The sequence below is a fragment of the Vipera berus genome (genome assembly GCF_964194415.1).
Source record: "Vipera berus genome assembly, chromosome: 3".
NCBI lineage: Eukaryota > Metazoa > Chordata > Lepidosauria > Squamata > Viperidae > Vipera > Vipera berus.
This window is the reverse complement of record NC_138204.1, coordinates 211,131,972-211,194,898: the sequence shown is the minus strand read 5'-3', so window position 1 is coordinate 211,194,898 and position 62,927 is coordinate 211,131,972. Positions and strand designations below refer to the sequence as shown.

Sequence of the window (62,927 nt, the reverse complement as noted above, 5' to 3'; positions counted from 1 at the left end):
TCAACCTGGATCTCAAATTCCTGGAAACTAGCCACTTAAATGAAAAACATCTTTTGGCAGCCATAGTTAATTGTGACAACAATTTCCTTTTATTATATATTATTTATTTTATTATTTATTATTTATTTATTCATATCTTAAAGAAGAGTCAACCAAAAGGTATATAAACTTGACCTCAGATTCCTGAAAACCAGCCACTTAAAGGATGAAGATCTTAGGGTCACAATTGTTAACTGTGACAGCAATTTCCTTTTATTCTTTATTAAAGTTGTATGCTGCCTATATCACCATTAAGGTGACTCTGGTGGCTTGTTAAGCTAATGCTCCACGAAACAATGAAGGCTTCCCCCATTTTGATCATTTAGTCCTGTGTGCAAATGTTGGTGAGGATTTAGATTTAACCATGTGTAGTCTTTCTTAAGTTGGTTTAACCAAACAGGCAAAACCTTGAAGGACTTTTTTCTTTGCGACTGGAAGGAGATGATTCCTGAAAGAGCAGTAATCTGATTTAAGAGAGAGTACTGACCGGTCCAGTTTTTGTGTTGGAAACAACTATCTCATGTCCTTCCCTGATGTGTTGCTCTAGGGTTTTAGAATTGCAGTTGTAAAGGTAAAGGTAAATGTTCCCGGACACATGCGTGCTAGTCATTTCCAACTCTAGGGGCTGATGTTCATCTCCATTTCAAAGCCGAAGAGCCAGCACTTGTCTGGGGACGTCTCCATGGTCATGTGGCCAGCATGACTAGATGCCAAAGGCACACGGAACGCTGTGACCTTCCCACCGTAGTGGTCCCTATTTTTCTACTTGCATTTTTACGTGCTTTCAAACTGCTAGGTTGGCAGAAGCTGGGACGAGTAACAGGCGCTCACTCTGCTACGTGGCACTCGGGATTCGACCCGCCAAACTGCCGACCATCTGATCGACAAGCTCAGCGTCCTAGCCCACTGAGCCACCATGTCCCTTTTTCAGTTGTAAGTCATAGTTATAATTAAATGAGGCACCACGTGACTCCTTGTTCAACAACAAGAATTCCAGCACTTTGAATTCTAATTGTTAAATGATCGCTCAAGTCATTAAATGGGGGGAGTCCCAGGTAAGAATCATTCTCCCCACCCAGCTCACTTCCATCTGTGTTCTTTTGGACACATTGCACAATGACAGTGCTGGGGGCAGCCCCAGGTGCGTCTACTGCACTGGTGACCTTCTCCACCAAGAGCTGTTTCCAAGATGGCAGTCTTTTCCCTCTGTATGTAGGCTTTGGAAAAGAAAATAATTCCTGATGCAGCTGCTGGGCATAACTATCAAATGGTCAAGTGCAGGAAACTAAGAAAAATGCAACAAGCTTCTAAGAGTAGATTCTTTATTGCTCTTTGCCAATAGACAGGAACTTTGCCAGAGTAAAGCACACTCAGCATATCTATCCGATAAATCATTTTGCAGATTTTAGAGAAGATCCCTTCTGATCCTCTTTCTGCATACCAATGACTCAAAGGTGATTTGCCTTTTAGCTCCTTGTGAAAGAGGCCTTCCCTCCTGCAAACATGTCTCCAATTGCATAGCACAAATCAAATGAAATATTTATTTTGGTCATAGACCAGCATAATAAGGGCAGAATGCAAACAAAATCTAAAAAAAAAAGTATAAAATGCATAAAGTGGAAAATATTTTGGGGAAAAAACTACTTCTATTTCTATTATTTCTATCATTTCTATTTCTGCCTATCCATCTATCTATCTATCTATCTATCTATCTATCTATCTATCTATCTATCATCTATCTCTATCTATATGTCATCTATCTCTATCTCATTCTCTATCTATCTATCTATCTATCTATCTATCTATCTATCTATCTATCTATCTATCTCTGTCATCTCTCTGTCATTTCTCTCTCTCTCTCTCATCTATCTCTATCTCATCTCTGTCTGTCTATTTCTATTTCTATCTATCTATCTATCTATCTATCTATCTATCTATCTATCTATCTATCTATCTCTATCTATATGTCATCTATCTATCTCATTCTATCTGTCTATCTGTCTATCTATCTATCATCTATCTATCTATCTATCTATCTATCTATCTATCTATCTATCTATCTATCTATCTATCTATCTCTGTCATCTCTCTGTCATTTCTCTCTCTCTCTCTCTCTCTCTCTCTCTCTCTCATCTCTCTCTATCTCATCTCTATCCGTCTGTCTATCTGTCTGTCAGTCTATCTGTCTATGACTGATCTAGAGAAACACACAGACACACACACACACAACCTTTATAAAAACCCTCTGTTCTTAAAGTAGCCACATTTACAGAATTACAGAATACAAACCTAGATGAGGTTTGTGAATGAGAAGGAAAGTTTACTAGGGTCCTTCTAATCTAGATCTTTGCCAGGTGAGGTTGGTGCCAGCTGGAAATAACGACTGGAAATGTCTATAAAAGATTGACAGGAAGGAAGTCTTAAAATGATAGAAGTGATGTATCTTCAGTCAAGAAAGAAAGCCACTAATGAATGATTATTAATAATGAAATCTTATTTTAAAATATAATTGAATGATATTATGTAACCGTAACCTCTATGGCAGATTTTCCCCTTTTCTTTCATCTCCATTATATGTATATAAATGGGCATGTCACAAAGAGAAATGCATAAAATAAATTACACATTAAAAAAATCATTCAATAAGATTTATTCACAACAGTAGTTATAATGAAATAAAAAGGAACTATATTGACTAAAACATTTCCTGTTAAACAAGTGTTTCAGATTGAAAAATACTGAGACAGCGATACTTCCTATTTCCATATCTTTGTTTTTAAGTCCTTTGCTTACTAAATTGTATCCATTCTGTATATTCTCAAGGAAAGCATATTTTTTGTCCCAAATAAACCTATAGCTTCAAATATTGTATATGCAATGTTTACGACCCTTCACAACTGGTCTTCCTTCATGGTTTGCTGCTCTTCCGGGCTGCCCTTCTCATCCTTGAAGACTCTTTCCAGAGCAACCTTGTATGACGCTCTGGGCTGGTTCTTTCCTCTCTTCTTCCTCCCAACGAAGAAATAAAGGAGGGGGTTGATGCTGCTGTTGAGAGAAGCACATCCTATCCCGATGGTCATGAGGAGGAGATTATAGGTATCAAAATATTCAATGACATAAAAGACATTCATTGGGAGAGAGAAAAGGAGGAAGAAAAGGAGAGCCAGCAAGATGGTGGTGAGCAACTTCCTTTGATTGTGTTGTGATTTAGATCTCATGTGAACCCAGAGGGTCACAGTAGAAACAATCATGAGAGGTGTACAAAGTAAACCATTCACAATCAGCTGATAAAGGAAAGGTGAACTTCCAGATCTTCTGGTCTGGTGGAGAAGGAAGTGCACTGCAGAGAGCAGGAAGGAGAGGATCCAGATGAGGCCAACAACCAGGGTGGACAAATATGGAGGACGATGGCAGCGATGCCAGAGTGGGAAGAGGACAGCCACACACCTGTCCAGGCTGATGGCCGTCAGCAGAAACTGGCTAGCAGAATAGGTGAAGAAAAAAAACTCAAAAAGTAAGAAGAAAATGGTATCAACCATGTATGTTCTTTGATTCAGAGTTAACACTGTCACAAATGTAGCTGCCACAATGAGGGATGTGAGGACCCCAAAATCAGCAATGGAGAGATTCAGGATGTAGGTGGTGAAAGAATTCCTCTTAATGGAAAAGGCCAGGAGATAAATGGTCCTTCCATTTCCTACCAGGCCTAAAATGCAAATAAGGGCAATGAACCCATTGATAAGATTTCGTGTTAAATTATCAAACAGTTGAGCATAAGGTGAATAAAAAAAATCTGGTATTTCAGAAATATTTGGAGCAATTTTTGTAGTATTGACAGGAAAGTTGACCATTTCAGACCCATTCTCAGAGATTTCAACAATATTACTGATTATCCTAATAACAAAAAGAGACAAAATTAGAATCAGTCCTTTTTAGAGAAATACATACATATATACTGTACATACATACATACATACATACACACAAATGCACATACACACACACATACACAAACATTCACACACACACAAACACACAGGCCGACACACAAACACACGCACAGACACTATAACGTCATTTGGACAGTCATCGACCTGTTCTGCAAGCAGGCGCATTTTGTGCCGTGCAAAGGATTGCTGTCAGTCTGGCGGCTGACATGGATGTTTATCACCCACATCTACCACCTGCATGGAGTGCCTCATCGAATCATCTCGGACCAAGGGGTGCAGTTTACGGCCCAGTTCTGGAGGGAGTTTGTCTGCTTCATAGGATCCTCCCAGGGTCTTAGTTCAGCATCCCATCCTAGTACCAACGGGGCAGCAGAGCGTGCAAACGCTGTGGTGGAGCGATATTTACGGTGTTACGTGTGATATCAGCAATCGGATTGGGTGGACCTGTTGGTATTTGCTGAAGTGGCACATAACAACGCAGTCCATAGTAGTACGGGATTCTCCCCTTTCAGGGTGGTATCTGGTCATGACTTCGTCCCCATCCCTGAGTATGACCAGGGGAAGCCCCTCCCATGTTAGCCCAAGGAATGGATGGAACAAATGGGGGAGGTGTGGGGAATGGTGACGAAGGCATTAGAGAAAGCTGCAGAGATGAGCAAAGAACAGGCAGATAGGAAAAGAAGGCCCTTTGAACCCTTCAGGGTGGGGGACCTAGTTTACCTGTCCACCAAATATCTACGGCTCCAAGTACCAAGTAGAAAACATGGTCCCAGGTTCCTAGGGCCTTTCCGGGTAACACAGGTAATCAACCCTGTGACGATGTGGCTCCAGTTGCCAAGGTTTTTGGATAAGATTCATCCAGTTTTTCACAGTAGCCTGCTGAAGCCTGCCAGGGTAACACCCTGTGGATTAGGGAAGGGGGCCCCTGTACCTGTACCTGTACCAATTTGAAGTACAGGAAATCCTCGGCGCTAGGGTGAGGAGAGGGAGAGAACAATCCCTGATATTGTGGAAAGTTTACCCTATGATGAAAGCCTCATGAGTAACTGAGGTGGACGTTCATGCACCCTGCCTGGTCTGGGCATTCCATCGCAAGCACCCGGAGAAGCAAGGTGGGAGATGGGTGGAGTCCTCCAGTCGGGTGGGCGGTCACTCAGATGCAACCTCTTGTCTTCCAGGTGGAGCCTTGGTAGGGGGAGCTGCCTGTTGAGCCCCGTGGGCCCGACACTTCATGGGGGAGACAACTACGTGTATTGGCCATGCGTCTGCCACCCAACTGGCCTTGGGTGGCCTGGGCCCTGCCTCCGAGCTGTCGCATCACCGGCCTGAGCTTCTTGCTGCTGCAGGCCTTTCCGGACACCTCCGTATGCCGGTCGGCCTCCAATTGCCTCTGGTGGCCATGCCTGCACAGACGGGCCTTCTGGCTGGGCCTGCCTACTCCCAGCTGGTCTCGCCATCCTCTGCCGCTTGCCAGCTGGTCGCCATACCTGCACAGACAGGTTCTCCAGCCGGACCTGCCCATTCCCAGCTGGTCCCGTCGCCCTTGGCCGCTCGCCAGCTGGTTCCAGGTGTGCTGGCAGCTGCGGACACACAAGTGGACCCTCCAGCTGCGCTTATCGGTTGCCAGACGGCATCTGGGCCCTCGGTCACCAGCTGGTGGCTTTCCAGGATCCAGGTAGACACGGCTAAATACCTGGGCCCTCCTGGCCAGTCTACAGTTGGACAACTATTTAGCGGTGAGGCTCAGGATGTTTTAGGGTTTGTGGAGGCCAATTCAGGGTGTGGAACACCTGGTGTGGCCAGAGGTGGTGGGGTTGGATGTCTGGGGTTCAGGGTGGGGGTTACCTGGGGTACTTACATTGTTGAGAGCAGCATGCCGGAGAGGGGGAAGGCGGACTAACGCACACACGTGGAGACGCAAAAAGGAACTGAAGGGGAGGGGGAAAGTATATATGGCTGCATGGGCGGATGTTGGTTTGTGATGTGGGGGAAGAGCTTGTGTGTCTGCTGGCTATTTATATGCATTGGGAGTGATGTGCTGCCAACACTGAGTTTGTTTCCTTTGGAGCTGAATAAAGCGACCTTTGGTTTCTCACCCGTTCCGTCTGGCTGTTGTGAGTGTGCTTCTACCTGCGGACGTGGTCGTGACACCTTGCTTTAACTGCCAACCTTTTGGGCACCAGGGACCAGTTACACGGAGAGAGGTTTTTCTGTGGACTGGTGGGTGGGGAGAGTGGTTTTACGTGCTGCCGGCATCTCGCAGATGGTACTTCTGTTGTTTGCACGGCCCAGTTTCTGGCAAGCTGTGGCCATGGACCAGGGGTTCAGGACCCCTGCTTTAGAGAGTAGGGGATTACAAGTGTGCAGACAGGCATACAATGTGAAATGCACTTTGAGGGGAACACACTACTACTAGCAGTTAGCTTTCAGTGTGTAACTGATTAAGATCTTGTCAATTTCACTCAGAGTTTGTTAACTCTAATAAGCATCGTTAGCATTTATTAGAGAAAAGCTGCTCAGTTCGATACTCTAAAAGGTCCAGAGAATTTGAAACTACATTTATCAGATGGAGGAAATGAGAGCAATAAGTAGCACATGTCCTCCTTTTAATAGATGTGTGGTTACTCTCGGTTAGGGAAAGTTATAATCCAAGTTTCTGGAGATCTGTGGTTGCTGAACTTTTTCCCAAGAAAAGGAAAAAGGTGGTGGGTGTATAGGTGGAGACTATATGTGACCCTTGTCATATAAGCAAGGAAGTCCCATGGATTTCAACAAAGACCAAGAAAGCTGAAGTGTCCTCCTGATTATGGGGAGAGATTATATGGAGACTTGAGCAACCTCCACCATGGACTATTCCCTTCAAAGAAAGGCATCCTGTTCCACCAGTCACAAATGGGCTGAGCAACATAGCAATTCTCCTTTTGGAATATTATGAAACTACTGGACGGCGAACTGCATTCCTGCAAGGAAAATGTTTTGTATCCTAATATACTTACAAGTGGTATGTCTCCCAAACAGCAGGAAAGTCATGTTCTATTTTGGGGAATGATGCGTCACCTACGAAAGCGATAATAGTAAACCATTATTTTGATTTATAACAGCAGACAGCATAAATGCTAATGTGCTTTATAAACTTCATCCACACTGATTCGTTTCTTTCTGAATGGGAGTCTGTGAATGTATCAATAAAATAATCCCCAATAGGTTTTTTCCCATAGATAGTTATTAGACAGTAATCAGTCTTTGTGATCCTCTAATTATTTAACCTGATAATTAATTCAAAATAATTTTAAAAGTGCTCATTTTAAAAAGGAAAGTATTTTCTCCACTCTTTTTATTCTTTCATTTTTAGAAATGCTTCTATGCGTCTAATCTTTTTTTTCCTAATTAAAGAAGAACCAAGAGGCTGATTTCATCCCTTGTGTCCTTCCAAAGGAAAATTCCAGGTTGATGTCGCCTGTCGGACGTGACAGGTATCAGTTTGTTGATATTCTTACATTCTCCGTAAGGCTTACTATATGAGTAATTCCATCAGAAGTGTGAATGCGCTCACTGAATGTTTTCAAAATGCCAATGCAATCCCCAACTCATGATTTGCTCTAGAGTCTCAATTCTTGAATAAACTCAAAATGAACCCTTGAGGTTTTCGTTATCATTAGTTATCAGTTATCACAAAGGAAAGGAAATTATATCTATGCTGGTCATACCTCCTGAGTAATTAAACTGCTGCTCCATTCTGCAAAAAGTGTTTGCTTGCTTAGAAAAGTTCAAATCCGTGGATAAGGTGGACAACCTGAGGCAGTGTAATTGAAGGGGAAATACAATTATTAAAAGAAAACAAACTTCTGACTGTAGTGGGGTGCCCCAGGGCTCTGTTCTGGGCCCAGTGCTCTTCAACATCTTCATTAACGATTTGGATGAGGGGATAGATGGGGAACTCATCAAATCTGTAGACGACACCAAGCTGGCAGGAATAGCCAATACTCCAGAAGATAGGCTTAAGATACAGGAGGATCTGGACAGACTTGAACACTGGGCACTATCTAACAAGATGAAATTCAGTTGTGAAAAAAGTAAGGTTCTACATTTAATAATAATAATAATAATAATAATAATAATAATAATAATAATAATAATAATAATAATAATAATAATAATAATAATAATAATAATAATAATAATAATAATAATAATGGACCTTGGAGGTCATTTAGTCCAACCCCCTGCTCAGGCAGGAAACCCTATACCATTTCAGACAAATGGCTGGCCAGTCTCTTCATAAAAACCTCCTCCAGTGTTGGAGCATTCACCACTTCTGGAGGCAGGTTGTTCCACTGGTTAGTTGTTCTAACTGTCAGGAAGTTTCTCCTTAGTTCTAGGTTGCTTGACTAGTTTCCATCTGTTGATTCTTGTCCTGCTTTCAGGTGCTTTGGAGAATAATTTGACTCCCTCTTCTTTGTGGCAGCCCCTGTGATATTGGAACACGGCTATCATGTCACCCCTCACCCTTCTCTTCATTAAACTACACATACCCAATTCCAGCAACCGTTCCTTATATGTTTTAGCCTCCAGCCCCCTAATCATCTTTGTTGCTCTTCTCTGTACTCTTTCTAGAGTCTCGACATCTTTTTTACATCGTGGTGACCAAATCTGGATGCAGTATTCCAGGTGTGGCCTTACCAAAGCATTGTAAAGTGGTATTAGTACTTCACACGATCTTGATTCTATCCCTCTGTTAATGCAGCCTAGCACTGTGTTGGCTTTTTTGGCAGCTGCAGCACACAGCTGGTTCATATTTAAGTGATTATCCACTAGGACTCCAAGATCTCTCTCACAGTTACTACTATTGAGCAAGGTACCACCTATACTATACCTGTGCATTTGATTTTTCCTGCCTAAATGTAGAACCTTACTTTTTTCACAATTGAATTTCATTTTGTTAGATAGTGCCCAGTGTTCGAGTGGTGCTCCAGTTGTTTTGGGATTGCACCCAAGTCGCCTATTACTATTGGTACTACCCTTGCTTGTCTTTGCCACAGTCTTTCTATTTCTATTTGCAAGTCTTTGTGTTATTGTTATTGTTATTGTTATTGTTATTGTTATTGTTATTGTTATTGTTATTGTTATTGTTATTGTTATTATCATTGTTGTTGTTGTTGTTATTGTTATTGTTGTTCTTCTTGTTGTTCTTCTTGTTGTTCCACTTATTAATTGTTCTAAGTATCAGGAAGTTTCTCCTTAGTTCTAGGTTGCTTCTCTCTTTAATTAGTTTCCATCCATTGCTTCTTGCTCTGCCTTCAGGCGCTTGAATAGCCTGACTCCCTCTTCTTTGGGGCAGCCCCTGAGATATTGGAAGGCTGCTATCATGTCCCCCCTCATCTTTCTCTTCATTAAACTAGACCTACCAAATTCCAGCAACCCTTCCTTATATGTTTTGGCTCCCAGCCCCCTAATCCTCTTTGTTGCTCTTCTCTGCACTCTTTCTATGTCTTTTTTACATCGTAGTCACCAAAACTGGATGCAGGATTCCAAGTGTGGCCTTACCAAGGCATTCTAAGATAGTATTATCACTTCATGTGATCTTGATTCTATACCTATTAAGATTGACTGAAGTGAGACCTGAGAGGTCTGTTATCATACCGTACTGGGGAAAAAAATTGCTGCTAAATTGAAATTTGTTACGGGGCAGAAGACTCTGCTGGATTAGCTGATCCCATACTAAAGGGCTCCTGGTCCTACCTTGGTCTCAAAAAGGAACGTTTTGCAGATAATAAATGACCCCAACACAAACTCCGCCTTTCCTGCAAACATACCTGGTGACAGCCAGTGACAGCCAGTCTGGCAAGCAACGCGAAGAGCGGCAGGGCTTTATTTTTGCACCGTGGAGCTCCCCCTCCCCCTCCTCCCAAACTCCCCCTCTCTCCCCCCCACTTCCCAGAGCTGAATACAGGGTATTAAACGGCGGCGGAGGCTTGCAGAACGGCGGATCGAGCCTCTGTCGCCGGCGGCTGGATCCACGCTCCGCAAGCCTCTGCCGCCGGCTGGATCCACGCTCCGCAAGCCTCTGCCACCAGCGGAGGCTGGAACCGCGCTCCGCAAGCCTCTGCCGCCGGCGGAGGCTGGATCCGCGCTCCACAAGCCTCTGCCGCCGGCTGGATCCGCGCCCTGCAAGCCTCTGCCACCGGCGGAGGCTGGATCCGCGCTCCGCAAGCCTCTGCCGCCGGCGGAGGCTGGATCCGTGCTCCACAAGCCTCTGCCGCCGGCTGGATCCGCGCCCTGCCGCCGGCAGAGGCTTGCGGAGCGCGGATCCAGTGGGGGGGAAATGCCCTTTAGCAGGATTTGCCTGCATGTCTCAAGTGCTACCTAATGTGCTTTCAGCCTCAGTCGGCCACTCCACATTGTAATCACGAAGGTAGCTCTCTAACGGAAAGGGAAGGGAAGGGAAGGGAAGGGAAGGGAAGGGAAGGGAAGGAAAGGAAAGGAAAGGAAAGGAAAGGGAAGGGAAGGGAAGGGAAGGGAAGGAAAGGAAAGGAAAGGAAAGGAAAGGAAAGGAAAGGAAAGGAAAGGAAAGGAAAGGAAAGGAAAGGAAAGGAAAGGAAAGGAAAGGAAAGCCCACCATCTCTCCTCTGCCGCTCGCTCTCGCCGCTCCAGCCCTGGCGAGCCAAAGAGACGAAAGGCCCCGAGCGATAGGAAGGGGATCTCTGCCCTAGAGCGGGAGGGGAGAGGGAAAGGGGGGGAGGAAAGGCCCGATCGCTTTGTGTTGAGCTGGTTCAGCTCAGCCGGACTAGGCGGGGCTGCGGCTCCCAGCTGATGCCGCCGCCGCCATCCAAGTCCGGCCGGCAAGAACTTTTTTTCTCCCCACCCCGCAGTGACGAGTAAAGCGTGACTTACTTCCTCCTCCATGCCCACGTCGCCTTCTCGCCCAACAATCCCAAGTAAGGGGCGGCCTCAGAAAGGGGCTCTAACTTTCCCCTACCGCTCGAACTTATCTTGGAGAGGAAGGCAAAATCGGGAGAGGGAAGAAGAGCGAGGACTGGAGCAGCGCTTGCCCGGCTTCTCTCCCCTGCAGGGAGCGGCGGGGTCGGTTCCGCCTCCACCATGTTCTCTCTCGAGAGCCTTGTCCCACCCGCAAAACGCCAGCGCCGCCGCCGCCGCCCCCTTCCTAGCCAGCCCTCAGCCGCTTCACAAGCACCCGTTGCCGGCCCAGTTCTATCAGACCCGCGCGGCGCCGCACGTACTCCGTTTACACGGCCCCCGTACTTCCCCCACACGTCCCTTCTCCCGCCTCCTTCCCATAACGGCCTCTACCTACCGGACGGCGCCTCAGCTCCCCGTGTCCGCCGCCGCCGCCGCCACCCTGACCAAACCCTCTCTGCCTGCGCGCGCCCTCCCTCCCTCCCTCCCTCCTTCCTCTCTGTCTCTAGCTGGGCGAGGCTTCCAGCTGTCGCCGTGACGCTGCACGCCCAGCTTCTCTCTGATTTCCCTGGCCCAGTCCAGTGATGCTTGAGAGGAAAAAAAAAGCGAGCGGGCGGGCGAGGGGGGGAGGGAAAGGCGAGAATGAACGCTTTGTGTTACCTGCCATGAAACCAGTCCTTGCAGGCGTCGCACTCTATCATGAAGCAGGTTACATCGTAGGGCAGCCAGGCAGCGGAAAGAAGCAGGCAGGCAGGGCGCGGAGGTCCGGAGACCTGCCGACGTTTGGGGAGGTTTGGGGAGGTGCGCGCGCACCTCCCCAAACCTCCCCAAACTTCGGCAGGTCTCCGGACGGCGGCGGCTTGGGAGAGGTGCGCGCGATCCCGGAAGCACCGAAGCCTCGGCCGCGTGCAAGTCCTCGGTAAGTTCTTTCTTTTTTGTTCACTGGAGTATAAGCCGAAGTGGATTTTTTCAGCCCAAAAAGTGGGCTGGAAAATTCGGCTTATACTCAAGTATATACGGTAATTATATGGAGAGTTGAGCAACTTCCACTAAGGAAGATTCCCTTCAAAAGAAAGGCATCCTGTTCCACCAGTCACAAATGGGCTGAGCAACATAGCAGTTCTCGTTTTGGAATATTATGAAACTACTGGACGGCTAACTCCATTCCTGCAAAGAAAATGTTTTGTATCCTAATATACTTACCAATTGTACATGTGCCAAATATCAGCGAAACCATTTTCTTCAATGGGGATTAGTGCAATAACTAAGGAAGCAATAATAGTCAGTCATTATTTTGATGAATAACAGCAGGTAGCAAAAAATGCTAATGTGCTTTAGAAACTTTATCCACCTGGCGAATGGGAGTCTGTGAATGTATCAATAAAATAATCCCAAATAGGGCTTTTTCCCCCATCATTGCCCTGATGCCTATTTGCCAATAATCAGTCTTTGTGATGCTCTAATTATTTAACCTAATAATCAATTCAAAATAATTTTAAAAGTGCTCATTTTAAAAAGGAAAGTATATTCCCCCCTCTCGTTATTCTTTCATTTTTAGAAATGCTTCTGTGCGTCTAATCTTTTTTTTCCTAATTAAAGAAGATCAAAGAGGTTGATTTCATCCCTTGTGTCCTTCCAAAGAAAAATTCCAGGTTGATTTTGCCTGTCGGACGTGATAGGTATCAGTTTGTTGATATTCTTAAATTCTCCGTAAGGCTTGCTATATGAGTAATTCCATCAGAAGCCATTTTGTGAATGCACTCACTGAAGGTTTTCAAAATGCCAATGCAATTCCCAACCCCAGGAGGGAGTGGACCATAGGAACTCATGATTTGCTCCTACGTTTTCAGTTGTGGAATAAACTCACAAATCACTACGAACCCTTGAGGTCTTTGTTATCAGTTAAAACAATTGAATGCAGAATTCCAGAGAATAGCTAGAAGAGATAGGAATGCCTTCTTAAATGAACAGTGCAAAGAAATAGAAGAAAACAATAGAATAGGGAGGACCAGAGATCTTTTCAAGAAAATTGGAGAGATGAAGAAAAATGGAAAATGGGCATGATAAAGGACCAAAAGGGCAGGGACCTAACAGAGGCAGAAGAGATTAAGAAGAGATGGCAAAATTACACAGAAGAACTATACAAGAATGAGCTTAACGTCCCTAATAATCACAATGAGGTGGTCACTGACCTCGAGCCAGACATCCTAGAATGTGAAGTGAAGTTGGCCTTAGAAAAGCTGAGCAACAACAAAGCTAGTGGAGGTGACAGTATTCCAGCTGAGGTATTCAAAATCTTAAAAGACGATGCAGTAAAAGTGCTACACTCAATTTGCCAGCAAATTTGGAAAACTCAACAGTGGTCACAGGATTGGAAAAGATCAGTTTACATTCCAATTCCAAAGAAAGGCAGTGCCAAAGAATGTTCAAACTATCGCACCATTGCACTCATTTCTCATGCTAGTAAAGTTATGCTGAAAATCCTACAAGCTAGACTTCAGCAGTATGTGGATCGAGAACTACCAGAAGTACAGGCAGGATTTCAAAGAGGCAGAGGAACTAGAGGTCAAATTGCCAACATACGCTGGATCATGGAGAAAGCTAAAGAGTTCCAGAAAAACATCTACTTCTGCTTCATTGACTATGCTAAAGCCTTTGATTGTGTGGATCATAACAAACTGTGGCAAGTCCTTAAAGAGATGGGCGTACCAGACCATCTTATTTGTCTCTTGAGAAACCTATATGCGGGCCAAGAAACAACAGTGAGAACTGGACACGGAACCACTGATTGGTTCAAAATTGGGAAAGGAGTCCAGCAAGGCTGTATACTGTCGCCTTGCCTATTTAACTTATATGCAGAGCACATCATGAGAAAGGCAGGGCTAGATGAATCAAAAGTTGGAATTAAGATTGCCGGAAGAAACATCAACAACCTAAGATATGCAGATGATACCACTCTAATGGCAGAAAGTGAAGAAGAACTAAAGAGCCTCTTGTTGCGGGTGAAGAAGGAGAGTGCAAAAGTTGGGTTGAAACTTAACATTAAGAAAACCAAGATCATGGCATCCGGCCCTCTCAATTCCTGGCAAATAGATGGGGAAGAAATGGAGGTAGTGACAGATTTTATTTTCCTGGGCTCCAAGATCACTGCAGATGGGGACTGTAGCCAAAAAACGCTTGCTCCTTGGGAGGAAAGCCATGGCAAATCTAGACAGCACACTAAAAAGCAGAGACATCACCCTGTCAACAAAAGTGCGTATAGTCAAGGCTATGGTCTTCCCAGTTGCAATGTATGGCAGTGAAAGTTGGACCATAAAAAAGGCTGAGCGCCAAAGAATTGAGGCCTTTGAACTCTGGTGCTGGAGAAGACTCCTGCGAGTCCCTTGGACTGCAACGTGATCAAACTGGTCAGTCCTAGAGGAGATCAACCCTGACTGCTCTTTAGAAGGCCAGATCCTGAAGCTAAAACTCAAATACTTTGGCCACCTAATGAGAAGGAAGGACTCACTGGAGAAGAGCCTAATGCTGGGAAAGATTGAGGGCAAGAGAAGAAGGGGACGACAGAGAATGAGGTGGCTGGATGGAGTTACTGAAGCAGTAGGCGTGAGCTTAAATGGACTCCAGAAGATGGTAGAGGACAGGAAAGCCTGGAGGAACGTTGTCCATAGGGTCGCGATGGGTTGGACACGACTTTGCAACTAACAACAACAAAAACAAAGGAAATCAAATGTTATATATAATATAGTTTTCATGCTGTTCATACCATCTGAGTAATTAAATTGCTGCTCCATTCTGTAAGAAGTGTTTGCTTGCTTAGAAAAGTTCAAATTTGTGGATAAGGTGGACAACCTGGGGCACTGTAATTGAAGAGGAAATACAATTATTAAAAGAAAACAAACTTCGGACTGTCAAAATGGCTGAAAAGAATTGTGTTCTTGGGGATTCAAAGCTATTGTCGGTTTGCCATTCACACACAAAACTATTACTATTAATACTACTACTACTACTACTACAACTACTATTATTATTATTCTCATGCATTAAAAATCTTTTTTATATTAGTTTTTAGCTGGGAGCAGTTGAATGAACAGTTTTCCTTATGTTCACATTTTGCTCTTTGCTCATTTGCATACATACATCAAAATGCTCCAACACTGTTTAAAATGCTTTGATGCTCCTAGCTATTTTACAGCAATAGCACTTAGACTTGAATTCCACTTCATAGCACTTTAAAACCCTCTCTAAGCAGTTTACAGAGTCAGCCTATTGCCCCCAACAATCTAGGTCCTCATTTTACTGACCTCAGAAGGATGGAAGGCTGAGTCATTTTGAGCCGGTCAGGATCAAACTGCTGGCAGTCGGCAGAATTAACCTACACTACTGCATTCTAACCACTGCACCACCACGTCTCTTCAATACATATTAAGATTGACTGAATACATGAGAAGACTGTTGTCATACCGTACTGGAAAAAAAATTGCTGGTAAATTGAGATCTGTTACAGGGCAGAAGACCCTGCTGGATTAGCTGATCCCATACTAAACGTCTCCTAGTCCTATGCTGGTCTCCATAAGGAACGTTTTGCAGATAATAAATGACCCCAACACAAACTCTGCCTTTCTTGTAGACATACCTGGAGATGATGGGAAGAATCTCCAGATGGAATCAGCTGGTCTCTTTGGGAACCTAAGGCTGCGATCTTTTTCCAGTGAATTACGTTAGATAGCACTTGATGCAGTTACAGTCAGAAAGAGGAATTGAGCTGGACCAAGCTGCAAGCTTTCAGACAAAAATAAGAATAACTTGTCTGACGTTCTTCTCTGAATTTCGCAACTTTGCACAAAGCATGCAAAAGAAGCAGTTAACGATATAATCATATCTTAAAGAAGAATCAACCAAAATGTACCAGACTGAGATCTCAACCTGGATCTCAAATTCCTGGAAACTAGCCACTGAAATGAAAAACATCTTATGGCAGCCATAGTTAATTGTGAAAACAATTTCCTTTTATTATATATTATTTATTTTATTATTTATTATTTATTTATTCATATCTTAAAGAAGAGTCAACCAAAAGGTATCTAAACCTGACCTCAGATTCCTGGAAACCAGCCACTTAAAGGACGAAGATCTAAGGGTCACAATTGTTAACTGTGACAGCAATTTCCTTTTATTCTTTATTAAAGTTGTATGCTGCCTATATCACCATTAAGGTGACTCTGGTGGCTTGTTAAGCTAATGCTCCATGAAACAATGCAGGCTTCCCCCATTTTGATCATTTAGTCCTGTGTGCAAATCTTGGTGGTGAGGATTTATATTTAACCATATGTAGTCTTTCTTAAGTTGGTTTAACCAAACAGGCAAAACCTTGAAGGACTTTTTTTTTTGCAACTGGAAGGAGATGATTCCTGAAAGGAGCAGAAATCTGATTTAAGAGAGAGTACTGACCGGTCCAGTTTTTGTGTTGGAAACAACTATCTCATGTCCTTCCCTGATGTGTTGCTCTAGGGTTTTATAATTGCAGTTGTAAATGTAAAGGTAAAGGTAAAGGTTCCCGGACACATGCGTGCTAGTCATTTCCAACTCTAGGGGCTGATGTTCATCTCCATTTCAAAGCCAAAGAGCAAGCGCTTGTCTGAGGACGTCTCCATGGTCATGTGGCCAGCATGACTAGATGCCAAAGGTGCACGGAACGCTGTTACCTTCCCACCGTAGTGGTCCCTGTTTTTCTACTTGCATTTTTTTACATGATTTCGAACAGCAAGGTTGGCAGAAGCTGGGACGAGTAACAGGCGCTCACTCTGCTACGTGGCACTTGGGATTCGACCCGCCAAACTGCCGACCATCTGATCAACAAGCTCAGCGTCCTAACCCACTGAGCCACCGCGTCCCTTTTTCAGTTGTAAGTCATAGTTATAATTAAATGAGGCACCACGTGACTCCTTGTTCAACAACCAGAATTACAGCACTCTGAATTCTAATTGTTAAATGATCGCTCAAGTCATTAAATGGGGGGAGTCCCAGGTAAGAATCATTCTCCCCACCCAGCTCACTTCCATCTATGTTCTTTTGGACACATTGCACAATGACAGTAGAGTGGGCAGCCCCAGGAGCATCTACTGCACAGGTGACCTTCTGCACCAAGAGCTGTTTCCAAGATGGCAATCCTTTCCCTCTCTATGTAGGCTTTGGAAAAGAAAATAATTCCTGATGCAGCTGCTGGACATAACTATCAAATGGTCAAGTGCAGGAAACTAAGAAAAATGCAACAAGCTTCTAAGAATAGATTATTTATTGCTCTTTGCCAATAGACAGGAATCTTGCCAGAGTAAAGCACACTCAGCCTATCTATCGGATAAATACTTTTGCAGATTTTAGAGAAGATTCCTTCTGATCCTCTTTCTGCATACCAATCTCAAAGCTGATTTTCCTTTTAGCTCCTTGTGAAAGAGGCCTTACCTCCTGCAAACATGTCTCCAATTGCATAGCACAAATCAAATGAAATATTTATTTTGGTCATAGACCAGCATAATAAGGGCAGAATGCAAACAAAATCTCAAAAAAAGTATAAAATGCATAAATTGGAAAATATTCTGAAACAAACTACTTCTATTTCTATTTCTATCATTTCTATTATTTCTATTTCTGCCTATCTATCTATCTATCTATCTATCTATCTATCTATCTATCTATCTATCTATCTATCTATCTATCTATCTATCTATCTATCTATCTATCTATCTATCATCTATCTATCTATCTATCTATCTATCTATCTATCTATCATCTATCTATCCCTATCCATATGTCATCTATCTTTATCTCATTCTGTCTGTCTGTCTATCATCTATCTATCTATCATCTATCTATCTATCTATCTATCTATCTATCTATCTATCTATCAATCAATCTATCTATCTATCTCTGTCATCTCTCTCTCTCTCTCTCATCTATCTCTATCTCTCTGTCATCTCTATCTTTCTGTCTATCTGTCTGTCAGTCTATCTATCTATAAATCTATCATCTATCTATCTATCTATCTATCTATCTATCTATCTATCTATCTATCTATCTATCTATCTATCTATCTATCTATCTATCCCTATCTATATGTCATCTATCTTTATCTCATTCTATCTGTCTATCATCTATTTATCTATCTATCTATCAATCAATCAATCAACCTATCTATCTCTGTCATCTCTCTCTCTCATCTATCTCTCTCTCTCTGTCATTTCTCTCTGTCTGTCTATCTGTCTGTCAGTCTATCTATCATCTATCTATCTATCTATCTATCTATCTATGATTGATCTAGAGAAATGCACACAAACACACACACACAGAGACACACACACACAAACACAACCTTTATAAAAACCCTCTGTTCCAAAAGTAGCGACATTTACAGAATTACAGAATACAAACCCAGATGAGTGTCAGGAGCAAGGAACCAAGAAAGACACAGAGATTTACTCAAAGCAGTTTCTCACCCATTGACAGGAATCTTGCCAGACTAGATCACAAATCTCGTAACTATGGATAAAAATTGGATAAAAATTTGGTGGAACATGCAGAAGATCTTTAAGCAAAAGATAAAGTTTTTTCCGCAATTCTTTCTGTTGGGTATAATTACAGAAGCTACTGTTGTGGACACTAAGTTGATGTTGAATTTAATTACAGCAGCAAGACTCCTAATAGGTCAGTATATAGTGGAATGGACTTTAAAGGTTTCTGACCTGGCAGAAATGGCAAAGATCTCGGCTTATTTGAAAGATCACTCGCAAGAACGCTATATTATTGAGTGGAAAAAATGGATTGAATATATCCAGAAGAAATATGGGACTAAAAAGTTTCACTTAGCATTTGAATGAATCTTCCTTTCTTTCTTTCTTTCTTTTTCTTTCTTTTTATATGTAATATTAATATTGTTTGTAGTTATCTTATATGAGTTAGAGGGCGATAGATTTAAGAGTTTATTGTTGTTAGCATATGGATGTTTATGATTGTTTTCTGTTTTTATACCTTGTACTTAGCTCTGGGAAGTCCGGGGGGGGGAGAGGGGGGAGGGGTAGGGAGGGATAGGTAGGGGAGGGGGGGATTGTTAAAGACAAAATGTATTTTAAAACTTTTCAATAAAAAAAAAACAACAAATCCCGTAACTATTATATATACTCTGTGAAAGGCTACAGGAGGTTTCCATTCTTTGCCTCTTTTTCCACTCCAAGGATTCTTGGCCTGTGTGCCTTTTACTCCTTTTAAAAAAAAATCGCATTTATATCCCGCCCTTCTCCGAAGACTCAGGGCGGCTTACAATCTAAAGCGCTTAGCACATTGGCAGAGACCCCCTCCCTCCTCTGATAATGTACATCCCACACAATGTGGTAAATCCCTGATAACTTCCCCTTATCCCATTAACCATAATGGATGAATATTAAAATGCATGAAAATCTAGGAGAAGAACAGGAAAAACTGGTGGAGAGGGAGAGTTAAGTACATAATCAGCCTACAGTTGTTTTGCCCCCACAAAGGATCCCTATTCAGCCCACCTTGAATTCTGACGATGCTTATCTGCCTCTGATTAAGATTTGAACTTTAGGTGACAAGATTCCTGTGTATAAGCTTGAGCAATCACTGCCTTACACAAGGGGTCGGACTCGGACTCTGTAGAAACTGCCCCAGATGAGCCAGCCGAATTTCAATCCCAGGAGGCACCAAGACAGGAATCACTAGAAGCTTATTAGAAATAGGCACAGCTTCAAGATCAGATAGTGAAATATGGCATCCAAACCCTGGGCCTTGGCGATTAGAGCAGAGGAGGCTTCTTGCCAAGAAGAGATCAACTCCCTTAATTGAAACAAATTGCTGCAGTCTGAATTAACAGAGAGTACTGACCAGTCCAGTTGTTTTGTTGGAAACAACTCTTTCACGTCCTACCCTTGTGTGTTGCTCTAGTGTTCTAGATTTGCAGTCGTAAGTCATAATTATAATTAAATGAGGCACCATGTGACCACCATAAAAAGGGTAGCAGGCAAACAAAAGCTAAAAAAAGTATAAAATGCATAAAGTGGAAAATATTTTGAAAAAAACTACTCTCTTTCTAATTCTATTATTTCTATTACCGTATTTTCCGGCGTATAAGACGACTGGGTGTATAAGACGACCCCCTACATTTCCTTTTAAATTATAGGGTTTGGGCTATACTCGCCGTATAAGACTACCCCTCTTCCAACGTACACCAAATAAAAATTAAAAAACATCAGATTTGATTTTAATATGGTAATTTTAATTCAAATGCTTATGACATGCAGGTGCTTAGTAGGAAAACTGTCACTTATAAACATAAGGCTGTTTGTCATCAAACATGTAAACATAAAACAGTGCAAGTGGATTAAACTAGAAGAAGAAGAAGAAGAAGAAGAAGAAGAAGAAGAAGAAGAAGAAGAAGAAGAAGAAGAAGAAGAAGAAGAAGAAGAAGAAGAAGAAGAAGAAGAAGAAGAAGAAGAAGAAGAAGTTGGAGGGGACCTTGGAGGTCATCTAGTCCAACCCCCTGCTAAGGCAGGAAACCCTATACCATTTCAGACAAATGGCTGTCCAGTCTCTTCTTAAAAACTTCCAGTGTTGGAGCATTCACAGCTTCTGGAGGCAGGTTGTTCCACTGGTTAATTGTTCTAACTGTCAGGAAGTTTCTCCTTAGTTCTAGGTTGCTTCTCTCCTTGACTAGTTTCCATCCATTGCTTCTTGTCCTGCTTTCAGGTGCTTTGGAGAATAGCTTGGCTCCCTCTGCTTTGTGGCAGACCCTGAGATATTGGATCACTGCTATCATGTCACCCCTCACCCTTCTCTTTGTTAAGCTACACATACCCAATTCCAGCAACCGTTCCCTATTTTCCTATCTCACTTTTTCACTTTTCCTAATTCACTCTAAAGCTTTCCCTGCACAGAGCCTTAAATAACACCAGCTGCCTGCAATTAGTGCAGGTTCGCATCCCACCAGGCTCAAGGTTGACTCAGCTTTCCATCCTTCCAAGGTAGGTAAAATGATGACCCAGATTGTTGGGGGCAATAAGCTGACTTTGTAATAATGCTGCTTGGGGGGGGGGGGTGAAAGCCCTAATAAACAGGCACATACACAGAATGAAGGCTATTGCTAAGCACATTGATTTGTGCTTTAAATTGTAAGCCACCCTGAGTCTTCAGAGAAGGGCAGGATATAAATGGGAATTTAAAAAAAAAAAGACCAAATGGGAGATCCGCTCCAGGTTTTCCAGCCAGCCCGCCCAGTTCCTGAGTCAAATGTGTCCTTAGAGCTAAGCCGCTGCTCTGGCTGCTGCCTTCCCCGCCTGCCTTTCAAGTTGGGATATAGTACAGCTTCTCTTCAACTTTAGAAGGAAAGACACCCAGACCCCAGCCTGTAAAAAATCACAGACTGCAGCTTCTTCTCCAATTGGTCCCGCTTTCCCTGTGCAGACTAAATGGGAGATCTGCTCCTGGTTTTCCAGCCAGCACTGTCCCTAAATTTTCAGTATAAGACGACCCCTGAATTTTGAGAAGATTTTCATGGGTTAAAAAGTAGTCTTATACGCCGGAAACTACGGTATTTCTATTTCTATTTCTAAATCTTTCTGTGTGTCTGCCTGCCTGCCTGTCTCTATCTCATTCTATCTATCTGTCTATCTATCCATCATTCTATCTATCTATCTGTCTGTCTGTCTGTCTATCTGTCTATCTATCTATCTATCTATCTATCTATCTATCTATCTATCTATCTATCTATCTATCTATATCTCTGTTATCTCATCTATATCTATCGATCATTGATCTACAGAAATACACGTACACACATACACACACACACAAACACAAATGCATAAAACCTTTAAAAAACCCTCTGCTCCAAAAGTAGCCACATTTACAGAATTAGGGAATAGAAACCCAGATGAGGTTTGTGAACGAGCAGGAAAGTTTACTAGGGTCCTTCTAATCTGGAACTTTGCCAGGTGAGGTTGCTGCCAGCTGGAAATAAGGACTGGAAATGTCTATAAAAGATTGACAGGAAGGAAGTCTTACAATGATACAAGCGATGTATCTTCAGTCAAGAAAGAAAGCCACTAATTAATGATTATTAATAACAAACTCTTATTTTAAAATATAATTAAATGATATTGTATCTGAAATATTTCAGCATAAAAAATGACACATTTTATTGCAAGAAACCGTAGCCTCTATGGCAGATTTTCCCTTTCTTCTTCATCTCCATTATTTGTATACAAATGTGCGTGTCACAAAGAAAAATGTATAAAATAAATTACACATTTTAAAAAATTCATTCAGTAACACTTTGGTTTTAAGTACTTTGTTTTTAAATACTTAGCTCAGTAAATTGCGTTCATTCTGTATATTCTCAAGGAAAGCATATTTTATGTCCCAAATAAATCGGTAGCTTCAAATATTGTATATGCAATATTTACGACCCTTCACAACTGGTCTTCCTTCACGGTTTGCTGCTCTTCCGGGCTGCCCTTCTCATCCTTGAAGACTCTTTCCAGAGCAACCTTGTATGATGCTCTGGAATGGTTCTTTCCTCTTTTCTTCCTCCCAACGAGGAAATAAAGGAGGGGGTTGATGCTGCTGTTGAAAGAGGCACAACCTATCCCGATGGTCATGAGGAGGAGATTATAGGTATCAAAATATTCAATGACATAAAAGACATTCATTGGGAGAGAGAAAAGGAGGAAGAAAAGGAGAGCCAGCAAGATGGTGGCAAGCAACTTCCTTTGATTGTGTTGCAATTTAGATCTCATGTGAATCCAGAGGGTCACAGTGGACACAATCATGAGAGGCGTACAAAGTAAACCATTCACAATCAGCTGATAAAGGAAAGGTGAACTTCTAGAGCTTCTGGTCTGGTGGAGAAGGAAGTGCACTGCAGAGAGCAGGAAGGAGAGGATCCAGATGAGGCCAACAACCAGGGTGGACAAATATGGAGGACGATGGCAGCGATGCCAAAGTGGGAAGAGGACAGCCACACACCTGTCCAGGCTGATGGCCGTCAGCAGAAACTGGCTAGCAGAATAGGTGAAGAAAAAGAACTCAAAAAGTAAGAAGAAAAAGGTATCAACCATATGTGTTCTTTGATTCAGAGTTAACACAGTCACAAATGTAGCTGCCACAATGAGGGATGTGAGGACCCCAAAATCGGCGATGGAGAGATTCAGGATGTAGGTGGTGAAAGAATTCCTCTTAATGGAAAAGGCCAGGAGATAAATGGTCCTTCCATTTCCTACCAGGCCCAAAATGCAAATAAGGACAATGAACCCGTTGATAAGATTTCGGGTTAAATTATCGAACAGTTGAGCATAAGGGGAAGAAAAAAATTCTGGCATTTCAGAAATATTTGGAGCAATTTTAGTAGTATTGAACGGAATGTTGACCATTTCAGAACCACTCCCAGAAATTTCATCATTATTGACAGGAACTAAGGGCTCCTCAAGTATCCTAATAACCAAAAGAGAAAGAGAATCAGTCTTTCTTAGAGACACAGTTGAGCATAAGGTGAAGAAAAAAATAATCTGGCATTTCAGAAATATTTGGAGCAATTTTTGTACTATTGAAAGGAAAGTTGACCATTTTAGACCCATTCTCGGAGATTTCAACAATACTACTGATTATCCTAATAACAAAAAGACACCAAAATGGAATCAGTCCTTGTTAGAGAAATACATACATATATACTGTACATACATACATACACACAAATGCACATACACACACACATACACAAACATTCACACACACACAAACACACAGGCAGACACACAAACACACGCACAGACACACATTTTCTAACTTACTCATATCAACACATATCTGCTTTTGACTGCCTGATGGTAATTACATCAGGTTGGAGAATTGCTACACTCAATGATGACCCATGATTCTATGCGAAATCCTTCAAAGTGCATTTTTTGACAACTGACACCATTTCCCTTTATTAGCCATTGTGGCTGAGGGCAGAGTTGCGTAACCTGGTATTTGAAAAGGCAAACGGCAACACAAACAATTTCAAAGGAGAAAAAAATGTAGGGGAAACAAACACTTTTTTTTTAAATATTTACATTCTTTGGAGCAGACATGTCAAACCTGAAACATCACTTGACGTTACGCGACGTATTGGAGCTTTTTCCCCATTGCTGGCAGTGGGGTGGGTGCGGTTTCCTGGTGACGCATCCAGCCCGCAGGCCGCCAGTTTGACACCCTTGCTTTAGAGCAACAGCTGCCAACCTTTTGTACACCAGGGACCAGTTCCATGGAGAGAGGTTTTTCTGTGGACTGGTGGTTCGGGAGAGTGGTTTTACGTGCTGCCGGCATCTCGCAGATGGGGCTTCTCTTGTTTACACAGCCCGGTTTCTGGCTAGCTGTGACCACGGACCAGGGGTCAGGGGTTGGGGACCCCTGCTTTAGAGAATAGGGGATTACAAGTGTGCAAACAGGCACACAATGTGAAATGCACTTCGAGGGGAACATGCTAGTACTAGCAGTTAGCTTTCAGTGTGTAATTGATTAAGATCTTGTCAATTTCAGTCAGAGTTTGTTAACTCTAATAACCATAGTTAGCATTGATTGGAGAAAAGACGCTCACTTCGGTACTCAGAAAATCAGACAATTTTAAACCACCTCTGTCGGTTGGAGGAAATGAAGACAACAAGTAGGACATGTCCTCCTTATGGCAGATGTCTAGTAACTCTCGGTTAGGGAAAGTTGTAATCCAAAGTCCTAGAGATCCCGTGGTTGCTGACCTTTTTCCCAAGCAAAGGAAAAAGGTGGTGGGCGTATAGGTGGAGACTATATGTGACCCTTGTCATTTAATCATGAAAGTCCCATGGATTTCAACAATTAACAACAGAGCGGAAATGTTCTCGTGATTATGGGGAGAGATTATATGGAGAGCTGATCAACCTCCACCGCAGAAGATTCCCTTCAAAAGAAAGGCATCCTGTTCCACCAGTCACAAATGGGCTGAGCAACATCGAAATTCTCCTTTTGGAATATTATGAAACTACTGGATGGCTAACTCCATTCCTGCAAAGAAAATGTTTTGTATCCTAACATACTTACCTGTGGTATGTCTCCCAAACAGCAGGAAAGTTATATTGTGTTATGGGGAATGATGCATTACCTACGAAAGCAATAATAGTAAACCATTATTTTGATTTATAACAGAAGGCAGCAAAAATGCTAATGTGTTTTATAAACTTCATCCACACTGATTCGTTTCTTTCTGAATGGGAGTCTGTGAATGTATCAATAAAATAATCCCCAATAGGGTTTTTTTCTCCATCGTTGCCCTGATACCTATTAGCCAATAATCAGTATTTGTGATGCTCTAATTATTTAACCTGATAATTAATTCAAAATAATTTTAAAAGTGCTCATTTTGAAAAGGAAAGTATTTTCTCCACTCTTTTTATTCTTTCATTTTTAGAAATGCTTCTATGCGTCTAATCTTTTTTTTCCTAATTAAAGAAGATCAAAGAGGTTGATTTCATCCCTTGTGTCCTTCCAAAGGAAAATTCCAGGTTGATGTTGCCTGTCGGAAGTGACAGGTATCAGTTTGTTGATATTCTTAAATTCTCCGTAAGGCTTACTATATGAGTAATTCCATCAGAAGTCATTTTGTGAATGCGCTCACTGAATGTTTTCAAAATGCCAATGCAATTCCCAACTCATGATTTGCTCCTAGAGTCTCAATTCTTGAATAAGCTCAATATGAACCCTTGAGGTTTTCGTTATCATTAGTTATCAGTTATCACAAAGGAAAGGAAATGTTATATATGCTGGTCGTACCTTCTGAGTAATTAAACTGTTGCTCCATTCTGCAAAAAGTGTTTGCTTGCTTAGAAAAGTTCAAATTTGTGGATAAGGTGGACAACCTGGGGCACTGTAACTGCAGGGGAAATACAATTATTAAAAGAAAACAAACTTGTGACTGTCAAAATGGCTGAAAGGAATTGTGTTCCTTGTGAATTCAAAGCCATTGTCGGTTTGCCATTCACACAGAATAAGTGTAGCCCTTCCCACCTTTCATTCAAGCAATAAAATTTATTTACAGTTCAAAACCAAAAGACCAGAAGACCAACTACCATTAAAAGGGAATTTTAAAAAATAAGATTTATTTTCTGGAAAGATAGCAGCAAAAAATGAGTAGTATAAGATTAGAAAAAATTAGCAATAGCAATAGCACTCAGTTGAGGTGACCTGATGAAATAACTCACAGGTTAAAAGAGTTACACTTTTTTTTTTAATGGATCCTAGTTATTAGCTGGGAGCAGCTGAATGAACAGATTTCCTTGTCTTCAAATTTTGCTCTTTGCTCATTTGCATATCCAAATCAAAATGCTCCAACACTGTTTAAAATGCTTTAATGTTCCTAGCTGTTTTATAACAATTAGCACTTAGACTTGTATACCACTTCATAGCACTTTACAGCCCTCTCTACGTGGTTTAGAGTTAGCCTCGAATCACTGAGAATCGAACTGCTGGCAGTTGGCAGAATTAACCTGTACTACTGCATTCTAACCACTGCACCACCACTGCTCTTCAATAATAATAATAATAATAATAATAATAATAATAATAATAATAATAATAATAATAACAACAACAACAACAACAACAATAATAATAATAATAATAATAATAATAATAATAATAATAATAATAATAATAAACCATCACAGGTTCAGCCAGATGTTCAGACTAGAATTGGCATTTTTATCTACCTATCACGTCTTTACCAAGGACCTGGGATAGGTAGATGTGGATGTTAGATGGTATTATAGATGTCATTGCAGGATGGAAGCAGTTTCGAGTAAGGCCGCCTCTTGCAACTGACTAATGGCGAATTTGTCAATGCCGATGATAGTGTTCAAGTGGTGCTCCAGTTGTTTTGGGATTGCACCCAAGGCGCCTATTACTATTGGTACTACCCTTGCTTGTCTTTGCTACAGTCTTTCTATTTCTATGTCTTTGTATTATTGTTATTGTTATTGCTCTTGTTCTTGTTGTTCCACTGATTAATTGTTCTAACTATCAGGAAGTTTCTCCTTAGTTCTAGGTTGCTTCTCTCTTTAATTAGTTTCCATCCATTGCTTCTTGTCCTGCCTTCAGGTGCTTTTGAAGAATAGTTTGACTCCCTCTTCTTTGTGGCAGCCCCTGAGATACTGGAAGGCTGCTATCATGTCACCCCTCATCTTTCTCTTCATTAAACTAGACCTACCAAATTCCAGCAACCCTTCCTTATATGTTTTGGCCTCCAGTCCCCCAATCATCTTTGTTCCTCTTCTCTGTATTCTTTCTAGAGTCTCAATGTCTTTTTTACATCGTAGTCAACAAAACTGGATGCAGGATTCCAAGTGTGGTCTTACCAAGGCATTGTAAAGTGGTATTATCACTTCATGTGATCTTGATTCCATACCTATTAATATTGACTGAAGTCAGACATGAGAGGTCTGTTATCATACCGTACTGGAAAAAAAACACTGCTGCAAAATTGATATTTGTTATGGGGCAGAAGACTCTGCTGGATTAGCTGATTCCATACTAAAGGGCTCCTGGTCCTACCCTGGTCTCAAAAATGAACGTTTTGCAGATAATAAATGACCCCAAAACAAACTCTGCCTTTCCTGCAGACGTACCTGGTGATGATGGTAAGAATCTCCAGATGGAACCAGCTGGTCTCTTTGGGAATCTAAGGCTGAGATCTTTTTCCAGTGAATCCCGTTAGTTGGCACTTGATGCAGTTACAGTCAGAAAGAAGAACTGAGCTGGACCAAGCTGCAAGCTTTCAGACAAAAATCAGAATAACTTGTCTGACGTTCTTCTCTAAATTTCGCAACTTTGCACAAAGCATGCAAAAGAAGCAGTTAACGATATAATCATATCTTAAAAAAGAATCAGCCAAAATGTACCAGGCTGAGATACAGATTAACATGGATCTCAAATTCCGGGAATCCACGTCACTTAAAGGCAGAACATCTTATGGCAGCCCTTGTAAACTGTGACAGCAATATGCTTTTATTATTTATTAAATTTGTACGCTGCACATATTTGCATTAAAGTGAGTCTGAGTAGCTTGTTAAGGTAATGCTCCAAGAAACAATGCAGCCTTCCACCATTTTGACCATTTAGTGCTGTGTGCCAATCTTGCTGGTGAGGATATGTATTTAACCAAATGCAGTTTTTCTTCTGGTTACCAAACAGACAAAACCTTGAAGGATTATTTTTTTTGAGTCTGGAAGGCGATGATTCCCAAAAGGAGCTGTAGGTCCCCATGGCCTCTGGGGAAAATACTGGTGGGTCTCTTTCTTTCTACTTTCCTTTGACATCCTCTTAAAAAAATTGTGGTGTCAGGAGCAAGGAACCAAGAAAGACACAGAGATTTACTCAGAGCAGTTTCTCACCCATTGACAGGAATCTTGCCAGACTAGAGCACAAAACCCGTAACTATTATATATACTCTGTGAAAGGCTACAGGAGGTTTCCATTCTTTGCCTCTTTTTCCACTCCAAGGATTCTTGGCCAGTATGCCTTTTACTCCTTTTTTAAAAAATCCCATTTATATCCCGCCCTTCTCCGAAGACTCGGGGAGGTTTACAATCTACAGCAGAAATCAATGTGCTTAGCACATTGGCAGACACCCCCTCCCTCCTCTGATAATGTACACCCCACAGAATGTGTTAAATCCCTGATAACGTCCCCTTATCCCATTAACCATAATGGATGAATATTAAAATGCATGAAAATCTAGGAGAAGAATAGGCAAAAGGGGTGGAGAGGGAGAGTTAAGTACATAATCAGCCTACAGTTGTTTTGCCCCCACAAATGATCCCTATTCAGCCCACCTTGAATTCCGTTGATGCTTATCTGCCTCTGATTCAGATTTGAACTTTAAGTGACAAGATTTCCTGTGTATAATTTATTTTATTTATTTATTTTATTTTAATCCCATTTATATCCCACCCTTCTCCGAAGACTCAGGGCGGCTTACAATTTAAGCACAAACCAATAGCCTTCATTCTATGTATATGCCTGCAATAGCCTTCATTCTATGTATATGCCTGCTTATTATTATTATTTGGGCTTTCGCCCCCCCCCAAGCGGAATTATTACAAAGTCAGCTTATTGCCCCCAACAATCTAGGTCCTCATTTTACCTACCTCGGAAGGATGTAAGGCTGAGTCAACCTTGAGCCTGGTGGGATGTGAGCCTGCACTAATTGCAGGCAGCTGGTGTTACTTAAGGAGGCATTACCCCCACTGCTCCACCAAGGCTCCAATAAGCTTGAGCAATCACTGACTTACAACAGGAGTTGGACTCTGACTCTGAAGAAATTGCCCCAGATGAGCCAGCCGAATTTCAATCCCAGGAGGCACCAGGACAGGAATCACTAGAAGCTTATTAGAAATAGCCACAGCTTCAAGATCAGATAGTGAAATATGGCATCCAAACCCTGGGCCTTGGCCATTAGAGCAGAGGAGGCTTCTTGCCAAGCAGAGATCAACTCCCTCAATTGAAACAAATTGCTGCAGTCTGAATTAACAGAGAGTACTGACCAGTCCAGTTGTTTTGTTGGAAACAACTCTTTCACGTCCTACCCTTGTGTGTTGCTCTAGGGTTCTAGATTTGCAGTCGTAAGTCATAATTATAATTAAATGAGGCACCGTGTGACCACTGTAAAAAGGGTAGCAGGCAAACAAAAGCTAAAAAAAGGTATTAAATACATAAAGTGGAAAATGTTTTGAAAAAACTACTCTCTTTCTAATTCTATTATTTCTATCATTTCTATTATTTCTATTTTTATTTCTATTTCTGTCTGTCTGTCTGCCTGCCTGCCTATCTCTATCTCATTCTATCTATCTATCTATCTATCTATCTATCTATCTATCTATCTATCTATCTATCTATCTATCTGTCTGTCTGTCTGTCTGTCTGTCTGTCTGTCTGTCTGTCTTTCTGTCTGTCTCTGTCTATCTATCTATCTATCTATCTATCTATCTATCTATCTATCTATCTATCTATCTATCTGTCATATCTCTATCTTATCTAGATCTCTTTGTCTGTCTGTCTGTCTGTCTGTCTATCTATCTATCTATCTATCTATCTATCTATCTATCTATCTATCTATCTCTAACTCTCTGTTATCTCTATCTATCTCTATCTCATCTCTATCGATCATTGATCTACAGAAATACACACACACACACACACACACACACACACACACACAAAACCTTTAAAAAAACCTCTTCTCCAAAAGTAGTCACATTTACAGAATTAGGGAATAGAAACCCAGATGAGGTTTTTGAATGAGCAGGAAATTCTACTAGGGTCCTTCTAATCTGGAACTTTGCCAGGTGAGGTTGGTGCCAGCTGGAAATAAGGACTGGAAATGTCTATAAAAGATTGACAGGAAGGAAGTCTTACAATGATACAAGCGATGTATCTTCAGTCAAGAAAGAAAGCCACTAATGAATGATTATTAATAACGAACTCTTATTTTAAAATATAATTGAATGATATTGTATCTGAAATATTTCAGCATCAAAAATGACATCAAAAATGCAAGGAACCGTAACCTCTATGGCAGATTTTCTCTTTCTTCTTCATCTCCATTATATGTATACAAATGTGCGTGTCACAAAGAAAAATGTATGAAATAAATTACACATTTTAAAAAATTCATTCAGTAACACTTTGTTTTTATGTACTTTCTTTTTAAATACTTAGCTGAGTAAATTGTATTCATTCTGTATATTCTCAAGGAAAGCATATTTTTTGTCCCAAATAAATCGGTAGCTTCAAATATTGTATATGCAATATTTACGACCCTTCACAACTGGTCTTCCTGCTGCTCTTCCGGGCTGCCCTTCTCATCCTTGAAGACTCTTTCCAGAGCAACCTTGTATGATGCTCTGGGCTGGTTCTTTCCTCTCTTCTTCCTCCCAACGAGGAAATAAAGGAGGGGGTTGATGCTGCTGTTGAGAGAGGCACATCCTATCCCGATGGTCATGAGGAGGAGATTATAGGTATCAAAATATTCAATGACATAAAAGACATTCATTGGGAGAGAGAAAAGGAGAAAGAAAAGGAGAGCCAGCAAGATGGTGGTGAGCAACTTCCTTTGATTGTGTTGCGATTTAGATCTCATGTGAATCCAGAGGGTCACAGTAGACACAATCATGAGAGGTGTACAAAGTAAACCATTCACAATCAGCTGATAAAGGAAAGGTGAACTTCCAGAGCTTCTGGTCTGGTGGAGAAGGAAGTGCACTGCAGAGAGCAGGAAGGAGAGGATCCAGATGAGGCCAACAACCAGGGTGGACAAATATGGAGGACGATGGCAGCGATGCCAAAGTGGGAAGAGGACAGCCACACACCTGTCCATGCTGATGGCCATCAGCAGAAACTGGCTAGCAGAATAGGTGAAGAAAAAGAACTCAAAAAGTAAGAAGAAAAAGGTATCAACCATATGTGTTCTTTGACTCAGACTTAACACTGTCAGAAATGTAGCTGCCACAATGAGGGATGTGAGGACCCCAAAATCAGCGATGGAGAGATTCAGGATGTAGGCGGTGAAAGAATTCCTCTTAATGGAAAAGGCCAGGAGATAAATGGTCCTTCCATTTCCTACCAGGCCCAAAATGCAAATAAGGACAATGACCCCGTCGATAAGATTTCGGGTTAAATTATCGAACAGTTGAGCATAAGGGGAAGAAAAAAATTCTGGCATTTCAGAAATATTTGGAGCAATTTTAGTAATATTGAAAGGAATGTTGACCATTTCAGAACCACTCCCAGAAATTTCATCATTATTCACAAGAACTAAGGGCTTCTCACGTATCCTAATAACCAAAAGAGAAAGAGAATCAGTCCTTCTTAGAGATACACACAAACACACACACACACACACACAAACACAGATTCTTTTTTATTTACACAAATCAACAGATATATGCTTTTTGATCACCTGATGGTAATTAGGTAAAGGTAAAGGTTCCTCTGCACATGCGTGCTAGTCGTTTCCAACTCTAGGGGGCGGTGCTCATCTCCGTTTCAAAGCCGAAGAGCCAGCACTTGTCCGAGGACGTCTCCGTGGTCCTGTGGCTGGCATGACTAGACGCCAAAGGCACACGGAGCACTGTTACCTTCCCACCATAGTGGTCCCTATTTTTCTACTTGCATTTTTACATGCTTTCAAACTGCTAGGTTGGCAGAAGCTGGGACGAGTAACAGGCACTCACTCTGTTACGCGGCACTCGGGATTCGATCCGCCAAACTGCCGACCTTCTGATCGACAAGCTCATCGTCCCAACCCACTGAGCCACCGCATCCCTTTGATGATAATTACATCCCTAAAAATAAAGTTTATTGCAAGGTTGGAGAATTGGTACACTCAATTGTGACTCATGTTTCTATGCAAAATCCTTCAAAGTGCATTTCAGGACAACTGGCAGAGGACAGAGTAGGGTTATCTGGTATTTGAACAGGCAAAGGGCAACACAAACAATTGGAAAGGAGAACAAATGTAGGGGGAAGACACAGCAATCGTTTAATATTTACATTTTGAGAGAGCAAGAGAGGTGTAAACAGGCCCACAAAGGGAAATGCACTTTGGGAGGAACGTACATTACTAGTACTACCAGCTGGCTTTCGGAGTGTAGTTGATTAAGGTCTTGTCAATTTCAGTCAGAGTTTGTTCACGCTAATAAGCATAGTTAGCATTTATTAGAGAACAGCTGCTCAGTTCGATACTCTAAAATGTCCAGAGAATTTGAAACTACATTTATCACATGGAGGAAATGAGAGCAGTAAGTAGCACATGTCCTCCTTTTAATAGATGTGTAGTAAATCTCGGTTAGGGAAAGTTATAATCGAAGTTTCTGGAGATCGTGAGTTTGCTGACCTTTTTCCCAAGCAAAGGAAAAAGGTTGTGGGCATATAGGTGGACACTATATGTGACCCTTGTCATATAAGCAAGGAAGTCCCATGGATTTCAACAAAGACCAAGAAAGCTGAAGTGTCCTCCTGATTATGGGGAGAGATTATATGCAGACTTGAGCAACTTCCACTAAGGAAGATTCCCTTCAAAAGAAAAGCATCCTGTTGCACCAGTCACAAATGGGCTGAGCAACATAGCAGTTCTCATTTTGGAATATTATGAAACTACTGGACGGTTAACTCCATTCCTGCAAGGAAAATGTTTTGCATCCTAATATACTTACGAATTGTACATGTTCCAAATATCAGCAAAACCATTTTGTGCAATGTGGATTTGTGCAATATCTAAGGGAGCAATAATAGTCAGTCATTATTTTGATCAATAATAGCAGGCAGCAAAAAATGCTAATGTGCTTTAGAAACTTTATCCACCTCGCGAATGGGAGTCTGTGAATGTATAAATAAAATAATCCCCAATAGTTTTTTTTTCCCCTTCGTGGCCCTGATACCTATTAGCCAATAATCAGTCTTTGTGATCCTCTAATTATTTAACCTGATAATTAATTCCAAATAATTTTAAAAGTGCTCATTTTAAAAAGGAAAGTATTTTCCCCACTCTTGCTATTCCTTCATTTTTAGAAATGCTTCTGTGTGTCTAATCTTTTTTTTCCTAATTAAAGAAGAACCAAGAGGTTGATTTCATCCCTTGCGTCCTTCCAAAGGAAAATTCCAGGTTGATGTTGCCTTTCGGAAGTGATAGGTATCAGTTTGTTGATATTCTTAAATTCTCCGTATATATGAATAATTCCATCAGAAGCCATTTTGTGAAAGCGGTCACTGAAGGTTTTCAAAATGCCAATGCAATTCCCAACCCCAGGAGGGAGTGACAATTGGAACTCATGATTTGCTCCTAGGTTTTCAGTCCTGGAATAAACTCACAAATCACTACGAACCCTTGAGGTCTTTGTTATCAGTAGTTATCAGTTAAAACAAAGGAAATGAAATGTTATATATAATATAGTTTTCATGCTGTTCATACCTTCTGAGTAATTAAATAGCTGCTCCATTCTGTAAGAAGTGTTTGCTTGCTTAGAAAAGTTCAAATTTGTGGATAAGGTGGACAAGCTGGGGCACTGTAATTGAAGAGGAAATACAATTATTAAAAGAAAACAAACTTCTGACTGTCAAAATGGCTGAAAGGAATTTTGTTCTTGGGGATTCAAAGCCATTGTTGGTTTGCCATTCACAAACAAAACTATTACTATTACTGCTACTACTACTACTATTATTATTATTATTATTATTATTATTATTATTATTATTATTATTATTATTATTATTATTATTATTATTACTATTATTCGCATGCATTAAAAATCTTTTTTTATATTAGTTTTTAGCTGGGAGCAGTTGAATGAACAGTTTTCCTTATGTTCACATTTTTCTCTTTGCTCATTTGCATACATACATCAAAATGCTCCAACACTGTTTAAAATGCTTTGATGCTCCTAGCTATTTTGGAGCAATAGCACGTAGACTTGTATTCCACTTCATAGCACTTTAGAACCCTCTCTAAGCAGTTTACAGAGTCAGCCTATTGCCTCCAACAATCTAGGTCCTCATTTTACTGACCTCAGAAGGATGGAAGGCTGAGTCATTCTTGAGCCGGTCAGGATCAAACTGCTGGCAGTCGGCAGAATTAAGCTACACTACTGCATTCTAACCACTGTACCACGACATCTCTTCAATACATATTAAGATTGACTGAAGACATGAGAAGACAGTTATCATACCGTACCGGGGGAAAAAATTGCTGGTAAATGGAGTTCCGTTATGGGGCAGAAGACCCTGCTGGATTAGCTGACCCCATACAAAAGGGCTTCTAGTCCTACCCTGGTCTCAATAAGGAACGTTTTGCAGATAATAAATGACCCCAACACAAACTCTGCCTTTCCTGCAGACGTACCTGGTGATGATGGGAAGAATCTCCAGATGGAACCAGCTGGTCTCTTTGGGAATCTAAGGCTGAGATCTTTTTCCAGTGAATCCCGTTAGTTGGCACTTGATGCACTTAGAGTCAGAAAGAGGAATTGAGCTGGACCAAGCTGCAAACTTTCTGAGAAAAATCAGAATAACTTGTCTGATATTCTCCTCTGAATTTTGCAACGTTGCACAAAGCATGGAAAAGTAGCAGATAACGATAGAATCATATCTTAAAGAAGAATCAACCAAAATGTACCAGACTGAGATCTCAACTTGGATCTCAAATTCCTGGAAATTAGCCACTGAAAGGAAAAACATCTTATGGCAGCCATAGTTAATTGTGACAACAATTTCCTTTTATTATATATTATTTATTTTATTATTCATTATTTGTTTATTCATATCCTAAAGAAGAATCAACCAAAAGGTATCTAAACCTGACCTCACATTCCTGGAAACCAGCCACTTAAAGGACGAAGATCTAAGGGTCACAATTGTTAACTGTGACAGCAATTTCCTTTTATTCTTTATTAATGTTGTATGCTGCCTATATGTCCTTGAAGGTGACTCTGAGTGGCTTGTTAAGCTAATGCTCCACGAAACAATGCAGGCTTCCCCCATTTTGATCATTTAGTCCTGTGTGCAAATCTTGGTGGTGAGGATTTAGATTTAACCATATGTAGTCTTTCTTAGGTTGGTTTAACCAAACAGGCAAAACCTTGAAGGACTTTTTTTTTTTTTGCTACTGGAAGGAGATGATTCCTGAAAGGAGCAGTAATCTGATTTAAGAGAGAGTATTGACTGGTCCAGTTTTTGTGCTGGAAACAACTATCTCACGTCCTGCCCTGGTGTGTTACTCTAGGGTTTTAGAATTGCAGTTGTAAAGGTAAAGGTAAAGGTTCCCCCACACATGCGTGCTAGTCGTTTCCGACTCTAGGGGCCTGTGCTCATCTCCATTTCGAAGCCAAAGAGCTAGCACTTGTCCGAGGACGTCTCCGTGGTCATGTGGCCAGCATAACTAGACTCCAAAGGCGCACAGAACACTGTTACCTTCCCACCGGAGTGGTCCCTATTTTTCTATTTGCATTTTTATGTGCTTTCAAACTGATAGGTAGGCAGGGGCTGGGAAGAGTAACAGGCGCTCACTCTGCTACGTGACACTCGGGATTCAACCTGCCAAACTGCCGACCATCTGATCAACAAGCTCAGCGTCCTAGCCCAATGAGCCACCATGTCCCTTTTTCAGTTGTAAGTCATAGTTATAATTAAATGAGGCACCATGTGACTCCTTCTTCAACAACAAGAATTCCAGCACTTTGAATTCTAATTGTTAAATGATCGCTCAGGTCGGGGGGGGGGGAGTCCCAGGTAAGAATCATTCTCCCCTCCCAGCTCACTTCTATCTATTTTCTTTTGGACACATTGCACAATGACAGTGGTAGGGGCAGCCCCAGGTGCGTCTACTGCACAGGTGACCTTCTGCACCAAGAGCTGTTTCCAAGATGGCAATCCTTTCACTCTGTATGTAGGCTTTGGAAAAGAAAATAATTCCTGATGCAGCTGCTGGGCATAAATATCAAATGGTCAAGTGCAGGAAACCAAGAACAATACAACAAACTTCTAAGAATAGATTCTTTATTGCTCTTTTGCCAATAGACAGGAATCTTGCCAGAGTAATACACACTCAGCATATCTGTCAGATAAATCCTTTTGCAAATTTTAGAGAAGATCCCTTCTGATCCTCTTTCTGCATACCAATGACTCAAAGCTGATTTGCCTTTTAGCTCCTTGTGAAAGAGGCCTTCCCTCCTGCAAACATGTCTCCAATTGCATAGCACAAATCAAATGAAATATTTATTTTGGTCATAGACCAGCATAACCAGCGGATCTGGCTTGCATTACGGAGACCTGGTTAGGACCAGAGGGTGGTGTCCCTTTGGTGGATCTTTGCCCACCAGGTTTCTGGGTGCTACACAGGCCTCGGGCTCAGGGAAGAGGCGGGGGAGTGGCTGTAGCGGTGAGGGAGAACCTATATCCGCGGGAGGCCACTGTTGTCCAAATAGCTGGGTGTGAGTCTCTCCTCCTAAGATGTGGCCCTAAGGCTCAGTTGGGCTTGCTGCTAGTGGACCTTTCACCTAGTCACGTAGCGGCAGCCCTGCCCAAGCTTCTTGTCATCCTCTCGGGACTGGTGGTTGAGTTCCCCAAATTTATGATCTTGGGTGACTTCAACCTACCATCCCTGGGGGGATCATCTGAGTTGGCTCGGGAGTTCATGGCTTCCATGACGGCCATGGACCTGACGCAGGTAATCCAGGGCCCGACTCATGTAGGAGGTCACACGCTCAATTTGATTTTCCTATCTGGACAGTGGTTAGATGATCTGGGTGGGGGTTCCCCAATTGTTACACCCCTGTCATGGACAGATCATCATCTCCTGCGGCTGACCTTCCATTTTGCCACTCCCCGTCGTGGGGTTACTGAACCAATGAAATGGTACCGCCCCAGATGGCTAATGGACCCTGGGCGGTTCCAAACAGCGTTTGGGTCCCCACCTGCCTCCTTTGCTCATAGCTCGGCCGATGCCATGGTGGAAGCCTGGGAAAAGGCAGCCACAGAAGCACTCGACCGAGTTGTACCCATCCGGCCCCTGACCCGGTGCAGATCCCAGTTTGCTCCATGGTGTTCTACGGAGCTCCGGGAGATGAAACGTCGGAGACGGGGCCTAGAGAGCGGTTGGAGATCCAGCCGATCCGAATCCGACCGATCGCGACTAAGGTCTTTTACGAGGTCTTATCTCGCGGCGTTGAGGAGGGCAAGGTCTAATTACTTTGCTACCCTTATCGCGTCCGCAGATAATCACCCGACCGGCCTGTTTAGGATGACCCACTCCCTCCTTAATCAAGAGGTGAAGGAGGATCCCTTACAGGGTCGTGCCGATGAATTTAGCCAACATCTGCTGGACAAAATCGCTCAGATCCGGACCGTTCTGGATTCCGACTGGGCAGAATCTGACGATGAGAACATGGACAGTCTTGTTGATGTTATCTGGGAAGAGTTCGATCCTGTGACTCTGGACGAGGTAGACAAGATCATGAGGAAGCTGAGCTCCACTACGTCCTTATTGGACCTGTGCCCCTCCTGGCTGGTTTATGCGGCTCGGGATGGGACACGAGGCTGGATCCATGCTGTGATAACTGCTTCATTGAAAGAGGGCAGTTTCCCCACAGCCTTGAAAGAAGCGGTGGTGAGACCCCTCCTCAAAAAGCCTTCCCTGGACCCAGCTGTTTTAAACAACTTTCGCCCGGTCTCCAACCTTCGCTTTCTTGCGAAGGTTGTTGGGAGCGTAGTGGCACATCAACTTCCTCTGTTCCTTGAAGATACTGATTATCTAGACCCGTACCAATCGGGTTTCAGGCCCGGACACAGCACGGAGACGGCATTGGTCGCTCTGATGAATGATCTCTGGCGAGCTCGGGACAGGGGTTGTTCCTCTGTCCTAGTCCTATTAGACATTTCAGCGGCTTTTGATACCATCGACCATGGTATCTTACTGCGGCGTCTCAGGAGATTGGGAGTGGGAGGCACTGTTCTTCAGTGGTTCTCCTCCTACCTTCTGGAACGTTCACAGTCGGTGTTGGCGGGTGGGCAGAGATCGACTGCGAGACCTCTCATTTATGGAGTTCCTCAGGGGTCGGTCCTCTCACCTCTCCTGTTCAACATCTATATGAAGCCGCTAGGTGAGATCATCCGTGGTTTTGGAGTGGGATATCATCAGTATGCTGATGATACCCAGCTTTTCATCTCAACCCCAAACCACCCCAGTGATGCCCTCGACGTGATGTCCCGTTGCCTGGAAGCGGTCCGGGTCTGGATGGGGAGTAACAGGCTTCAACTCAACCCGAACAAGACTGAATGGCTGTACATACCGGCATGTCAGGAAATTCAGATTATTCCATCTCTTAATATTGGGGGTGAGTTATTACCCTCCGTAGATAAGGCTCGCAATTTGGGTGTCCTCTTAGATTCACAGCTCTTCTTAGAAGATCATATAGGAGCTGTGACTAGAGGGGTCTTCGCCCAGGTTCGTCTGGTGCGCCAGTTGCAACCCTATCTGGACCTGGATGCCTTGCGTACAGTCACTCATGCACTTGTGACCTCTCGTCTAGACTACTGCAATGCTCTTTACATGGGGCTGCCCTTGAGAACCACTCAGAAGCTTCAGCTGGTACAGAATGCAGCTGCACGAGTTCTTTTGGGGGTCTCCTGATACTCCCATGTTACACCTCTGCTCCGTGAGCTGCATTGGCTTCCAGTTGCCTTCTGGGTGAAATTCAAGGTGCTGGTGATGACATACAAAGCCCTACATGGCATGGGTCCGGATTACCTAGGGGAGCACCTACTGCCGGCGTCAACTTCCCTCCGTCCTGTACGTTCCCACAGAGAGGGCCTCCTCAGGGTACCACCGGTCAGAGAATGTCGGCTGGTGACCCCCAGGGGGAGAGCATTCTCGGTGGGTGCACCAATCCTTTGGAACCGCTTACCGGCTGAACTCCGGATGGCCCCCGACCTTCGCTCCTTCCGGCGTGATCTAAAAACTTATCTATTCGAACAAGCCGGCCTGGCCTGATGTGTTTGGGTTTTAACATTATTTTAACTAACCTACTACATTGGGCACAATCATTTAACTTTAAATCTTGTATCCTGTATTCTTATTTTTATTGCCCTGTACACCGCCCTGAGTCCTTCAGGAGAAGGGCGGTATATAAATCAAATAAATAAATAAATAATAAATAAATAAATAATAAGGGCAGAATGCAAACAAAATCTAAAAAAAAGTATAAAATGCATAAAGTGGAAAATATTTTGGAAAAAAACCCTACTTCTATTTCTATTATTTCTATCATTTCTATTTCTATTTCTGTCTATCTATCTATCTATCTATCTATCTATCATCGATCTCTATCTATATGTCATCTATCTCATTCTGTCTATCTGTCTATCTATCTATCTATCTATCTATCTATCTATCTATATCTATCTATCTATCTATCTATCTATCTATCTATCTATCTATCTATCTATCTATCTATCTCTGTCATCTCTCTGTCATTTCTCTCTCTCTCTCTCATCTATCTCTCTCTCATCTCTATCTGTCTGTCTATTTCTATTTCTGTCTATCTATATCTATCTATCTATCTATCTATCTATCTATCTATCTATCTATCATCTATCTCTATCTATATGTCATCTATCTCTATCTCATTCTGTCTATCTGTCTATCTGTCTATCTGTCTGTCTATCTATCTATCTATCTATCTATCTATCTATCTATCTATCTATCTATCTATCTATCTATGTCTGTCATCTCTCTGTCATTTCTCTCTCTCTCTCTCTCTCTCATCTATCACTCTCTCATCTCTGTCTGTCTATTTCTATTTCTGTCTATCTATATCTATCTATCTATCTATCTATCTATCTATCTATCTATCTATCTATCTATTATCTATCTCTATCTATACAGTATGTCATCTATCTAACTCATTCTATCTATCTGTCTATCTATCTATCTCTCTATCTATCTATCTATCTATCTATCTATCTATCATCTATCTCTATATGTCATCTATCTAACTCATTCTATCTATCTGTCTATCTATCTGTCTATCTATCTATCTATCTATCTATCTATCATCTATCTCTATCTATATGTCATCTATCTCTATCTCATTCTATCTGTCTGTCTATCTATCTATCTATCTTGCTATCTATCTATCTATCTATCTATCTATCATCTATCTCTATCTCATTCTATCTGTCTATCTGTCTATCTGTCTATCTGTCTATCTATCTATCTATCTATCTATCTATCTATCTATCTATCTATCTATCTATCTATCTATCTATCTATCTATCTATCTATCTATCTATCTGTCTCTGTTATCTCTCTGTCATTTCTCTCTCTCTCTCTCTCATCTATCTCTATCTCATCTGTCTATCTATCTATCTATCTATCTATCTATCTATCTATCTATCTATCTATCTATCTATCTATCTATCTATGACTGATCTAGAGAAGCACACACACAAACACAACCTTTATAAAAACCTTCTTTTCCAAAAGTAGCCACATTTACAAAATTACAGAATGCAAACCCAGATGAGGTTTGTCAACGAGCAGGAAAGTCTACTAGGGTCCTTCTAATCTAGAACTTTGCCAGGTGAGGTTGGTGCCAGCTGGAAATAAGGACTGGAAATGTCTATAAAAGATTGGCAGGAAGGAAGTCTTACAATGTTAGAAGTGATGTATCTTCAATCAAGAAAGAAAGCCACTAATGAATGATTATTTATAATGAAATCTTATTTTAAAATATAATTGAATGATATTATGGAACCGTAACCTCTATGGCAGATTTTCCCCTTTTCTTTCATCTCCATTACATGTATATAAATGGGCATGTCACAAAGAGAAATGCATAAAATAAATTACACATTAAAAAAAATCATTCCGTAAGATTTATTCACAACAGTAGTTATAATGAAATAAAAAGGAACTATATTGACTAAAACATTTCCTGTTAAACAAGTGCTTCAGATTGAAAAATACTGAGACAGTGATACTTCCTATTTCCATATCTTTGTTTTTAAGTCCTTTGCTTACTAAATTGTATTCATTCTGTATATTCTTAAGGAAAGCATATTTTATGTGCCAAATAAACCTGTAGCTTCAAATATTGTATATGCAATATTTACGACCCTTCACAACTGGTCTTCCTCCATGATTTGCTGATCGTCCAGGCTGCCCTTCTCATCCTTGAAGACTCTTTCCAGAGCAACCTTGTATGATGCTCTGGGCTGGTCCTTTCCTCTCTTGTTCCTCCCAATGAGGAAATAAAGGAGGGGGTTGATGCTGCTGTTGAGAGAGGCACATCCTATCCCGATGGTCATGAGGAGGAGATTATAGCTATCAAAATATTCAATGACATAAAAGACATTCATTGGGAGAGAAAAAAGGAGAAAGAAAAGGAGAGCCAGCAAGATGGTGGTGAGCAACTTCCTTTGATTGTGTTGCGATTTAGACCTCATGTGAATCCAGAGGGTCACAGTAGACACAATCATGAGAGGTGTACAAAGTAAACCATTCACAATCAGCTGATAAAGGAAAGGTGAACTTCCAGAGCTTCTGGTCTGGTGGAGAAGGAAGTGCACTGCAGAGAGCAGGAAGGAGAGGATCCAGATGAGGCCAACAACCAGGGTAGACAAATATGGAGGACGATGGCAGCGATGCCAAAGTGGGAAGAGGACAGCCACACACCTGTCCAGGCTGATGGCCGTCAGCAGAAACTGGCTAGCAGAATAGGTGAAGAAAAAGAACTCAAAAAGTAAAAAGAAAAAGGTATCAGCCATATGTGTTCTTTGACTCAGACTTAACGCTGTCAGAAATGAAGCTGCCGTAATGAGGGACGTGAGGACCCCAAAATCAGCGATGGAGAGATTCAGGATGTAGGTGGTGAAAGAATTCCTCTTAATGGAAAAGGCCAGGAGATAAATGGTCCTTCCATTTCCTACCAGGCCCAAAATGCAAATAAGGACAATGAACCCATCCATAAGATTTCGGGTTAAATTATCGAACGGTTGAGCATAAGGGGAAGAAAAAAATTCTGACATTTCAGAAATATTTGGAGCAATTTTAGTAATATTGAAAGGAATGTTGAACATTTCAGAACCACTCCCAGAAATTTCATCATTATTCACAAGAACTAAGGGCTCGTCACGTATCCTAATAACCAAAAGAGAAAGAGAATTAGTCCTTCTTAGAGATACACACAAACACACACAAACACACAAACCCTTTTTTATTCACAGAAATCAACACATATTTGCTTTTTGATCACCTGATGGTAATTACATCCTTAAAATTAAAGTTTCTTGCAAGGTTGGAGAATTGCTACACTCAATCGTGACTCAGGTTTCTATACAAAATCCTTCAAAGTGCATTTCAGGACACCTGGCACCAGTCCCCTTATTAGCCATTGTGGCTGAGGACAGAGTAGGGTTAACTGGTGTTTGAACAGGCAAAGGATGACACAAACAATTGGAAAGGAGAACAAATGTAGGGGGAAGACACAGCAATCGTTTAATATTTACATTTTGAGAGAGCAAGAGAGGTGCAAACAGGCCCACAAAGGGAAATGCACTTTGAGAGGAAAGTAGTGTACTAGTGCTATCAGCTGGCTTTCGGAGTGTAGTTGATTAAGGTCTGGTCAATTTCAGTCAGAGTTTGTTCACGCTAGTAAGCATAGTTAACATTTATTAGAGAACAGCTGCTCAGTTCGATACTCAAAAAGCTCCAGAGAATTTGAAATTACATTTATCAGATGGAGGAAATGAGAGCAGTAAGTAGCACATGTCCTCCTTTTAATAGATATGTAGTAAATCTCGGTAAGGGAAAGTTATAATCGAAGTTTCTGGAGATCGTGAGGTTGCTGACCTTTTTCCCAAGCAAAGGAAAAAGGTTGTGGGTGTATAGGTGGACACTATATGTGACCCTTGTCATATAAGCAAGGAAGTCCCATGGATTTCTACAAAGACCACGAAAGCTGAAGTGTCCTCTTGATTATGGGGAGAGATTATATGGAGAGTTGAGCAACTTCCACTAAGGAAGATTCCCTTCAAAAGAAAGGCATCCTGTTCCACCAGTCACAAATGGGCTGAGCAACATCACAATTCTCCTTTTGCAATATTATGAAACTACTGGATGGCTAACTCCATTCCTGCAAAGAAAATGTTTTGTAACCTAATATACTTACCTCTTGTACGTGCGCCAAATGTTAGCGAAACCTTTTTTTGAAAGGGGGATTTCTGCAATATCTATGAGAGCAATAATAGTCAGTCATTATTTTGATCACTAACAACAGGCAGCAAAAAATGCTAATGTGCTTTAGAAACTTCATCCACCTCGCAAATGGGAGTGTGTGAATGTATCAATAAAATGATCCCCAATAGGGTTTTTCCCCCATTGTTGCCCTGATACCTATTAGCCAATAATCAGTCTTTGTGATCCTCTAATTATTTAACCTGATAATTAATTCAAAATAATTTTAAAAGTGCCCATTTTAAAAAGGAAAGTATTTTGCCCACTCTTGTTATTCTTTCATTTTTAGAAATGCTTCTGTCTAATCTTTTTTCCCCCTAATTAAAGAAGATCAAAGAGGTTGATTTCATCCCTTGTGTCCTTCCAAAGGAAAATTCCAGGTTGATGTTGCCTGTCGGACGTGATATGTATCAGTTTGTTGATATTCTTTTATTGAAAAGTTTTAACATACAGTTTATCTTTAACAGTCCCCCCTCCCCCTCCCTTCTCCCTCCCCCCCTACCTCTCCCCCCTCCCCCCTCCCCCCCCCGACTTCCCAGAGCTAAATACAAGGTATAAAAAAAACAATCATAAACAACCATATACTAACAACCATAACCTCTAAAATCCAACACTCTCTAGCTTATATAGGATGAAACAAACCTTAATAATATTAAATATATATAAAGAAACTAAAATAAAAAAAGAAAAACAAAAAGCAGGAAGACTTATTCAAATGCTACATGAAACTTCTTAACCCTATACTTATTCTGGATAAACTCAATCCATTTTCTCCATTCCATAATGTAACGTTCTTGCGAGTGATCTTTCAAATAAGCCGAAATCTTCGCCATTTCTGCCATGTCGGAAACCTTTAAAGTCCACTCCTCTATGGTCGGCAGTTCCTCTTTCTTCCAATACTGACCTATCAAGAGTCTTGCTGCCGTAATTAAATTTAGCATCAGCTTAGTGTCCACAACCGTAGCATCCGTGGTTATTCCCAACAAGAAGAGTTGCGGACAAAACTTTATCCTTTGCTTAAAAATCTTCTGCATATTCCACCAAATTTTTATCCAAAAAGCCTTAATCTTTTTACAAGTCCACCATACATGAAAATACGTTGCATCTTCGTCTCCACATCTCCAGCATTTTGGCTGATAATTCGGGTACATACTTGCAAGCTTTTTAGGATCTAAATGCCATCTATAAAACATTTTATAAAAGTTCTCTCTTAAATTTTGAGCTTGTGTAAATTTTACGTTCCTCACCCAAATCTTTTCCCACGTGTCCATTGTAATAACTTCCTGAATGTTTTGGGCCCACTTTATCATACAATCCTTAACGAGTTCTGTTTCTGAATCAATCTCTATCAACGCAAGATATATCCGTTTGATATGTGCTGGTCCCTGATTTCTGATTTGCTTTATCAAATTTTCATCAGTCATTGTAAAACCATTTTTCTGATCTTCTTTCCACCTGGCCCGTAGCTGCGTATATTGAAACCAATTTTGAACAATCTTCTCGTCTCGCAAGAAACTATATGGCTTCAAATACCAATCATTTCTTTCCAAGCTTAGGATCTCCTTGTACGTAGTCACATCATGTTTGAAACCAGCATGTATATTTTCTATTGCGCGTTTTGGAATTGCCCACAATGGTATCTTACAGTCTAACTTATGTCTGTACTTCTTCCAAACTCTCAGCAATGCCTGTCTTAAAATATGCACTCTAAACACATTATCTACCTTCTTATCATACAACAAATATGCATGCCAGCCAAACAGCAAGTCGTGGCCCTCAAGATTTAATAATCTCTCTTGTGTCAAATTAATCCAATCACTTATACCTGCTAACGCAGCAGCTTCATAATATAATTTAAGATTGGGCATTTTAAGACCACCTCTTTCACGAATATCCTGCATAATCTTAAGTTTAACTCGTGGCCTTTTCCCTGCCCAAACAAATTTGTTGATACCTCTCTGCCATTCCTCCAAATTAGAGTCTTTCTTAAGAACCGGTATCATTTGAAATAAAAATAAAAATTTAGGCAGGATATTCATTTTTACTGCTGCAATTCACCCCAACAAAGACAATTGCAGTTTTTCCCAACTCTCCATTTCTTTTTGGATTTTTCCCCATAATTTATCATAGTTATTTTTATATAATTTTGTATTAGAGGGTGACAAAAACACCCCCAAATATTTAACCCTTTTAACAATCTCAAATCCAGTTAACCCTTCTAAAAGGGCCTTTTGTGATGCTGTCATGTTTTTAGCCAAAATTTTAGTTTTCTGTACATTAACTTTAAATCCAGAAACCTTCCCATATTGAATTATTATCTCCATCAGGTCCACAACAGAGCTCTCCGGCTGGGTCACTGTAACAACCAGATCGTCTGCGAACGCTCTCAGTCTATAATTCTGATCTCTAATCTGTATACCCTTAATTCTTTCCGAATTTCGTATTTTTACCAATAATATCTCCAATGTTAACACAAACAACAAGGGCGATAACGGACACCCTTGCCTTGTGCCCTTCTCAATATTACATACTTCTGTCAAACTATTGTTAACTATTATTTGGGCTGTTTGTTTTTGATATAATGCCCTGATTGGTTGCAAAAATTTATCCCCAAAATTCATTTTGTCTAAAACTTTCATCAAAAATTGCCAATTCAATTGATCAAAAGCTTTTTCAGCGTCTAAAAAAATTAGCGCCGCAGGGATCTGGTTGTTCCTTTCCAAAAATTCCAACACATCTACTATATGCCTCACGTTATTTTTCATTTGCCTACCAGTAATAAACCCAGTTTGGTCCCCATGAATCACCCGTTGCAGAACCCTCATCAATCTATTAGCCAACACCTTAGCAAATATCTTATAGTCTGTATTTAATAATGATATCGGTCTATAGTTTTTTACTTGAGTAGCATCTTGGTCTTCCTTCGGAATCAAAGAGATAAAAGCAGTTCTCCAAGATGGAGGCACCTTTCCCCCTCGCTGGATTGTCTGGAACAATTCCTTTAACGGTTTAACCATCTCTAATTGTAAATTTTTGTAGTAGGCCGCCGTCAAACCATCTGTGCCTGGCGCTTTGTCTACCTTCAATTCCTTAATTGCTGTAAGTATTTCTTCTTCTGTAATCAGTTGGTTAATCTCCTCTTTTTGTACTTGTGTAAGCACCGGGATGCTAGCATTCTCCAAATATTCATCAATGTCTTTTTCATTAATCTTCTCCTTAGCATATAATTTAGAATAAAAATCCACAAAGGCTTTCTTAATAAAATCCTGTTGAAACACCATTTTTCCCTTATGTTCAATTTTATCTATGTTAGAAGCCCTCTGCTTTTTCCTTAGTCTATAAGCTAGCCATCTACCTGGCTTATTAGCATTGCAGAAAGTATTATGCCTGGCAAACCTCAAATTGGTTGCCACTTGATCAGCCATTAGTTTATCAAATTGTCCTCTTAATAGCTTAATAGCCTCCTTAATCTTCACATCCAATGGATTCAAAATCAAAGCATTCTCTTTTTCCTTAATTTCATTCTCCAATTCTTTCCTTCTAGCTTCCAAAGTACGTCTATATTTGTTGTTCATATATATCAACACTCCTCTCATATAGGCCTTACTAGCATCCCAAACCATGTCCATAGAAGTATCCTTATTCATATTAATTTCAAAAAAATCCTTCATTCGCTGTTTACACTTTTCCACATTTTCTTGGTTTCTAAACAAATTCTCATTTACGCGCCACGAGCGCCTATCTCTATTATCCTTATTGATCTCTAACCATACTGGGCTATGGTCAGAAATAGCTCTTGCACAAATCTTTACCTTCTTGATCCTGGAAAAAAAATCATTAGTCAGCAAAATAAAGTCAATCCTAGAAAAAGATTGATGTCTATCGGAAAAAAAGGTATAATCCTTTTCATGCGGATGTGTGTCACGCCAGATATCTCGCAATTCCAAATCATCCTTCATTTAAAAAAAAGACTTAGGGAGTCTGGCATGACACGGAATACGCTTAAAAAAACCAGCCTTGTCCATCTGTACATCCAATACACCATTCCAATCCCCCATAAAAATAAACGATTTGTAATCCAACTGGGTAAGCTTTGAGTGAAGTAAGCTAAAAAAGTCAGCCTGTTGTTGTTGTTGATTAGGGGCATACAGTCCAACTAAAAGCGTTTTTTTGCCTTCTAGCTACAAGTCTATCATTACGTATCTTCCATGCTTATCTGCTTCAATTAAATCTGCTGTTATGGCACTTTTAATATAAACAACCACTCCATTTTTCTTATTCATTGCAGAGGCAACAAATTGCGTGCCCAGTCTTGAATTCAATAAAAGCTTTTGGTCCATAGCCCTAATATGCGTTTCTTGCAAACATATAACATCAGTCTTAAATTGTTTTAAATATAAAAAAACTTTCTTTCTCTTCTGAGGCGAGTTCAATCCATTAACATTCCAAGTCAAAAATTTAGTCGCCATTCTTGTCGCCCCGAAGCTTTTGGAGCACCTGACCAATGGCCTTGTCGCCTTTAGGCCGCGCTCCTCCCACTGCCTCGCTGTAAGTGCGCTTTGAAAATTCCAAAAACTTCTGCTGGTCTTGTTCTTTTATTTGTTTTGCTCTTTTTAAAGCAGCACGCGTCACCCTTAGCTCTCCAGCGTCAGCCAACGAAGTTATAGTTTGATCCCCTCCTGCACCATTCTCCTCTGTCTGTCCATCTTCCGCCTCTTGAGGTTTTCCTTCTCCAGATCCCTTTGCTGCTTCCAGAAGTGATAGTGGGGTTGCTTTTAAAACATTATTGTAGAATTCACGCGCCTGTGCCACAGTAACCAGACGGTATCTTTTACCTTCATGCATTACCACCAGCCCTACTGGAATCTCCCATCTGAACCTTATGTCACGTTGTTTAAGTTCCTGCACCAGAAATGCAAAGTCCTTTCTTCTCCTTAAAATCTTTGGAGGAATTTCCTTTAAAACCAAAACTTCTTGGTCAGCAACCACTACTTTAGTATCATAGGCAGCTTGAATTACTTCATCTCTAATTTCTCTTTTTGTAAAATAAACCACCACATCTCTAGGTAGCTTCCTCTGTCTGGCAATCCATGAGTTTACACGAAAAACTTTATCCATACATCCCTTTATTTCAGATGCTGGCTGACCCATTACTTCTTCCAGGGCTTCAGAAATCATCTGCTTTAAATCTTCTTTAATATTTTCTTTTAAGCCCCTAATTCTAATTGCATACTGCATCTGGTGAAACTGAACAAGGCTTAACTCTCTGTCCGCTTTATCTTCATTCTCCAACACCTTAACTTCTAGTACAGCATTTTTTTGAGTCAAATCTTCCACTCTTTCTTCCAAGCCTTGTACACATTCAGCCACACTTTCCACTGTAGACAAAATGTCTACCCTCATCGCACTAAATTTCTCTTCTATTCTCTCCTCCATTTTTGCCAGTTTATCACTCAATGTTACTAAAATTACCTGGGCATGCTTTTCCAGAGCATCTTCTAAATCTTTCGAAGTCAATGCAGCAGGAGGAAGCAAGGCTTGCAACGATGTCTGTTGCACCGGAGAAGTTCCAGCACTCCGAAGAGTTTTTGAAGGAGGTTTAGCCGCCATCTTATACTTTCACTTATGACGCACTTTCACTTTAAGTTTAAAAAGTCCATCAAGCTCGAGAGTAAAATAGAATAATCCTCTTCACCTTTTCCTCTTGTACCGCTCTGCCTGCTCCTTTTATTCCATAGTCTCTCCTTCAGGCAGGGGTGTTCGCAAACGCCTGGCTCTGCTCCAAAAAATCCGGAGCAGAGACGCTGACCAGCTGGGAGCGACCCAGGCTACGGGGGAGTTCGATCCTTCAGCCGCCCAAGCTACAAGCTCAGGCGGCCCCGGAGAACTCGACCCCTACCTGGAGCCTCACCCCCTCCTCTTCTCCCGAGGAGGGGGCTTCAAATTCACCCGAACAGCTGATCGGCGCTGTTTCGGGTGAAAATTACACAGCTGAGCCGCGGGCAGCCCGAAAAGGCTGTCTCCGGCGCCGCGCCACACCGGAAGTCAGTTTGTTGATATTCTTAAATTCTCTGTATATATGAGTAATTCCATCAGAAGCCATTTTGTGAAAGCGGTCACTGAAGGTTTTCAAAATGCCAATGCAATTCTCAACCCCAGGAGGGAGTGGACAATAGGAACTCATGATTTGCTCTTACGTTTTCAGTCCTGGAATAAACTCACAAATGACCACGAACCCTTGAGGTCATTCTTATCAGTAGTTATCAGTTAAACAAAGGAAATGAAATGTTATATAGTATATAGTTTTCATGCTGTTCATACCTTCTGTGTAATTAAATAGCTGCTCCATTCTGTAAGAAGTGTTTGCTTGCTTAGAAAAGTTCAAATTTGTGGATAAGGTGGGCAACCTGGGGCACTGTAATTGAAGGGGAAATACAATTATTAAAAGAAAACAAACTTCTGACTGTCAAAATGGCTGAAAGGAATTTTGTTCTTGGGGATTCAAAGCCATTGTCAGTTTGCCATTCACACACAAAACTATTACTACTACTACCACTATTACTACTACTACTACTACTACTATTGTTATTGTCATGCATTAAAAAAAAATCTTTTTTATATTAGTTTTTAGCTGGGAGCAGTTGAATGAACAGTTTTCCTTATGTTCACATTTTGCTCTTTGCTCATTTGCATACATACATCAAAATGCTCCAACACTGTTTAAAATGCTTTGATGCTCCTAGCTATTTTAGAGCAATAGCACTTAGACTTGTAATCCACTTCATAGCACTTTACAGCCCTCTCTAAGCAGTTTGCAGAGTCAGCCTATTGCCTCCAACAATCTAGGTCCTCATTTTACTGACCTCAGAAGGATGGAAGGCTGAGTCATTCTTGAGCCGGTCAGGATCGAACTGCTGGCAGTCAGCAGAATTAACCTACACTACTGCATTCTAACTACTGCACCACCACGTCTCTTCAATACATATTAAGATTGACTGAAGACATGAGAAGACTGTTATCATACCGTACCGGGGGGAAAATGCTGCTAAATGGAGTTCCATTATGGGGCAGAAGACCCTGCTGGATTAGCTGACCCCATACTAAAGGGCTTCTAGTCCTACCCTGGTCTCAATAAGGAACGTTTTGCAGATAATAAATGACCCCAACACAAACTCTGCCTTTCCTGCAGATGTACCTGGTGATGATGGGAAGAATCTCCAGATGGAACCAGCTGGTCTCTTTGGGAATCTAAGGCTGAGATCTTTTTCCAGTGAATCCCGTTAGTTGGCACTTGATGCACTTAGAGTCAGAAAGAGGAATTGAGCTGGACCAAGCTGCAAACTTTCTGTGAAAAATCAGAATAACTTGTCTGATATTCTCCTCTGAATTTTGCAACGTTGCACAAAGCATGGAAAAGAAGCAGATAACGATATAATCATATCTTAAAGAAGAATCAACCAAAATGTACCAGACTGAGATCTCAACCTGGATCTCAAATTCCTGGAAACTAGCCACTGAAAGGAAAAACATCTTATGGCAGCCATAGTTAATTGTGACAACAATTTCCTTTTATTATATATTATTTATTTTATTATTTATTATTTATTTATTCATATCCTAAAGAAGAATCAACCAAAAGGTATCTAAACCTGACCTCACATTCCTGGAAACCAGCCACTTAAAGGATGAAGATCTAAGGGTCACAATTGTTAACTGTGACAGCAATTTCCTTTTATTCTTTATTAAAGTTGTATGCTGCCTATATGTCCTTTAAGGTGACTCTGAGTGGCTTGTTAAGCTAATGCTCCACGAAACAATGCAGGCTTCCCCCATTTTGATCATTTAGTCCTGTGTGCAAATCTTGGTGGTGAGGATTTAGATTTAACCATATGCAGTCTTTCTTCTGGTTGGTTTAACCTAACAGGCAAAACCTTGAAGGACTTTTTTTTTGCTACTAGAAGGAGATGATTCCTGAAAGGAGCAGTAATCTGATTTAAGAGAGAGTATTGACCGGTCCAGTTTTTGTGCTGGAAACAACTATCTCACGTCCTGCCCTGGCCGAAGAGCCAGCACTTGTCTGAGGACGTCTCCATGGTCATATGGCCAGCATGACTAGATGCCAAAGGTGCACAGAACACTGTTAGCTTCCCACCGTAGTGGTCCCTATTTTTCTACTTGCATTTTTTTTTACGTGATTTCGAACAGCTAGGTTGGCAGAAGCTGGGACGAGTAACAGGCGCTCACTCTGCTACGTGGCACTCGGGATTCGACCCGCCAAACTGCCGACCATCTGATCAACAAGCTCAGCGTCCTAACCCACTGAGCCACCACGTCCCTTTTTCAGTTGTAAGTCATAGTTATAATTAAATGAGGCACCACGTGACTCCTTGTTCAACAACCAGAATTCCAGCACTTTGAATTCTAATTGTTAAATGATCGCTCAGGTCATTAAATGGGGGGGAGTCCCAGGTAAGAATCATTCTCCCCACCCAGCTCACTTCCATCTGTGTTCTTTTGGACACATTGCACAATGACAGTGGTGGGGGCAGCCCCAGGTGCGTCTACTGCACAGGTGACCTTCTCCACCAAGACCTGTTTCCAAGATGGCAGTCCTTTCCCTCTCTATGTAGGCTTTGGAAAAGAAAATAATTCCTGATGCAGCTGCTGCGCATAACTATCAAATGGTCAAGTGCAGGAAACCAAGAACAATACAACAAACTTCTAAGAATAGATTCTTTATTGCTCTTTTGCCAATAGACAGGAATCTTGCCAGAGTAATGCACACTCAGCATATCTATCAGATAAATCCTTTTGCAGATTTTAGAGAAGATCCCTTCTGATCCTCTTTCTGCATACCAATGACTCAAAGCTGATTTGCCTTTTAGCTCCTTGTGAAAGAGGCCTTCCCTCCTGCAAACATGTCTCCAATTGCATAGCACAAATCAAATGAAATATTTATTTTGGTCATAGACCAGCATAATAAGGGCAGAATGCAAACAAAATCTAAAAAAAGTATAAAATGCATAAAGTGGAAAATATTTTGGAAAAAAAACTACTTCTATTTCTATTATTTCTATCATTTCTATTTCTGTCTATCTATCTATCTATCTATCTATCTATCTATCTATCTATCTATCTATCTATCTATCTATCTATCTATCTATCATCTATCTATCTATATGTCATCTATCTCTATCTCATTCTATCTGTCTATCTGTCTGTCTGTCTGTCTGTCTATCTATCTATCTATCTATCTATCTATCTATCTATCTATCTATCTATCTCTGTCATCTCTCTGTCATTTCTCTCTCTCTCTCTCTCTCATCTATCTCTCTCTCATCTCTGTGTGTCTATCTATCTATCTATGACTGATCTAGAGAAACACACAAACACAACCTTTATAAAAACCCTCTGTTCCTAAAGTAGGCACATTTACAGAATTACAGGATGCAAACCTAGATGAGGTTTGTGAATGAGAAGGAAAGTCTACTAAGGTCCTTCTAATCTAGATCTTTGCCAGGTGAGGTTGGTGCCAGCTGGAAATAAGGACTGGAAATGTCTATAAAAGATTGACAGGAAGGAAGTCTTAAAATGATAGAAGCGATGTATCTTCAGTGAAGAAAGAAAGCCACTAATGAATGATTATTAATAATGAAATCTTATTTTAAAATATAATTGAATGATATTATATATTCGCAGGGCTTTTTTTCTCATAGAACGCTCAGAACGGAGTTCCGGCACCTTTTTTGGATGGAACCTTGTAGGGTAGGCAAGGCGGGTGGTATGACATGTGCGAGTTCCAGCACCTTTTTCTTTTACAAAAAAAGCACTGTGTATCCGTAACCTCTATGGCAGATTTTCCCCTTTTCTTTCATCTCCATTATATGTACATAAATGGGCATGTCACAAAGAGAAATGCATAAAATAAATTACACATTAAAAAAATCATTCAATAGGACTTATTCACAACAGTAGTTATAATGAAATAAAAGGAACTACGTCAACTATAACATTTCCTGTTAAACAAGTGCTTCAGATTGAAAAATACTGAGACAGCGATACTTCCTATTTCCATATCTTTGTTTTTAAGTACTTTGCTTAGTAAATTGTATTCATTCTGTATATTCTTAAGGAAAGCATACTTTATGTCCCAAATAAACCTGTAGTTGCAAATATTGTATATGCAATATTTACAACCCTTCACAACTGGTCTTCCTCCATGATTTGCTGCTCATCCGGGCTGCCCTTCTCATCCTTGAAGACTCTTTGCAGAGCAACCTTGTATGATGCTCTGGGCTGGTCCTTTCCTCTCTTGTTCCTCCCAAAGAGGAAATAAAGGAGGGGGTTGATGCTGCTGTTGAGAGAGGCACATCCTATCCCGATGGTCATGAGGAGGAGATTATAGGTATCAAAATATTCAATGACATAAAAGACATTCATTGGGAGAGAGAAAAGGAGGAAGAAAAGGAGAGCCAGCAAGATGGTGGTGAGCAACTTCCTTTGATTGTGTTGCGATTTAGACCTCATGTGAATCAAGAGGGTCACAGTGGACACAACCATGACAGGTGTACAAAGTAAACCATTCACAATCAGCTGATAAAGGAAAGGTGAACTTCCAGAGCTTCTGGTCTGGTGGAGAAGGAAGTGCACTGCAGAGAGCAGGAAGGTGAGGATCCAGATGAGGCCACAAACTAGGGTGGACAAATATGGAGGACGATGGCAGCGATGCCAGAGTGGGAAGAGGACAGCCACACACCTGTCCAGGCTGATGGCCGTCAGCAGAAACTGGCTAGCAGAATAGGTGAAGAAAAAGAACTCAAAAAGTAAGAAGAAAAATGTATCAACCATATGTGTTCTTTGACTCAGAATTAACACTATCACAAATGTAGCTGCCATAATGAGGGATGTGAGGACCCCAAAATCAGCGATGGAGAGATTCAGGATGTAGGTGGTGAAAGAATTCCTCCTAATGGAAAAGGCCAGGAGATAAATGGTCCTTCCATTTCCTACCAGGCCTAAAATGCAAATAAGGGCAATGAACCCATCGATAAGATTTTGTGTTAAATTATCAAACAGTTGAGCATAAGGGGAAGGAAAAAAATCTGGTATTTCAGAAATATTTGGAGGAATCTTTGTAGTATTGAAAGGAATGTTGACCATTTTAGTAACAATTAAGGGCTCCTTGCGTATCCTAAAACAAAAAGAGAAAGAGAATCAGTTCTTCTTAGAGATACACACACACACAGGCACAGACACACACACACACAAACACACATACACACAGAGACCCTTTTTATTTACACAAATCAACACATATCTGCTTTATGATCACCTGATGGTAATTACATCCCTAAAATTAAAGTTTCTTTCAAGGTTGGAGAATTGGTACACTCAATCGTGACTCAAGTTTCTATGCAAAATCCTTCAAAGTGCATTTCAGGACAACTGGCAGAGGACAGAGTAGGGTTATCTGGTATTTGAACAGGCAAAGGGCAACACAAACAATTGGAAAGGAGAACAAATGTAGGGGGAAGACACAGCAATCGTTTAATATTTACATTTTGAGAGAGCAAGAGAGGTGTAAACAGGCCCACAAAGTGAAATGCACTTTCAGAGGAACGTACTGTACTAGTGCTACCAACTGGCTTTCGGAGCGTAGTTGATTAAGGTCTTGTCAATTTCAGTCAGAGTTTGTTCATGCTAATAACCATAGTTAGCATTTATTAGAGAAAAGCTGCTCACTCAAAAAGTCCAGACAATTTGAAAGTACATTTGTCGGATGGAGGGCAATAAGTAGCACATGTCGTGAGGTTGCCGCCCTTTTTCCCAAGCAAAAGAACAAGGTTGTGGGCATTTAGGTGGACCCCATATGTGACCCTTGTCATATAATCAAGAAAGTCCCATCGATTTAAGACCAAGAAAGCTGAAGTGTTCTCCTGATTTATGTGGGGAGATTACATGGAGAGTTGATCAACTTCCAGCGTGGAAGTTTCCCTCCACAAGAAGGCACAAATGGGTTGAGCACCAAAGCAATTTGCCTTTTGGAATATTATGAAACTAATGGACAGCTAACTCCATTCCTGCAAAGAAAATATTTTGTATCATAATATACTTACAACTGGTATTTTTTCCAAATATCAGAGAAATCAAACTGTACAAATGGGATTCGTGAAGTACCTAAGGAAGCAATTATAGTAAGTCATTCGTTTGATCAATAACAGCAGGCAGAAAAAATGCTAATCTGCTTTAGAAACTTCATCCACGTCATGAATGGAAGTCTGTGAATGTATAAATAAAATAATCCCCATTAAATATTTTTTTCCTGTCATTGCCCAGATGGTCATTAGCCAATAATCAGTCTTGTTATCTTCCAAGCTGCCTTGGGATTATTTAACCGATAATTAGTTAAAAACATTTTTTTAAGTGCCCATTTTGAAAAGGAAGCTATTTTCTACATTCTTGTTTTTCATTTTTTGAAATGTTTTTAGGCCTCTAATCATGTTATTCTAATTGAAGAAGAGCATTGCATTCATCCCTTGTGTCCTTCCAAAGGACAATTCCAGGTTGATGTTTCCTGTAGGAAGTGACAAAGTATCAGTGTGTTGATATTCTTAAAGTATCCATCATGCTTAGTTTATGAAGAATTCCATCAGAAGCCATTTTGTGAATGCACCCACTGAATGTTTTCAAAATGCCCATGCAATTCCCAACCCCAGGAGGGAGTGGAGAGCAGGAACTCTTGATTTGGTGCTAGAGTTTCAATTCTGGAATAAACTCACGAATGATTATGAATCCTTGAGGTTTTCGTTATCAGTAGTACCCACAAAGGAAAGGATATTTTATGTATAATATAGTTTTAATGCTGTTCATACCTCTTGAGTCATTAAATTTCTGCTCCATTCTGCAAGAAGTGTTTGCTTGCTTAGAAAAGTTCAAATTCGTGGATAAGGTGGACAACCTGGGGCACTGTAATTGAAAGGGAAATACAATTATTAAAAGAAACTTCTGACTGTCAAAATGGCTGAAAGGAATTGTGTTCTTGGGGAATTCAAAGACATTGTTGGTTTGCCATTCACACAGAACAAGTGTAGCCCTTCCTACCTTTCAGTCAAGCAATAAAATTTATTTATAGTTCAAAACTAAAGGAATCAAAAGACCAGAAGACCAACAACCATTAAAAGGGAATTTTTAAAAATAATACTTATTTTCCAGAAAGGTAGCAGCTAACAATTAATAGCATGAAATTAGAAAAAAATTAGCAATAGCAATAGCGCTCTGTTGAGATGACCTGATGAAATAACTCACGGGTTAAAAAAGTCACACTTTTTTTTTGGAACTTAGTTATTAGCTGGGAGCAGCTGAATGAACAGATTTCCCTATCTTCAAATTTTGCTCTTTGCTCGTTGCATACATAAATCAAAATGCTCCAACACTGTTTAAAATGCTTTGAGGTTCCTAGCTGTTTTATAGCAATTAGCACTTAAATTTGTATACCACTTCGTAGCACTTTACAGCCCTCTCTAAGTGATTTACAGAGTCAGCCTATTGCCCCCAACAATCTGGATCCTTGTTTTACTGACCTCAGAAGGATAAAAGGCTGAGTCAACGTTGAGCTGGTCAGGATCGAACTGTTGGCAGTTGGCAGAATTAAGCTACATTACTGCATTCTAACCACTGCACCACCACGTCTCTTCAATACATATTAAGATTGACTGAAGTCAGATATGAGAAGACTGTTATCATACTGTACTGGGAAAAAATGCTGCTAAATTGAATTCCATTAAAGAGCAGAAGACCGTGCTGGATTAGCTGGTCCCATACTCCTAGTCCTACCCTGGTCTCAATAAGGAACGTTTTGCAGATAATAAATGACCCCTTTCCTGCAGACGCACCTGGTGATGATGGGAAGAATCTCTAGATGGAACCAGCTGGTCTCTTTGGGAATCTAAGGATGAGATCTTTTTTCCAGTGAATCCCGTTAGATGGCACTTGATGCACTTAGAGTTAAAAAGAGGAATTGAGCTGGACCAAGCTGCAATCTTTCTGAGAAAAATCAGAATAACCTGTCTGATATTCTCCTCTGAGTTTTGCAACGTTGCACAAAGCATGCAAAAGAAGCAGATAACGATATAATCATATCTTAAAGAAGAATCAACCAAAATGTACCAGACTGAGATCTCAACCTGGATCTTCTCTGAATTTTGCAGCTTCAAGTGTTTTTTCCACACATTATGCAAAAGAAGTGATTAATGATACGATCATATCTTAAAGAAGAATCAACCAAAAGGTCCCTCAAATTCCTGGAATCCAAGTCACTTAAAGGAAGAACATCTTAGGGTCACAATTGTTAACTCTGACAGCAATTTCCTTTTATTGCTTATTAAATTTGTATGCTGCCTATGTCACCATTAAGGTGATTCTGAGTGGCTTGTTAAGCTAATGCTCCAAGAAACAATGCAGGCTTCCACATTTTGACCATTTAGTCCTGTGTGTCAATCTTGGTGGTGAGGATATGTATTTAACCAAATGCAGTTTTTCTTCTGGTTGGTTTAAGCAAACAGACAAAACCTTGAAGGACTCTCTTTTTTTTGCGTCTGGAAGGAGATGATTCCTGAAAGGAGCTGTAGGTCCCCATGGCCTCTGGGGAAAATACTGGTGGGTCTTTTCTTTCTACTTTCCTTTGACATCCTCTTAAAAATGTGGTGTCAGGAGCAAGGAACCAAGAAAGACACAGAGATTTACTCAGATCAGGTTTTTTAATTGTTGCTCACCCATTGACAGGAATCTTGCCAGACTAGAGCACAAAATCCATAACTATTATATATACTCTGTGAAAGGCTACATGAGGTTTCCATTCTTTGCCTCTTTTTTTACTCCAAGGATTCTTGGTCAGTGTGCCTTTTACTCCTTGGCAGAGACCCCCTCCCTCCTGTGATAATGTACATCCCAATAAATGTGGTAAACACGTGATAACTTCCCCTTATCGTATTAACCTTAATGGAAGAATATTTTTATGTATATTTTATTAATTTTTATAAGATAACATTCTTTAGTATTTAGCAAACAGCATATTGTCTGGATTCATGCGTTAAAAAAACCAGTCAGTAATAATTAGTTTCGATATTTTCATAATCAATATGTCAGTTAATAATATGGTTCTTACATCTTCACTTCACCTGCTAGTCTTTTTCTTACTAATACACTTTTTTTTAATCCCATTTATATCCCGCCCTTCTCTGAAGACTCAGGGCGGCTTACAATTTAAAGCACAAATCAATGTGCTTAGCAATAGCCTTCATTCTATGTATATGCCTGCTTATTAGGGCTTCCGCCCACCCCCCAGCGGCATTATTACAAAGTCAGCTTATTGCCCCCAACAATCTGGGTCCTCATTTGACCTACCTCGGAAGGATGGAAGGCTGAGTCAACCTTGAGCCTGGTGGGACTCGAACCTGCACTAATTGCAGGCAGCTGGTGTTACTTAAGGAGGCATTAGCCCACTGCTCCACCAAGGCTAAGTAAGTAATTAGCCTAGAGTTGCTATGTTCCCACAAATGGACCAAGTCCACTCCATCTTGAATTCCATTGACCCTTCTCTGGCTTAGATTCAGATATGAATTTTAGTCAGGTGGATTCCTGCCTATAGGCTTGAGCAATAGAGTCTTCTGAATTGCAAGTTAATTTGTTGTGCCCGATAGAAATGTACAAAAATTGCTACATTATGGCTGATTGCGGTCACAGCCCAGGAATTAGATTCTGAATTCAAGAAAATCGCTCCAAATGATACAGTGGAATTTCAGTCCCAGGAGGCATCAAGCCAAGAATCAGCAGAAGCTTATTAAACGTAGCCACGATCAGAACAGCTTGAATAGTCAGATAGTGAAAAATGGCCTCTGAACCAGTGGTGGGATTCAGCCAGTTCGCACCACTTCGGCAGAACTGGCAGCTAATTTTTTGTTGCCTGGGCCGAAAACAGACTTCCGGAAGTGGCATCCACACAGAGAACCAGTTGTTCACCTATTTGAATCCCACCACTACTCCGAACCCTTAAGGAACAGGGCAGAGAGCAGAGCAAAGAAACTCAAACAAGGCTGAAAAGAGTTCAATTAACAAGGTTAATTGAAAAGAGTTGCTGCAGTCTGATTTAAGTGAGAGTTTCTGTGTTGGAAACAACTATCTCATCTCCTGCCTTGGTGTGTTGTTCTAGTGCAGGGGTAGGCAACCTTGGCTCTTTTATGACTCGTAGACTTCAAAATGGCATGGGTCCGGATTATCTTCGGGAGCACCTGCTGCCAGCATCCACTTCCCATCGTCCTGTGCACTCCCACAGGGAGGGCCTCCTCAGGGTGCCGCCAGTCAGGGAGTGCCAGCTGGCAGCCCCCAGGGGGAGAGCGTTCTCTGTGGGTGCGCCTGCCCTCTGGAATCAGCTGCCTGTTGAACTCCAGATGGCCTTCACTCGTTTCGCCGGGACCTAAAAACTTGGCTATTCGAGCTTGCCAGCCTGGACTGAGGGTTTTTGGGTTAAGGTTTTAATTACTAATTATTTTGGGGCTATTTAATTTAATTTTAATTTAACTTGTATATATTGTATTGTTTTAATTTGCCTTGTAAACCGCCCTGAGTCCCTCGGGAAAAAGGCGGTATATAAATCGAAATAAATAAATAAATAAACTCCCAGAATTCCTGAGCCAGCATGGCTCTCAGCTTGGAAACCTCTCCCTTTCTCCTCAGCATGGCTGGCTCAGGAATTCTGGGAGTTGAAGTCCACGAGTCATAAGAGAGCCAAGGTTGCCTACCCCTGGTCTAGTGTATTTTGCTTGTGTAAAAAAAAAAAAGGGACACTCTGAGCATGGTCATTATCTTGCAGAAATTTTTCCCTGTAACATATCAAGTGAAACAAAATGTTTGCAAGCCAACCACCAAGTTCAGATAGTGTCAGGGAGGGATTCCACAGTGTAAGTATCAAGGTGTGTTTGAACTGGAGTGTAATAATTGAATCGTTGCCTCATCATTGCAAGAAGTGTTGTTTGCTTGCTTAGAAAAGTTCAAAGCTGTAGATAAGGTGGACAATTTGGGACACTCTAATCTAATTATTAAAAGAAAGCAACCATGGCTGTTCTTCTGATTGTCAAAAATTGCTGGAAGGAATTGTACTCTTGGGGAATTGAAAGCCTTTATTGGTTTGCCATCCACATAAAATGGGGGTAGCCATTCCTAGCTTTCAATCAAGCAATAAAATGTGTTTACAGTCCAAGACCAAATACAATCAGAAGATCAGGAATACAGTACAATAACCCCAAGAAAGATTTTTTTTTTTAAAAAAATGAGAATTTTCCCCCCCAAAACCATGGCAGCTAACAGTTAACAACATGAGAAAAGAATTTAGAAAAAAAAACATGCTAAGATTTACTGAAATCAGAGACCATCTTTGAAAAAAAAATTGCTATGAAATTGAGTTTCAGGTCTATTGAGATTCTCAACCATCCAAGTCATTTTTGTCCCAAGTCCCGTGCTTTTTCAAAAAAGCAACTGGGCTTGTTTTTTTCTTTGATTTTTTTTTTGCTTCTCATCCAAGAAATGTCTCAGTTAAATTGAGTACCATTGGAAGATCCCGTGGGACTAGCTGATGACATCCCAAGGTTCCCTAAAACTTGTTTTATTTATTTATTAATTTTATTTGCAGAATATGTCACTTGGGGGTCATTCCCAAATGATCATGGACAAAACTTCACAGCATTTTTATACCCATGGCTGCAAAAAAACATAATGTATTATAAAAATCTTTTATTCATAACACATGACACTTCAGTCCACTGAACACTCAAATTGACTGGCACTAATGGTTGACACCAGTTGCTGCCAGCATCCTAGGGATCAACCAGGTATCTCCTTAAAGATGTTCTTAGTAGCGCAGTTTTGTGTAGCTTTGCTGGAGTTATTGCAGGAAGCTGCAATTTGTTGATGTGTCTTGCAAAGTTTTTGGACATGGTTCCCAGTGCCCCGATGACGATGGGTATCATGTTTCATCCATAATCACACAGTTTCGATGGCCAGGTTCATGGTATTTCATTATTATTATTATTATTATTATTATTATTATTATTATTATTATTATTATTATTATTATTATTAAAAAGTTAGAAGGGACCTTGAAGGTCATCTAGCCCAACCCCCCTGCTCAGGCAGGAAACCCTATACCATTTCGGAGAAATGGCTGTCCAGTCTTTCCTTAAAAACTTCCAGTGTTGGAGCATTCATTGCTTCTGGAGGCAGGTTGTTCCACTGGTTAATTGTTCTAACTGTCAGGAAGTTTCTCCTTAGTTTTAGGTTGCTTCTCTCCTTGATGAGTTTCCATCCGTTGCTTCTTGTCCTGCCTTCGGGCACTTTGGAGGATAGCTTGACTCCCTCTTCTTTGGGGCAGCCCCTGACATATTGGAACACTGCTATCATGTCACCCCTAGTCCTTCTCTTCATTAAACTAGACATACCCAGTTCCAGCAACCGTTCCTTATATGTTTTAGCCTCCAGTCCCCTAAACATCTTTGTTGCTCTTCTCTGTACTCTTTCTAGATTTTTGATTTTAGAGGTTATCAAAACCATCAGATATCTCCCCAAGAGGCATTTTGTTTTAATCAATAAAATAAGCATTTCTCAGATCTGGCATATCTCAGGCAGGAAAAAGAAAATTAGATTAGTCAGGTTATCTTTCAACCTTCTTTGCTTCCTGCAGCACCCACAGCTGGCCTCTTAAATGGCAGAGCAACACGATAGCTTTATGAGCCTTAACTATCATTTTAGCTTTGTATGTGAAAGTTTTTTTTTGTGGGGAAGGTCATGCAGAGTATTAAATTGGCTGAAAACCACAAATATAGCTGCATTATGGGTCAGCCCAGGATTCAAACTCTGAAGAAGCCAGTAGAGCTGACCCAGCGGAATTTCAGCCAGTGTGGGAACAATCCAGAGAAAGAAATATTTTGGGAAATATTAAAAAGGCAGAATATATTTCCCCAAAGGATTTTAAAGGCAGAAACCAACACCCACCCCAAGTCTCTCTGCCCCAAACAGAAACTAGGTCCGCAGAAATGCAGATATGATAATCTTATCAGAAAGATTGGAATCAGGAAGCTTGGATTAGAAAGATTCCTAGAATCAACAATCCCTCACACCAAAAA

The 62,927-nt window shown here is 41.0% G+C and overlaps 5 protein-coding genes and 1 long non-coding RNA gene across 6 annotated transcripts; all 6 read right to left on the bottom strand.

The window, feature by feature from the left end:
- Nucleotides 1-2,796: 2,796 nt before the first annotated feature.
- LOC308666142 (proto-oncogene Mas-like) lies at nucleotides 2,797-7,016 on the bottom strand. The gene is made up of 2 exons (XM_081324721.1): nucleotides 6,986-7,016; nucleotides 2,797-3,933 (listed from the first exon to the last, which is right to left on the bottom strand). Exon 2 carries the CDS (start codon nucleotides 3,888-3,890, stop codon nucleotides 2,931-2,933), a length of 960 nt encoding a protein of 319 aa, XP_081180847.1. The 5' UTR covers nucleotides 3,891-3,933; nucleotides 6,986-7,016; the 3' UTR covers nucleotides 2,797-2,930.
- A 19-nt stretch (nucleotides 7,017-7,035) lies between these two features.
- LOC308666148 lies at nucleotides 7,036-15,647 on the bottom strand. Its single transcript, XR_014026045.1, has 4 exons — nucleotides 15,538-15,647; nucleotides 14,668-14,761; nucleotides 12,108-12,168; nucleotides 7,036-7,046 (listed from the first exon to the last, which is right to left on the bottom strand). It is a non-coding gene; the product is annotated as an uncharacterized lncRNA (long non-coding RNA).
- A 6,731-nt stretch (nucleotides 15,648-22,378) lies between these two features.
- LOC308666137 (proto-oncogene Mas-like) lies at nucleotides 22,379-27,664 on the bottom strand (the record flags this gene model as incomplete). The annotated part of the gene is made up of 4 exons (XM_081324713.1): nucleotides 27,599-27,664; nucleotides 25,749-25,848; nucleotides 25,020-25,080; nucleotides 22,379-23,399 (listed from the first exon to the last, which is right to left on the bottom strand). Exons 2-4 carry the CDS (start codon nucleotides 25,774-25,776, stop codon nucleotides 22,379-22,381), a joined length of 1,110 nt encoding a protein of 369 aa, XP_081180839.1. The 5' UTR covers nucleotides 25,777-25,848; nucleotides 27,599-27,664.
- Nucleotides 27,665-30,792: 3,128 nt separating this feature from the next.
- Nucleotides 30,793-33,195, bottom strand: LOC308665547 (proto-oncogene Mas-like; the record flags this gene model as incomplete). The annotated part of the gene is made up of 2 exons (XM_081323607.1): nucleotides 30,793-31,804; nucleotides 33,185-33,195. The coding sequence occupies 2 exons, from the start codon at nucleotides 33,193-33,195 to the stop codon at nucleotides 30,793-30,795; spliced, it is 1,023 nt and encodes a 340-aa protein (XP_081179733.1).
- An 8,444-nt stretch (nucleotides 33,196-41,639) lies between these two features.
- LOC308665546 (proto-oncogene Mas-like) lies at nucleotides 41,640-42,599 on the bottom strand (the record flags this gene model as incomplete). The annotated part of the gene is made up of 1 exon (XM_081323606.1): nucleotides 41,640-42,599. The coding sequence occupies one exon, from the start codon at nucleotides 42,597-42,599 to the stop codon at nucleotides 41,640-41,642; it is 960 nt and encodes a 319-aa protein (XP_081179732.1).
- Nucleotides 42,600-53,955: 11,356 nt separating this feature from the next.
- LOC308665545 (proto-oncogene Mas-like) lies at nucleotides 53,956-54,915 on the bottom strand (the record flags this gene model as incomplete). The annotated part of the gene is made up of 1 exon (XM_081323605.1): nucleotides 53,956-54,915. One exon carries the CDS (start codon nucleotides 54,913-54,915, stop codon nucleotides 53,956-53,958), a length of 960 nt encoding a protein of 319 aa, XP_081179731.1.
- Between the last annotated feature and the right edge of the window lie 8,012 nt (nucleotides 54,916-62,927).

Bases quoted from the DNA above. Each gene is read 5' to 3' on its own strand.
- LOC308666142 (XM_081324721.1), bottom strand. From the start codon at position 3,890: ATGGTCAACTTTCCTGTCAATACTACAAAAATTGCTCCAAATATTTCT.